General features: G+C 39.8%; 5 protein-coding genes across 5 annotated transcripts; 1 reads left to right on the top strand and 4 right to left on the bottom strand.

Annotated features, from left to right (window-relative positions):
* Positions 1-12,758: 12,758 nt before the first annotated feature.
* Positions 12,759-17,267, bottom strand: atp23 (ATP23 metallopeptidase and ATP synthase assembly factor homolog). The gene is made up of 6 exons (XM_084049949.1): positions 17,008-17,267; positions 16,058-16,103; positions 15,397-15,478; positions 14,985-15,122; positions 14,745-14,834; positions 12,759-13,116 (listed from the first exon to the last, which is right to left on the bottom strand). Exons 1-6 carry the CDS (start codon positions 17,162-17,164, stop codon positions 12,913-12,915), a joined length of 717 nt encoding a protein of 238 aa, XP_083906075.1. The 5' UTR covers positions 17,165-17,267; the 3' UTR covers positions 12,759-12,912.
* Positions 17,268-18,612: 1,345 nt separating this feature from the next.
* Positions 18,613-27,304, top strand: rpap3 (RNA polymerase II associated protein 3). Its single transcript, XM_084049993.1, has 17 exons — positions 18,613-18,757; positions 19,630-19,788; positions 20,210-20,362; positions 20,446-20,562; positions 20,773-20,900; positions 21,104-21,225; positions 21,499-21,569; positions 22,043-22,171; positions 22,284-22,411; positions 23,786-23,907; positions 24,185-24,255; positions 24,525-24,617; positions 24,711-24,937; positions 25,355-25,550; positions 25,649-25,746; positions 26,361-26,461; positions 26,873-27,304. Exons 2-17 carry the CDS (start codon positions 19,636-19,638, stop codon positions 26,956-26,958), a joined length of 1,995 nt encoding a protein of 664 aa, XP_083906119.1. The 5' UTR covers positions 18,613-18,757; positions 19,630-19,635; the 3' UTR covers positions 26,959-27,304.
* A 21,055-nt stretch (positions 27,305-48,359) lies between these two features.
* On the bottom strand, positions 48,360-53,619 carry LOC311039733 (uncharacterized protein). Its single transcript, XM_084049688.1, has 7 exons — positions 53,524-53,619; positions 52,993-53,067; positions 51,808-52,062; positions 50,511-50,768; positions 49,631-49,885; positions 49,164-49,275; positions 48,360-48,864 (listed from the first exon to the last, which is right to left on the bottom strand). Exons 1-6 carry the CDS (start codon positions 53,600-53,602, stop codon positions 49,193-49,195), a joined length of 1,005 nt encoding a protein of 334 aa, XP_083905814.1. The 5' UTR covers positions 53,603-53,619; the 3' UTR covers positions 48,360-48,864; positions 49,164-49,192.
* Positions 53,620-57,727: 4,108 nt separating this feature from the next.
* On the bottom strand, positions 57,728-58,408 carry LOC311039578 (CDP-diacylglycerol--inositol 3-phosphatidyltransferase-like; the record flags this gene model as incomplete). The annotated part of the gene is made up of 1 exon (XM_084049518.1): positions 57,728-58,408. One exon carries the CDS (start codon positions 58,406-58,408, stop codon positions 57,728-57,730), a length of 681 nt encoding a protein of 226 aa, XP_083905644.1.
* A 553-nt stretch (positions 58,409-58,961) lies between these two features.
* Positions 58,962-59,189, bottom strand: LOC311039708 (cytochrome c oxidase assembly factor 5-like; the record flags this gene model as incomplete). The annotated part of the gene is made up of 1 exon (XM_084049663.1): positions 58,962-59,189. One exon carries the CDS (start codon positions 59,187-59,189, stop codon positions 58,962-58,964), a length of 228 nt encoding a protein of 75 aa, XP_083905789.1.
* Between the last annotated feature and the right edge of the window lie 1,759 nt (positions 59,190-60,948).

Here is a 60,948-nt window from a genome sequence, read left to right as displayed (position 1 = left end):
GGTGCTCCCTTGGCCTACTGACAGCCTGCACAAGAAATATGGTGCTGATTGCTCCAACGTTTTGTGAGATTGGCCTCGGACAGACAAATTGTGCTCATTTAACACTTCCCCTTTATTTACCTTTGTTTTGACAGGTTGTCATGGGCACCTGTAGACTAAATGTAACACTTAACAAGATTGGTTGTCCCAAGTCATGAAGCTCTTAGTTGATTCATGAGTTTGTAAGATAAGTTTAGACTCAATAGGTTTAGACTCTCAATTGTTAAACATTAAATTCCCAGTCCACACACCCAACAGACACAACAAAAAAACATGCAAGTATACTGAGCAATGGGCTTAGGTTGAGGACAAAGACACAATTATCACAAACTCTATTTTCTGATAGTAATCATTACGATAGAGCAGTGGTTCTCAACCAGTGGTCCGGGGACCACCAGTGGTCCTTGAGGGGGTTCCAGGGGGTCCCCAGCCAAATGAATAGTTAGGAACCAAATTGACCCTTATGTGTCTGTAACTCTGAGAGTGTACCAATGGAACCAAATGGACCCTAACGGGTCCATTTGGTTCCATTTGTACACTCTCAGAGTTACATGAACACTAATGATGATGATACTACAGTGTAGATTGGGACCCCCAAGAAATCAGTCCCTGGCATATCTTTTCAAATGGGGGTCCGTGGGCTAATATGTGTCAATTTGGGGGTCCTTGACACGAAAAAGGTTGAAAACCACTGCTATAGAGCAGGGATATTCAACTAGATTAGGCAGGGGGCCACAGTTGTAAAATTACTTGAAGTTCGAGGGCCACAAGACCGTGACAACAAAACCGATTATTGTGTGCTATAGGTCCGATAGGACACAATAATGGACACATTTTGTCCATTATGGTAACTTATTAGGCAGTAGCCTGCTTCATACTGCATTCATGCATTTTGATGTTTGATAGGAAAAGTTCAGTGTCAGTCCTTGGTGCACGGGCTTAGATTTTGATATTAAGAAAAAAGGAAGTAGATATTTCAGTGTGTTCTGTGCATGGAAGCGTCTTTGTGTGAAGAGTATTAGAGGCAGGCTGGCAAGGTGATGTGTTTAGATGTTAGATGTTTTCATTTAGTTTTTAGCACCCAGGTGATATTAAGAGCAAAGCTCTTATGGTGTGTTTGAAGTGGATGAAGATGGAGAAGCTGGAAGATGGACAAAATCCACACAAAACTAACACAGACAAGCTAATGGATGCATAAGGAGAATAATTTCTTTGGAGTAATTGACAACCTCCACTCAAAACTCAGAAATAGTTACAAATGGATGGTCTGTGATGGATGAACTGCACTCAAAACCCCTGTTGTGCTCTTTTATGTTGATGTGCCAGCTACATGGTGAAAAAAGATTATAGCTGAACTACTTGAAAGCTACATTATTCTGAAAGCAGTGAGAAGTAGAGAAGTAGTATAGAAGTAGACAACATTTCTGGCTGTTTTGTTTCTTTATATTATGAAAAGGTCTTTACTTTTGATACTTAATACATATTTTAAGACCTGATACCTTTCTTAAGTACACATGAGGTGAGCACTTTTCTTTTGGTTGACTTATGCACCAAAGATTACATTCACCCGCATTTTGGGTTCCTGAACCAGTGTCTTGACTGACTTAAAAAAATATATTTCTGTGAACGGAAATGATGAACCAATGACAGCTTCCTGTCTCAGCTTTCAGGAGGTGTAGTTCCAGACTCTTTATAGCATTCAGAGATTGTGGAATAGTTGTATGGCTACGTGAGACTACACACTTACTGTGTGTGTGCGTGTGCGTGTGCGCGTGCGTGCTGTCTACCTTTTCACATAATCTAAGCCACTACATTCTTTGTTCTTGTTAATAATAAATATCAGCATCAGTGTGACATCTAGTGGTTCTACATTTATATAAGTATATGTACATCTCCTTCAGGAGGAACTTACTTCACTTGTGGGGGGATGCTGCTGAATGTAGAAATGTAACTGTGATATACTTTCTCAAATCTTTGCTTCTGGGGGGGTCCCTGGAACAAAATATTTTGAGATGGGGGTCCACGGCCAAATACATATTCATTTTGGGGTACTTGACATGAAAAAGATTGAGAACCACTGACATAGTAACATACGTTTTTTTCAAAAAACAGTTAGGATTTAGAAGACATTTTGTAGAATCGGCCTCAGGTCTTAATGGGATAAGTGCACACAAACGTATTACTGCATAGACAAATATTGTGTGTGTGTGTGTGTGTGTGTGTGTGTGTGTGTGTGTATATACATACACTTTTGTTTTTAAAAGATATCTTTAGGGTGTTTATCCCTTTATTTATAGTACACAGTGGAGATTTGACAGGAAACCGGGAGAGAGAGACAGGGAGTGACACGCAGCAAAGGTCGTTGGGATCGGGATTCGATCGCAGCGCGCTGTCAGGTATTGGAGCCTATATGTGGTATGCGCCTGGACCGCTAGGCCAGCGGGCACATATATATACACAATGTTTACTGTCTTTGGATTTAATTGCGGTATCACTGTGCCTATGATATATCTCAATCAATTATATAACATTGTTTACGCTTAAACACCTCGCTTCTACTTCTCACTGATGTCTCTAAACCTCTCTGCTATTAGTTTATCCACCTCAAGCTCACTTCACCGGCAAGACGTTTTCTCTCTCATGCTAGAGACAATAATTAGAGTACGTTCATGTGGTGCTAAGTGTGCATGTTCCCCCTGCCTTTACTTTTTAATTGCTCACTGCCTCGGGTGATGCAAACATTTGCCACAGTAGCTGATCAATAGCGGAGGGTACAGTATTAAGGCTGGCTTGTGCAGTATAGGGCTGGTCCTGCCTTGCCAGGCGGTTGACTAATGAGTGTGATGCGGTGAAGACATGGCCGTCTGGGAGAGGTGGTCTTCCTGCTGAGGAGCGTTCCCCTGGATAATGAACCCCCAGCTGAATTAGTGCCAGCACAGGTTAACTCATATATGCAAATGGTAATTGGACAGATTCATTTAGCACGGTACAGCTTTTAGTGCAGGGCTTGATGAGGCGCTGGTATGGATGAGAAGTCAGATGAATTGATTGACAAACCAGTGTGTGTGTGTGTGTGTGTGTGTGTGTGTGTGTACCTTGACCTGAAGTTCATATTCTCACCACTTTAACATTTATTTTGTCAAATATGACGAGAATTACTTATTGATTAACCCATTAAGACCTGTGACTCATCTGTGTCATTTTTGGATTTGAGCTAAAAAGCATTATTTTACACTTTGCGCTATGAGCTTGTAGATCTGCTATTTTTGAAAAATCGTGAAAATGAGTGCATATCTTTGAATATATATATTCTTTTAAAGCGATCATTTTTAACTCAAATCTTTGCTTCTGGGGGTCCTTGGAGCAAAACATTTTGAGATGGGGGTCGGCGGCCAAATAAATATATCATTTTCGGGGTCCTTGACATGAAAAAGTTGGAGAACCACTGATATAGAAACATACGTTTTTCAGAATACTGTTGGGATTTAGAAGACATTTGTAGAATCAGTTTCACGTCTTAATGGGTTTTTAAACATCACAAAATATGCCCGAGTGTGTGTAGTCTGTGTACAGTAGCACATATATCAAACATAATGCTACTGCATGACAGTCATGTAACTGTCAGAAAAGCAGAATGCATCCATCCTGCTCTTATCCAGGTCTCTCAGCAGTATAAAGTGGGTGTAATCCCTCTGGTCACACATGTTCAGGTTCAGTTGCTTTGGTGCCGCCGGACCTCATGCACGCATGCAGCCGTGACAAAGCCCCGAGATTGCGGGGACAGTTATCTGGACTCAGAACGCATGGGGACAAGTCGAGGTCACGCTAAATTGGCTCACCAGAGAGAGAGAGAGCTCCACCCTCCGGGCAATCTCCTGCTCCTCCCTTCATTGATGTGTAACTCCCACAGCTGCTGTATTACACTGAGAGAAGGCCAGCCGCCGTCTTGCAAATGGGGCGATAGGAGATGGAGGTGATTCTCCCGCGTCCTTGGAGTTTAGATCAACAAGAAAGAGGAAAGGTAGTAGCAGAGATGTACAATTGTCACTGAATGAGTGGCTGGTGATCAGTGGTGGAAAAAGTACATGCAAACTCCACACAGACAGGGGCCATTTTCGAATTGCAGCCTCCTGAAGGTGTATCTTCAGGGCAGTTTTGAAAGTGAGTAGGGTTTTACACTCCTTTACTCCTTTTGGTAGGGCATTCCACATTTTTGTTGAATAGCATGAGAACGAGTTCATTCCCTTTGTTGAGCCAAATCTGGGTTGAACATGATTCGTGGAGCTGCCATGTCAGACAGACCAAAGTTACCTCACTATCACTGTACGTTCCACTGCACAGAAGACACCGGCGGCATAAAAGATTTCTTTAGGCGTCAAAGTCATGTAAAGTAAAACTCGGCACAAACTTCAGGCTAATTGCCTCCTGCACTGGAGCACTGGAGAGAGTTGGTTCCCACAGTGAGTCAAAGCAGTGCTCTGGGGCCGGTGGTTTCTCTTGTGCTTCCTCTGTGAAGCCCCCGGGAGAGTGGAGTCTGTGCAGCTTCATTTGCAGAGTCAAATTAACAAGAGTTAAATTCACCATTCAATACTGATTGCTCGTCTAGAGTGATTAATGTTCAAACCACAAATGTACTTTTCTTTTCGGCTTAGACCGGAAAGACAGACACACATCAGTGCACTGCAGTGTTGATTTTGAGAGCAAATTTTGATTCAGTATAGTCAGTCTTTTGAATAAAATTCCATTTAGTTTTAATCATATTTCAGTCATCTGAAATTTTTAACTGTTAGTCTAGTTTTAGTCGACTAAATCTACAGTTGATTTAGTCGACTAAAATGTATTTTGGCGGTGCCTTGATGGCGTCTTAAAGGCTGACTTTACACTTGGTTGCATGCTGAAAATAGCCGATCTACAAGCTCACAACGCGCAACACTCAAGCGTCTTTTAGTTCTACTGGATCTCTTCTCCACTAGTCCCTCACTAAAATTTTAGTCTAGTTTTTATTTCTTGACGAAATTGTCAATATATTTAGTCTTAGTTTTAGTCATCGTAGCTTAGTTTTATTTAGTTTTTATTTAGTTTTCGTCAGTGAAAAAAGGTAGTCGACGAACATTTTTCGTCATAGTTTTGGTCGACGAAATCAACACTGGTGCATTGTGCTGAAGATTCAAGATATTTACACTTTTGACACTGCCTCCTATATCAAGGACTACACTTGATTTTGATTAATTTCAAACAAAATCATTAATCAATAAACACAAAAAGAACAAGTTCTAATGTCATATTGGGCCATTTCTGGCAACATATAAGCCGATACCGTTATATCTGTGATAGGCCGCAGAAGTCGGATAAAATCGTCCGACCGATAAATCGGTCAGGCTTCTAGAGAACACCTCCATGGGAGGGGGGGGGGGGGGGGGGGGGGGGGGGGCAGGGATCTTGTCAAGGTTACTTGAACTTGGCACTAAGGACTTCTTAATGAGCGCTATGACTTGAGGGAAGGTTAACACCCCAAAAAAAACTGCCTTTCTCTTACCCCAGGATGTTGTCCAAGGGTTGTTATGCTAATCGCTCAATTAATACCATACATATCATTAGCCGAATGAGGACTCAAATGCCAGGAAACATTAATTACTGCTCAAAGACTCATCTACATTTCTGCCATGAATGTTAACGGTCTGCCAGCAGTCGTTTGCTTGAGCTCTTCATCAGCTATGTCAGAAAATGAGATGTTGTGTCAGTAGCATTTTAGAAGAGAGAAGGTTCTGGTAATAGAATAAACATCCGAGCAATTAGCCTACTGCATAGCTTGTAGCTTATTCCATATAAATCACTGAGAAATGATGACTATTCCAACATGTAATATTCAGAGCATTGTATGTTCAAGTGCTCTATTGCAGTGGTTCTCAAACATTTTCATGTCAAGGACCCCCCAAAATTATATGTATTTGGCCGCGGACCCCCATCTCAAATATTTTGTTCCAAGGATCCCCAGGAACAAAGATTTGAGTTACAAATGTTCGCTTGAAAATATATATTCATATATATATATTATTATTATTATATATATACACAAGGTTTGCACACATTTTTATGATTTTTCAAAAATAGCAGATATACAAGCTCATAGCACGGCACCGAGTGCCATGCCGAATAGCCAAAGTATAAAAGGTTAAACTTATTGTGATACTATATTAACACATTTTGCTGGGGACCCCCTGGAAACCCCCAAGGACCCCTGGGGGTCCCCGGACCCCACTTTGAGAACCAATGCTCTATTGTGTGTGTTGTGATGTGTGTAATTGAAGATCTTTGCCCTTGCATGCTTCCTGTCCTGCCAGAACTTGCTCCTTTGCCATCTTACAGAAGCAGTGTATCTAAAATGATCTTTGTGGGGGATTTCCTCATTTAATCTCAAGCCTCTTATTTGCTCTTATTGAATCCCCATTCACTATGTGTCTAATACCATGTTTATTTGTGTTGGTGAAATGACATCTGGGAGTGAGGGGAAGGGAACCTGGGGTAGGAATAAGGACAAGAGCACCATACTAACTTCCTTCTTGGTCTCTGATTCATGAATGAGTGAATTCATCTCTGGCCAGTGGCCACACATGATGGAAAAAGTACTGAAATGTTTTACATAAGTAAAAGTATCAATACTGCAATGTAGAAGTATTCTGTTACAAGTAAAAGTCCGGAATTTAAAATGTACTTGAGTAAAAGTACAAAAGTATTGGTATAAAAATGTACTTAAAGTACCAAAAGTAAAAGTACAAAAACGTTTGAAAATAGCAGCTCTACAAGCTCACAGCGCGTCGCGATGCAATGCGTTGTGAGCTTGTAGATCGGCTATTTTCAAATAGCCTATGTATAAAATAGGACTAAAGTGATTAATATAATATATTATATTTATATATATTTTTTTATTTAGTGGAAGTGGAGTAGAAGTAAAAGTACTGAAAAAAATGAAATACTCCAAGTAAAAATACCTCAACATTGTACTTAAGTACAGTACTTGAGTAAACGTACTTAGTTACTTTACACCACTGACCTGGGGTAGGAATAAGGACAAGAGCACCCCCATACTAACTTCCTTCTTGGTCTCTGATTCATGAATGAGTGAATACATGTCTGGTCACACATGATGTGTTATAAGTAGACTTCTTGTGAGAAAACTGTGAGGAAGTTCTGAATAGCCGTTAACCTTATGCTTAACCACTTTCAACTTGGCAATTTGTGCTTGTCGTTATAGGCACACACCAGTGTTGATTTTGACAGCAAATTTGGTTCAGTTTTAGTCTTTTCAATAAAATTCCATTTAGTTTTAGTCATATTTTAGTCATCTGAAATGTTTTACTGTTAGTCTAGTTTTAGTCGACAAAATATCATACGATTTAGTCGACTAACATGCGGTGCCTTGATGGCGTCGTAATACCTGATTTTACACTTGGTTGCATGCTGAAAATAGCCGATCTACAAGCTCACAACTGAGCTTGTAGATCGGCTATTTTCAGAGCACAACACCCGACACCATAAAATGACTTGTCTTAGTTCTACTGGATCTCATTTTAGTCTAGTTTTTATTTGTTGACGAAATTGTCAATATATTTAGTCTTAGTTTTAGTCATCATAGCTTAGTTTTTATGTAGTTTTTTTTTATTTAGTCATAGTTTTAGTCGACAAAATCAACACTGGCACACACGCACGCACGCCCGCACGCAAACTGTGAAAATAGTCACACAGTCATTTGTCGTACAATGATAGTCACATCCGTCGTATGACTTAAGTATTATTCCATTGAAGGATGGTGTTGCTTGCCGAAAATAGCATGAGAAGGGTTTTGCGAGCTTGTAGATCTGCTATTTTTGAGCGAGCGGAACAAACATGCATGAAGTAACACCTACTACTCACATTATTTAATAATCAATTCAGTTATGTTCTCACGCATTTCACACAATTTAATTTAGGCCTTTGCCCCAAGCATTCCAAATAACCTTCCTAGAATTCTTAGATTATTTTATGTATTTTTAATGTCAAAATACATTTTTATCATCATATTTGCTTTCAAAAGGGCTTTTTTTGCTTGAGGCCCTCCCTCCACAATTATATTTGGTCATGCATTATGCATTAATTGTAATGATCACATTAGGAAATCATACATATCATAAAATGAAGTCTACAAGGGGGCTGAACTAATCTCAGAGGGTGTAGTGAGAACGTTGTGACCAGGATATAATTTTTGCTAGTGTTTCTAACTGGCTGAGCCACCAGGCACCCCCTGAAGAGGAGTTTTGCGTTTGCATTATAATGAGCCTAAATTAATTCACCACAATGGTACTCTGTGTGCTACACTGATCTATTAACAGTCCAATGAATCATAGAAGTTATGATATGCACAAGGTCACAGCGATAGCATTGCCCAAATAACCACAATAACTGTTCTAACCCATTAAGACCGGGAAGGCATCTGTGTCATTTTAGATTTCTTTGGCTATTTAAAAAATCTTTTTTAATCGTGAAAGTGTGTGCAAATATTTGAATGTATGTTATTTTTTGAAGGGTTATGGTTAGGGACATTTTTTAAACATTTTTAACTAAAATCTTTGCTTCTGGGGGGTCCCTGGAAGAAAATATTTTGAAATGGGGGTCCGCGTATCATTTTGGGGGTCCTTGACATGAAAAATGTTTGACAACCACTGATATTATAGCAACATAACATTTTTTAAACTGTTTTAGAACTGATTTAAACTGATTTAGAAGACATTTGTAGAATCCCCAGAAGCAAAGATTTGAGTAAAATGTTCGCTTAAAAAATACATATATTCAAAGATTTGCAAAAATGTCATGATTTTTCAAAAATAGCTGATCTACAAGCTCATAGCTTGAGCTATGAGCTTGTAGATCTGCTATTTTTTTTTAATTGCCAGAGAAAAAGACTCGTTCTGGTCTAAATATCTCAGGGTATTGTGGATTATCGCTAGAAGAGCGTACTCTCGGGGGCATATGGTGACATTATGGCTTCCTGCCATGGCTACACAAGACCTATGGATTTAAATGAATCTTTTGGTTGAAGGTTATAAAGATATGCATATATCTCACCCTGGCCTCTGAACAATGGCTAACAGTATGGATATGTGGTCTTTGATATCTGTGCTCGGTGGGTGTTATGTGGGGGGATAATAAAGTATTAAAGGTAGCCATCTTTAGATATGTGCTCTTGTCCTCAATCAACTGAATGTGATTGTTCACCTCGGGCTAAAGACCAGACACGTGAACTTGATATATTTTCTTTGAGTATTTCCCCAGAGTGCCGGTAGATAGGATACAAATGAGCAATGGCCTACAGTAGTGAAAGGATGCCATGTCTTCCAGGTTACTCTGGCTTTCAGCTGCCACATTTAATTTGCATTCATTCAGAATATCATCCAAGACCTTGAGAAAGCTACCATTAAGTTCTCATCCTCCCTTTCTCGTTCGTATCAATTTCGTATTATTTAACAAAGTCAATCACTACTATACCCCGTCACCACTCAACTTTACAACTGATTCTGGCATTATTCTAATTAAGGAGATGAAGTGCTCTTGGGGCTAATGTGTTAATGTGTTGTCCTACAGCAGATTAGTGGAGACCGGGGATTTCAATGAAGCTGGAGTATTCTAATTACATCACAGTGGGTGTCGTCCTGTTTAAATGGATGGAATAATGAAAGAAGCTGCTCCTCTCAGCAGTCACTTGATTACTGCGGCGTGTCTTAGCCTATAAAAGGCCCAACATTCACCTGAAACAGGACTCAAGGAAATTGATTAAATTACATGTGTCAATAAAACAGTGACAGCACTTTAAAGTCTTTGAAAGTCTTAATGACACTCACTTGTCCTGGTGTTGTTCAGTATACCAACATTGCCATCTAATGGACTAAAGTGGTACTGCAGTCAGATTGATATGCAGGCCCAGAGGGCCATTATATATGGATATTGTAATATGATAATTCAAGAATTCTGTAAGTCTTGTCTTTTGGTTGTTGTGATCACGTTTGTCTTGTTTTTTTCTCTGTTGTGTTAATCTTCTCTTTTGTCTGTTTTCTCGTTTGTTTTTCCTTGTTTTCGTAGTTTTTCTTTTTTCCGTTACGTCAATTTGTTTTGTGTGAAAAAGGATATGCAAAATAAGCCATTGGCTTCAGCCTACTCCTTTTTTAATCCTACATGATATGATGATATGTTGAATATATTGAATGTATCCTGCTAAGAGACCAAAATAAAATACTACTACTACTACTACTACAGAGGCTGATGCAAAGAATTACCACACAAACTATATATAACACATGTCCACAACTAAACTTGAGCCTATGTCTAACATTTCTCTCTCTATGGCTCTATGGAGAATAGTGCAGCGAGCTCACACTGTGTTATTTGTGCTTCTACAATAGCACATCTAAGCAAAAGAAAGCTCATTAGCTCAACAAAATCGTTTTGTATTTTCATCAATTAAGTTGGACATATTTTGTTTCTTGATTTTACTTAAATTAACATTTGCTTTGGTGTGTAGCGTTGCAGCAAACCAAACAGTTACTCGTGCTTTTATGTTGTTTACTATGCACTATGACTCACAATAAATCCCGGCCTGCCTATACGCAATTATCTGCAATTTTCTTTAAGCTTCCCAAATTAACGTAATCTTCTTTCGTCGCTCCAGTCCGCCCACGTGCTTTGTTGTTTGATCCCATATGAGTCTAGCTAATCTTTGTAGCCATTTTCCAGAGTTCATACAGAGAATGAGCATTTTACACTCGCCACCAGACACTGCAAGTAAAAGCATAAATTCTGATTACGATGCGAAGGGTGGTGTCTGCAGTCTTTGTGATAGCCACAACAAAGCTGTTCTGCAGAAAATGGTAGGGGAAGATTATGAGGCTAGTTCCCATATAACTTCTCCATATTAATCTCAGGGGAGGAATGAGATTCTTTAAATGCTAATGTCCAATAAAGATGTCACCACTGACATTTTACAGAGGAGAAGTTAGAGGTGCAAGATGCGATAGTTGTTGCGGAACAACTTTTCCTCTCAATTCTTCTTACTAGGTATTGCATACCAACTTAAAGTCACTTTGGTTGGGTGCAAGGTTGAGCATTCTACGTGCCCTTGTTTGTACTTGAAACCTTGAAACAAATGCAACTTGTTTCAATCAGACAAGGCCCACATGCACAGATACATTTGAAATAAGTATTCTTGATATTTTTCGCAATAACCATTCCACATAAATGTGTTGCGTGACCACTTCTCTAAATTTTTCATCCCAAGTGTCCCTACACTGGGAATCGCAGTTAGAACCCATCCTGTAATGGCAATGTACTGTAGGTACCAGACTAAAGAATACTCAAAAAAGCAAAGTATAAACAAGCTAAGTACACAGTATAACTTTAACTACCTCTGTACAGTGTCAATTTAAATTGTAATCAATTTACAAATACCTCAAAATCAGCTTTCATATGAATCAGTTTAATTTCAAACAAGTTGATTTTATTTAAGTTAAGCACATGGCGCTATTTACAGGCAACTCATTGTTTTAAGTTATTTTAGGTCAAAGTGGCAGTAGAGCGCTACAGTTTGTAGTCCTAAAATGCTAAAGTGAGTTAGCAATTTTGTATTCATACAGAGAATAAGGTCTGTGGCTATTGTCAGCCTAATAGTTTCATATCATCATCTCATACTTGAGTTGTTTACACATTATTTGCATGTGGTTCTCAGATCTTAATTGATTTGTGAAGCTCTTGTTTGCTACAGAGCTTATTTTCTTAACCGTTTAAGACCTGGAACGCATCTGTGTCACTTTAGATTTCTTTGGCTATTCAAAAATAGCAGATCTACAAGCTCATTGCGCGGTACCGAGTGCCGCATTATGAGCTTGTAGATCTGCTATTTTTGAAAAATCTTGAAAAAAATATTTTTAGATTTTTTTTCCAAAAACTGTTAGGATTTAGATTTTTTTTAAGAATCGCCTCAGGTCTTAAAATCTGCTGTGGAATGGCGGTTTGGCCCACAAAAAGACGTCATTCTTGTAGCACTCTATATATGAAGCAGTAGGCATTCCCTCACAGAAATGCCTCCACACCCCTGCCGTGAAATGACTTTTACAGCTGCATAATCCCATTACACAGAATGCGTGTCCAAACGACCCACAACAAAATAAACATCTCATTGGGTCTTTCCTTGAAATTAGTAAATTAACGTCTTTCACAGGAGAGTAGACTTGGAAGATTCCCTTATTAACCATTTAAGAACACATCTCTGTCATTGTAAGATTTCTTTGGCTATTCAAAAATAGCAGATCTGTTAGTTTTGAAAAATCATGGATTTTTTTTGCGAATCTTGGAATACATATTATTTTTAAAGCAAAATTTTTTAACTCAAATCTTTGCTTCCGCGCAAAGGTCTTCTAAATCCTGACATCCTAAGAAAAAACGTATGTTGCTATAATATCAGTAGTTTTCAAACTTTTTCATGTCAAGGACCCCCAAAATTATATATTTGGACCGACATCTCAAAAGATGTTGTTCCAGGGACCCCCCAGAAGCAAAGATTTGAGTAAAACAAATTTGCTTTAAAAAAATAATAATATTTATATTCAAAGATTTGCACGATTAAAAAAAAATAGCAGATCTACAAGCTCGTAGTGCCGCGCTATGAGCTTGTAGATCTGCTATTTTTGAAAAGCCAAAGAAATCTAAAAATGACACAGATGCGTTCCAGGTCTCAATGGGTTAAAAAAAAAAAAGGTACTTTACATTCAGTATCAGTTTGGACACACACTTTTGTTGACATCATTGTCAAAGCACCATTGGAAATTAAAGTAAGTGCGCTGGCGGAACATGTTAAAGGTTTGCATAATATCGATCTCTGTTCTCATAATCTCTGAAGGCAAACTTGGCATCCTTTTTGGTGTGCGGAATCCGGCCAAACGGCGCGTGGTCATTGAAACACGTGTCAAAGACCTCGTCTACTATTTTCTCCGCCTCTACTCTGGATATCTTCCTCACGGCCAGGATAGAACGCAAGGCACGTCCCCGGACACACTCCTGACAACGCAAAAAGAAACACAGAACATAAGACACATGTAGTTTATAGTGCCAATGACTGATACAAAGAATATATTTGTGTTTGGTCTGTTTTATACATATTGCTTTATTTAGACAGGAGAGAGGGGGTAGGACATGCATCTAGAGCCCGACTGATGCCAGATTTCTGGGTCCCAATTTTGGAATCATAAACCACAGATTAATTATCGATGTTTTGACTGATATTTTGTCCCAAAAAAACTAAACAAAAGTGCTAAATTTGTGATTTAAGTTTCTATTTGCAAATATTATAAACAAAGAAACCAATAAAAAATAAACACAATTTTGTTTTTGATAACTTTTTTTTAAAGAAGTATACTTCAATATGAAAAGAACATTAAACTTAAAGGAATTACTATTTTAAGTGTTTTCAAAAATTGCTGATCTACAGACTCACAACGCAATGCATTTTGAGCTTGTAGATCTGCTATTTATAAAGATGTTTTTTAAATCAGGATACATCGGCTGCACAATTTATGCGTTATAGATGTCATCAGAAAAAGTCATTTTTTAAGATTTATGTCCACCTGGGACACCATAATAACTTATCTTACTAGTCTGACAAGACTTCCTGATGCTACATAAGGCTTGCCGCGACAACACCGTCCATTGATTTGGAGACCCGCCATCAATCCCCCACCTGTCCCACATGCCACCAGCTTTGTCTTTTTTACCTTTGTCTATTTTGTTTTTGAGTGGTGCCAACCAACCGACTGGTTGACTTTGTCCGTGTGTCCGTATGTCCGTCCGTATGATTGGTCAAGCTTCACGTGACACGTGACAATATGTTGTCACGTGACAACATATTGTTGCTGATTGCAACACAAGGATGCAACCAGTTACACTTTCAAAGGCACCACTCTCTTCACACTGGGTGTGATTTTTAGCGGCGCTAGCCGCTCTATACCTGACTTTGTCCGTGTGCGTCAACGTTCTGATTGGTCAGATGCGTCAACAAAGTGATTGGTCAAGCTTCACGTGACACATGGCTATAAACACATTATAAACACACATCGATGACAAAATGTATCAAAGGCGCCGCTACATTCACACAGGGTGTGATTTTTTTTATTTAAAGAGGGGAGGAGGAGAGGAAAAAGGAAAAACAGTTTTTCTTAGAACTTTTGTGGATTTTGCTGATTTAACTTAACTTTACCTTTAGGATATTTTTACCTTTTTCTTTAGGATATTTTTTTATTTCTATGTGGTGAAGTGAACGGGGATTAAAGACCCATGAGGGAGGAAGGGTATGGGGATTGTTGAGTGTTGTTTTGGGTCAAGTCCTAAGTGTCAAGCTAATTGTACCATCCTTGTCTCTATGCTGGGTGTGAATTGTTTTACATTTACTGCATTGTTTGTATTTGTATGTAGGAAAAAAGAAAAAAAAGGCATGTGTATATGTTCTTTCTATAACTGCCCTATTACCTACAGTATGCTGAATAAAAATCATAAAGGATTAAGATAAAGTCAAATAATGGCTGATATATCAGCTGGCTCAACATGCAACATGTTGAGCCCGGGTATGCTTGACATACAGGTAGATACTATCCAGCACACTATCTGCTCAGCTTGAATTTATCCCTCAGTACCTGATGATGCTGCTTCATATTCAAGCCCAAGTTGAATCTGGCAACTTCATTGTTGAAGGAACAGTCTCCACTGAGGTTAGCTGCTCGAATCTGAAAACAAACAGGCACCAACAATAAGCGTTTACTGTGGAGAGTCGTAGTGAGCCAAATACCATGCTGAACCAATTGGAAAGACACATTTCGGGCATCCAGCAAAGCACATGAAAAGATAAACATACAAAAAAACACTTAATTGCTGACCTCTGAACAAGCCAGATGTCTGAAGTTGCTGAACCAGTCCACGTGCGCCCGACAGTGGTCAAAGGCATGGATGAGCTCATGCGTGACAACTCTGTTCATATGTGGCTGCTGGTGAATGTTATTCTGACACAGCACAATCTGCAACAAATGAAAATGTTATTAGTGAGTCCAGTGTTCATTTTGTTGACTAAGACTAAAAGACTATGGTTTTGATATTTAGTCGACTAAGACTAGACTAAGACTAAACCAATTTCAGAAGACTAAAATAGGACTAAAATTAAATGGTGTGTTATTCAAAAGACTAAGACTAAGACTAAGAATCAGAATTTGCTGTCAAAATTAACACTGTTAGTGACAGTATAAAGCATATTTGTGAAAATATCATATCTGCACCGACTGACATCTTCCTTACTTGTGATGAGGCCGCATCAAACCCCCCGCTGACAGTCCCGTCACAGTCTTCACAGGAGAAATGCCGGTCTTTTAACACTGTACTGTGTAAACACAAGTGTGAACAGTTTATCAACACAACGATTTGACTCTTGTCTTTAAAGACAGAAATATCTAAAACATCAGCTCACTGCCATCAACGCAGATGTTTGAATCCAATCAAGTATGTATGATCAGGGTGACTTTTTTTTTCTTCTTCACCCTGATGAAGGCATTGTTGCCGCAATGCGTAGGTGCATTTTTTATTCTTGCTATGCATTAGCCAGACTATTAAAGGCTTTTTAACTTTTCCACAAAAGTGCCTTGTGCACTGACGGCATACATTACAGTAACAACTAATTGCACAAAGTGATATAAATAAATTACATAAATGCACACAAAAAAACAATGACAGATACAGGGATTCTGAAATTAAACAAATGGGATAATTACTAGGCAGTTCTAACTTAATAGCACATGATGCAAAGTGACACTAGGGACATCAGTCAAAGTCAAGTCAAGTCAAAGTAAAAAGAAAAAGTCATATGTTATAAAAGTAAAAAATAAAGTAAAAAATTAATAAATCTCAAGTTTGATTCAAATGTTTTTCAAGTTGATGAGCTAAAGTATAAGCTGGTACCTACCATCCTGAACTTTTCATGGCTCTAAGGAGTAGTTTAGCATATGGACCTAAAGAGAGAGAGAGAGAGAGAGAGAGAGAGAGAGAGAGAGAGAGAGAGAGAGAGAGAGAGAGAGAGAGAGAGAGAGAGAGAGAGAGAGAGAGATTTATGAATAACAGGCTGACATCAGGAACCATGCAAACTGCAAATCCTCAGTGCTAAATGTGTCCATGTTTTACTATTGGTTACATTCAGTGGTGGAAAGTAACTAAGTACATTTACTTAAGTAATGTACTCAAGTACAATTTGTATACACTCATAATTACGTGAATGGAAACATCAAGCATCACACATGTCATTTTCAGCATCAAGCTCCACAGCTATAGCTACTGTTTTGAACAGATTTTTCTTTTTGATTACTACTCGTGTATATGATGTTTATGCATAGTATTGTTATTGTATATCATATGTGTTTGTCATTAAATGTTTCTATGAATTGAATACACATGGACCCCCATGGAAACAAGCCATATTGCTTTCTTGGGGTTTAATCCCTCTAGCAGACATAAGAGGCTCTATTCACAGCAGCCATATTATGAAGACATTCACAGGTGTTACCAATGATACTAATGAAGGCTCTGTTATGTTTGACCATTCTGGTCAAAACAGATCTGGTCAAACAGAGTCAGGGTGCTGATATTGTGCATGTTGGCTCACTGGAAACACTCTGTTTCCAGTGAGTTGTCCAGGGACCCTCATGGGCTTCCAAATGGCCCCTTATGGGTTACGGGTCCATTTGGGTCCATTTGTACACTCTCAGAGTTATGGGGGTCGTGGAAACCACTGTGCTAGACTAAATGGAACATTGGTAACACCTGTGAAGGAAGTGATAATATGGCTGCTGTGCATAGAGCCTGTGCTTTTTTTGGGGGGCAAACTGTTAATAAAGTATTCAATCAATCAATCAAACTCACTAGTTTCCATGGCGAACTGTAACATGACCTGACACTTGTGGTTGAAAGTGAACAGGCTCTGTGCAATGGATCCTTTCTTGTATTTCCCCTGATCACTCCTGTCTGGAAACAGGTCGTACCCGTAGTCCTCCTCTTCGTGTTTGGTCTTCTGAGCCATTGTTGTCGCATGAAGATCTAAAGCTCTGTGCGTTTTACCTTTTGGCACAACACGATTTGAGTTGTTTGGACGTTAGCTCTGTGTTGTTGTTAGCTAGCAAGAGGTCATATCTCTTTTGTGTAGATGATCACGTGATAGGTCGGAGGACAAAGGTAGCGTGGGGCTAGCCATGGATCACACGACCGTCATGGATGAACTTCAACCTTGTGTTTGCACGTTTTTCCTTTTTGGCCCGTACATCTACATTAACGTTCAGATTTCAAATATAAAGTGTTTACCTCATGGCCATGGATGTTGCAATTATGTACGGGTCATCAGAAGTACCCGTATTTTCCGTATTGTTCAATAAAATGCATTTTAATCCGATTGGTGGTCATTCTTTCATAGAGTTATAATGTATCAGAGTGCAATACACCTCCCAACCGATAGGGTCGCGTAATTCAAAGCATATGGCAAAAATACGGAGAAAATCGCCACCGATCTTTTTATTGAGCAATATGGAAGATACGGGTACTTCTGAGGGACCGTACATAATTGCAACATCCGTGGCCATGGGGTCAGCACTTTATATTTGAAATGTGGACGTTTATCTAGATGTACGGGCCATAAATAGAGAAAGTGCAAACATCAAGTTGGAGTTCATCCATGACTGTCATGATATGACAGTCATGTATCAGGGCTAGCGTGTGGCTAGACCGACATCAGTTTGCACATCCGGTCCGAAGCGGATCCGAAAAAGGTCTGTGTTTACATGTATGTGTATGTGCAAATTACCGGATGCAGTAGGCGGGCTCTTGACCGAATCTGACAATAAATTGAAATCAGGCTTTCTGCAGTGGTGACGCGAGGGAGCAAGAATATCCGAAAATTAATACATAGGTTAATTTCTTTTTTTCAACATTTTTGAATTAAGATATATAATTATGTTTTTATCATTTCTATGGTTTTTATGTATTCTTTTTTTCTCGCAAAGGCCGCTGGGAACAGTGTTGCCATGTCAGCTTATTATAAGCGACTTTGGGCTTGTTTTTCTGTAAAGTTGCTTGTAAATATTGCTAGTTGCGGGTTTTGGGGCGGGCGGGGGTGCGGGGGGGCTTGTTTCTGAAGTTTAGTTGCTTATTTGGGCTTGTTTCTAAAGTGTAGTTGGTTATGTGGGCTGCTTGTTTACTTTAAACCAGTGGTTCTCAAACATTTTCATGTGAAGGACCCCCAAATTAATATGTATTTGTGCACAGAGACAGACCCCCCATCTTAAAATATGTTGTGCCAAAATTACCTCTCTCTTTTTTTCAAGATAATAAAAAGATAATTTAAAAAAAGCCGATCTACAAGCTTGTAGTTCGGCTATTTTCAAATTGCCATAGTTGCTTCTTTTGAGCTTGTTTTCATAGACCTGGTTGCTTATTTCTCTCGCAAAACCTGGCAACATTGGCTGTCATGGCGCCGAACATAAACAGAAGCCATTCGCATCGATGCAGCAGGAGGATGATGACACATTGTCGTAGTGTTTAGTCTATTTATTCTACTTCACAGCAACACTTTGAACTCTTTATGGCAAACGAGAGTGAATTCAGTGACAGATAATCGCTCTATGTGAGTCATGGTCTCATATATACTCCATGTATTGTGTTTTTTAAGTTAAAGTTGCTACACAGCTATATCTGCTAGCAGCAAGCATGTCAGTCTAGATTTGAAAGCAAGTTGGTTTATTCTTTTCACACTTGACAGTGGTGTAAAGTAAAAGTACATTTACTCAAGTACTGTACTTAAGTACATTTTTTTTTATATTTTTACTTTACTGGAGTATTTCCCATTTCAGTACTGTTACTTCTACTCCTCTACACCCCACCCAGAGACAATCATTGTACTTTTACTCCACTACAGTTATTTGACAACTTTAGTTACAAGTTACTTTGTAGGTTTTGATTATTATTACAAAACAAACATTCCACTTCAGGCCTATATATATCTTTCGGCCATTTGAAAATAGCTGATCTACAAGCTCACAATGCGTTGCATCGCAACGCATTGTGAGCTTAGATCTGCTATTTTCAAAAAAAAAATTATACATTTGAAAACTTGCGATATGGGACATTCTGCATAATGAGTACTTCTACTTTTGTACTTGAAGTATATTTTGATACCAATGCTTTTGTACTTTTACTCAAGTACATTTTGAATTCCGGACTTTCACTTGTAACAGAGTATTTCTACATTATAGTATTGACATTTTTTACTTAAAGGAGAAATACTAGGTAGGGGGATGTCACGCCCCCTTTAAGTAGAACATTTTAGTGCTTATTCCACCACTGGTGTTTGTGAATACCAATAGCTGACAGGGAATGACCTTTGACCCAAGCTGTTCCCTAGCAACGCAGTAGCCGATATTCCACTGACGTTAGAGCTTGCTCTCTATAAAACCAGCGTTTATCAAATAATAAAAATAAAAAATAACCGTTTCACAGAGAGAGATGGCTGGGGCAAATAAAGCTGTTGAGTTACAACTTCAAATGCGACAGAATGCAGAGGATCTCCACACCTTCATGAGAGAACTGGACAGTTGGGAAACCGATGTAAAGAAGAAAGATGAGCAGCTGAGAGCAGCGAACCTTGGAGAAGTTCAGGTATGTTCCAGCCTCCATCCATATCAGGAGATCCATATTAATATACTAGTTTTCGTTAACTTAAAAACAGCATCCAGGGCGCTCGGGTGGCGCAGTGGTAAAGTCCCTGCCCACCGCCACGGAGGTTGTGGGTTCGAATCCACCGTGGCGCGTCCGGCTCTTTGTCGAGCGTCTACACGAACACAATTGGCCCGTGTTCTGGGGAGGGAAGCCGGATGAGGAGGGTGATATTGGTCATTGCACGTACGCGAGTCGGTAGGATACGACAGCAGTGACAACACAGAAATGTGTGTGGGGAGGAATCAATTGGCATAACGACTAAATTGGGGAGAAAAAGGGGTAAAAAATAATTGGCTACTCTAAATAAAATACAAATAAACAGTATTCAGTTAACAGAACAATGTCCATAATTTTATTGTAGAAAGACCTCCCTCCTGTGCGTAACAAGGACTACAAAAAGAAGAAAACGTCAAAGAAAAAGTCGGTGAGCAACGGCGATACAAAGACAGCAGACTCCAAGCAAACGTCAAGAATAAAGTCCTATGACTACAGCTCGTGGGATAAATTTGACGTGGTAAGTGATTAAAATCATTTATAAATGTACAAAACTTAAGAGGAGACGGACACATTGACCACAGCCTGTTTTACTGGTTGCAGAACAAGGCTTTGGCAGTGATGGATATGGATAAGGAAGATAGCCCTGTAGAGTCAAATGACTCTGACTCGGAGGAAACCACTGTCGATCGGGAGAAGGCTCTGTCTGAGAAGGAAAAGGTATGATAGTGTGAAGTCATGAAAATACATATACTCCATATACTAATTAGAACTGGGTCATAGATTGATATAATATTGTGTTATCATGATATGATGATTTGAAATTGTCTGGGATTTGGGCCTGGGATTTTGGTTATCATGATATCGTCACATTCATATTATTCATATGACCCTTCATCAAACTAAATGATATTACACATTTCTTCCAAGGGTAACGCGCTGTTCAAAGAAGGGAAATATGAGGATGCTATTCAGTGCTACACCAAGGGGATGATTGCGGACTCTTTCAATCCTATTCTTCCCACAAACCGCGCTGCCTGCTTCTACAGACAAAAAAAGTAAGCCGTTTGACCTCCCTAGACAGCTGTATGGCTGTGTTGTGCCACGGTCGCATAGCCTTCATTCTAATATTTTTATAAGGATGCGATGCTTACATCCTGAGCGTATACAGCATGGAAATGAAAGGCAAAGAATGTACAGAGAATGAGTGTCCTCAGGCTTTTATCCTATGAATCATTGGTGAGAATTTTGCTTGCTGTAGGTATGCTGTTGCTGAGTCTGACTGCAACTTGGCGATTGCGTTGGACAGCAAGTACTTGAAAGCGTTTGCACGAAGAGGTGCAACACGAGTCGCCCTGGACAAATACGAATCTGCCTTAGAAGGTAAATATGTGTAAAGAGTTACTTACAAGAGATACTTAAAGGGATATTTCACTTTGAAAACAACAGATTTACAAGCTCGTAGCGCGGCACTCGGTGCCGCGCTATGAGCTTGTATATCTGCTATTTTTTAATAGCCCAAAGTATAAAATATTGCTTTTTAGCTCAAATCAAAAAGTGACAGATGCGTTCCAGGTCTTAATGGGTTAAAATGGTCTATTAATAACTACTGAGCTTACCGCTCTGTGAATGATTTGAATGTCTTTATACACACAGATTATGAGATGGTCCTTAAGCTTGATCCTGGAAACCTGGAAGCTCAGAATGAAGTGAAGAAAATAAAAGAAGTGAGTTCTGTGACACTGTGTTGCATCCTTGCAGTTTGATCTCTGCTACCGTTCTCTTCTGACTCTCTCTACTAACTCTATTGTAGTATGCACCAGGCTTGACCCATCCCAGTATCTGTACATATCTTATCACTATACTCTCTTAAGCTGTGTCATCATATAGATGTGTTTGTGTATGTACTTTTCTCCTTACCACATAACTATGTCCAGCATACTGTTTGTACCACATCTGTCTGTTCCTGCCTAGTCTTGCTTATTTCACTTAGTGTGCCTTGTACAAATGTACATATTCTATGCACAGTATATACTTAATAAACCTAAGAACATGCTTTGTGAAACTGCCATGTTGGCATCTGGTTCTCCGAGCTTGCTGCTTGCTTGCAGAGGGGATAATTCAACTGAATGTTGAAGAGGATAGCTTTTAGGATCACAACAGAGGACCGCTAAATTACACCCCACCCCATTCTCCTCAGACCTTGATTGGTGTCAAATGTCCAAGTCAAGTCACACAATCCCTGGAGGCCCCAGCAGTCGACCCCGAATATCAGAGCCTAATGGCGGACCAGCAGAGACGTCAGGAAGCAGTCGTACAGAAAGACAGGGTATGTTTTTTCCATACACCACGTTTAGCTTCCAGAGCAGCAAACCCATGCTGTGTTTCTAAAACAATGTTTATTCCAGTGACAGTTTTCATGTATTACATTGTTCTTCCAGGGGAATGCCTATTTCAAAGAGGGAAAGTACGAGGCAGCTATAGAGTGCTACAGCAGAGGCATGGATGCAGACGGCACCAATACTCTCTTACCTGCCAATCGAGCCATGGCTAATCTCAAGCTGGAGAGGTTAGAACCATTACCTAAACATTTTGTCCTGTCAGTCCAGTGTTGATTTCGTCGACTAAAACTATGACGAAAAATGTTGGTCGACTACCTTTTTTCACTGACAAAAACTAAATAAAAACTAAGCTATGATGACTAAAACTAAGACTAAACATATTGACAATTTCGTCAACAAATGAAAACTAGACTAAAATGTTAGTGAGGGATCTAGTGGAGAAGAGATCCAGTAGAACTAAAAGACAAGTAATTTTATGCTTGGTTGTGCTCGGGTGTTGCGCTCTGAAAATAGTAGATCTACAAGCTCACAACTGCGACGCGTTGTGAGCTTGTAGATCTGCTATTTTCAGCATGCAACCAGTGTAAAATCCGCCATTATGACGCCATCAAGGCACCGCCAAAATACATTTTGTCGACTATAATCTGATGATATTTAGTCGACTAAAACTAGACAAAAACTAAACAATTTCAGATGACTAAAAATATGACTAAAACTAAATGGAATTTTATTCAAAAGACTATGACTAAAACTACACCTAAATTTGCTGTCAAAATCAACACTGTGTCAGTCCCTCTCACATTTATTTGCAGCCATAACACTTTAGCAGGTTTCTGTGTGTCTGAAACGCTGTCAAAATTAAATGTGAAAACGACGATGCTTTGTTGTTTTTAGCCGGTACTGTTGATGGTTGCGACATTGTAATTGGTTTGCTTTGTTTAGGACAAAATAGCAATCCTGACTTCAGAAAATATACATCAGTTTGACGTAATGGTGACCATAGACAGTGGAACATAGATGGTGCTTGCTCACAAAATGGGGATCATGGGGATTGTAGGAACACTGAGAACGGTTGTAATAAGACAGATAGGGGGAATTTGGCTGTCTATATTATGGTTTGTATGATAAATATTGTTATTTCTATAGACGATGATAATCATCAACTATGAACTGAGATCGACAGCGTTTCCCTGTAGAAAAGTCAACTAAGAAAGTAGATTCTTAGTTGACTGAAGATATAAGTTAACTCTATGCGAGAGCTTATCTCTCCCACGGCATCAGAAAAGCAGAACCGATGGAGCCAGTAGCTCACATAGTAGAGCACGTACCTTATGAATGCTTTCTCACAGCTGGACAGGTTTAAATTTGACCCAAGGCCCTTTGCTTCATGTCATCCCCTCTCCTGCCTTTCCTGTCAAATGACATATAACAGTATTTATATGTATTGTTCTTATTAACTTGTTCTATTTTTATGCACTTTTATTTGTTTATTTATTTATTATTATTAGTATTATTATTAAGTTCTAGTCCAAAGGTGACCATTAAACTTAATTGACTGATATGTAGTGAAAATCCCACATTTCTTCCTTTGTGTCTCCCAGGTATAAGGACGCGGAGGAGGACTGCAGTAAAGCCATATCCCTGGACAGAACCTATTCCAAGGCATTTGCCCGCAGAGCAACAGCAAGAGTTGCTCTAGGCAGGCTTCTAGAGGCCAAAGAAGGTACTATACATAACATCAGCCAATATTTCAGTTCAGTTGTTTTTAGTGGAAATAGCCACCAAGTCTGCACAATGTAACACAATTGAGAACACATTGTTGCATGGAAACATACACAGTAAAATCCTCAGTGATCATTTATCCATTTGTAACTCTTGAGAGGGTACAAATGTAACAGGGTCCATTTGGTTACGTTAGTACAGTCTTCTGAGTTAAATTAACACTAAGGATGTTACAGTGCAGTCACCATCTTTTTGTAAATGTCGATTTTGTTTGACAGATTTCCAGGAGGTGTTGAAACTGGAACCTGGGAACAAGCAGGCTCGGAATGAGCTCCAGAAAATCATGATTGTATGTATAAAGATTTGTATATTTAATAAGCTGTTAAAGAGCAGAGAAATGTAATCATGCAAATTGCCATTTTCTTATTTACAAATTGTACAGAGCCGTGTTACTTTAACTAGCATATCAAATAAATAATAAACTTAGATGTCAAATATAATACTCTGTTGCATATCATAATTTCTTATAAACAACATTCTTCATTTGAGAAGCTGACTTTAAAGCCTTAATCCTACATAAATCCTTACCATTAATCTTCCACTATTCTCTTCCTGTAGGACATGGGAGACAGTGGTCTTTTGGCAACACAGGACAACGTACCGAGGAGAACAATCCAGCCCATCAACAAACCACCTCACTTGCAGTCAACTGTGGGTAACTCATTGATTGACTTCTCAAGCATTTTTTCTTTCTTTTTTTGAAGACGGGCTGGATTTGACTGTGAACCTTACATTTGTCATCAGAAACCACTGAGAAGAATCGATATTGAGGAAGTGAGTGGAAAGATCTCCGTGCCCAAGGGTGAGGAGGCTTCAGGTGTGTCAGCAACCAGGCCCCGAAACCCCGCGTCTTCCTTCCAGGACGTAGTGAAGGAGGGTCAGGATCAATCCTCACCGCTGTCAACGTCCCCCATCGCTAAGATGCTAAAGATTGAGGAAATCACGGAACTCCCTGCACGGTCACCTGTCAAGTAAGTGGTGCCATTGATTAACCCATTAAGACCTGAAGCCGATTCTACAAATGTCTTCTAAATCAGAACAGTTTTCTGAAAAAAACGTATGTTCCCTTGAACAAAAATATTTTGTTCAAGGGACCCCCAGAAGCAAAGATTTGAGTAAAAAAATGTTCGCTTAAAAGAATATATATTCAAAGATTTGCACACATTCGGTTTGCACACATCACGCACTCGGTGCCGCGCTACGAGCTTGTAGATCTGCTATTTTTGAATAGCCAAAGTGTAAAATAATGCTTTTTAGCTCAAATCTAAAAATGACACAGATGCGTTCCAGGTCTTAATGGGTTCAAAAGGCTCCTTACCACTCAAACAGGCAGTTTTATTTGATTTTACAACATTGATCATCGATGCTTTCTTTTGTTCTTTGCCCAGGGTACCTGAGGGTGGTAATGTTGGAGGACAGCAAGAAAAACCAAGGAAAGAACATGTCAGTCGTCCTTCAGAGACTCCTAGTGCACCCTCAAAAGAATCAGAGGTCGTCCCACCTCCTCCCAGCAACGGCTTCCAGCTTGAATCTGACCTCAGGAAGATTGGGAATCAGCCTGAAATGATTTATAAATATCTGAGGGTGAGTGAGTGCTGACCAGGTCCAACAAAACTAAACTGGTGTGAATATAATTCCTTTGTTTTGACTGATTTTTTTTTTGTCTTACTGTTGCTTTCCAGCAAATAAATCCAGAGGCATATGCAAAGATCTTCCAGAATTCTCTTGAACCTGACATTCTCAGTCAGCTATTGCACACTATGCATATTTTCTTCATCAAGTGAGTACTGTTATAAACCTCTTCTCTTCTCTGTCTAAAATCTTACCCAAGCACATAAGTATTAGTTATTACCAGGGGTCATCGCCATGCTGTCTTGTGGTGGACATTTTGGTCAAAATAAAATTTTAGCCACCGACATACAAAATGAGTGGACAACAATATTACCAGAAACACATAAAGAGGTAGCCCTGAATGACCAACTTGATTAACTCAGTGTGTACAAATGGAACCAAATGGACCATTTGTACACTCTGAGAGTTAAGGGGGTCCTTGCAAATAAAACATTTGAGAACCACTAGCACTAGTTGGAGTGTCTTTAGTAAATCGGTGTCATACACATTCTGAAGAAAACCTGGAGACTTGACATTCAGTAATTGGGTCTTAACATTATAATGATGCTAAAATTTGCCACGGACAAGACCTAGTCTTTGCCACGGACACATTTGTCCGTGTACGGACATATTAATGACCCCTGGTTATTAGCTATGATAATGTTGAGGCTGGTACAAATTAAAGAAAATGTTTACCCGTGTATGAAAGTTTATCATCTGCTTTAGTGTCCAGCACATTTAGCATGACATGAAACTAAAATAATAACATCAGCTCTACTTCAGGAATGAAACACCAACACACATACTGGAGAGCCTCAGGAGTCTAGCGAGTGTGAGACGCTTCGACATGGCGGTCATGTTCATGTCCTCCCCAGAGAAGAAAGGTGCTATGTCTTGTTCAACTGCTGCTTGCATTGACCACTAGCAATTAATTTTATTAAAGGACCACTTTCAACCTATCTTCATATAATTGGTCCTCTCTAATGCTCATTATAAGATTGTACCATTACTCTGTCTCGGTGGACAGGTTTGCTTATTTCAAACATTATCTTTTATGAATGCAAGATCTATTACAGTATTCTAACTTTCCAAGAAGAGAACAGCCTATTAGCTTGGATTCCCCACTGGTCATTGATACACAGATTTCTGAACTGTCCATAGCCCACCAATGAATTGCAGAGTGAATAGACGGGAATTGTGCCATCTTATAATGACCAATTGTATGTAGATGAGGTTGAAATAGGCGAAATGCTCTTTTAAACATTATTCGATTTCTCCTTTTTTTCCTCTTTCAGTTCTGCAAGAACTGTTTGACTTCCTTCACCACGCTGACCTGGACAGATCATCCGTTGCATCCTTGCGAAATAAATACGGCGTGTGACCCTTGGGATTTCACAGGCGTCTCTAGTACAATTGTTCTGCATAACCTCTGGGAGCTGCCTACCACGGATGCCAAGCCATCACAACTAGTTTGTTTATTTCAGAAGTAACTCATTTTTTTTTCAGAAGTACCCACTAATTTGTACTGAGGCTGCAGATGTTTGTCTTATTTTTATGGCTCATGAAGAAACAGATTGGTCTGTGCAGGCATGTAGTCTTGTTTTGAATGTTGTTCTCATTAGACCCACCTGAGTATCTGCTGTGCATAATTTGTGGGTTGTGAGTGTTTGAGGTTCTGTTACATTACAGTTTATTGTTGCAAATACTCCCCACTGAATTCCAAATAAAAAAAACATTTTGTATCTGTGTGTGTATGTGGGAGAGAGAGTGAAACATAACCCACAATCTTTGAACCACAGTGAGCTTCATGTTTTGTTGACAGTGCAATATATATATTTATATTACGAAGAGGTCCAGATAACATACTTTTTTTCTGCTTTATTTTTGGTGTTGAGAGAGAGATGCAGGAAAGGGGAGAGAGAAAGGAGATGACAGGCAGCAGAGTCTCAGAAGTAAATGTACATATCTAAAAGTACCATGGAGGAAAAAAAACTATGTAAAAATGTTGAAGTGTCCTTTTCCATTTTCTTCTCAGCAGCCACACCAGTGAGGGTCTGTGATAAAGAGACCATAAATACCAGGTTAAGATTCAGTCTAGGTTTACTCAACACAAAATAAGGTGCATAATTATGAAATCGGTCAGAAAACAGTGGCATACCATAGACACTGATGGTCTCATTGACTACTGCCGTCTGTCCAGTCAAAGTGTTTTGGGCCTGACAGCTGATGAACTCTGTGGCCACATAGGTATTGAGGATTATACCGATCGCACTTCCTGTCGCGTTGCTGCCGAACACACTCCAGGTGTAGCTGCATGAAGGGCTGCACTTGGCTGTGCACATAAAGCTGGCCTCGACCCCCACTTCAATGACATCTGGTCCTGAGATGGACACGTTCAACGGTCCATCTGAAATGAAGGTGAAACTTTAAGGAACAAAATCATGACCTTTGAAAATACTTAAACTGCTAATGCCATTTGTGCGTCCATATCAGTGATTCTCAGCCTCATTAATTTCAAGGATCCTCAGTTTGATCCCCACATTATTTTGGGGGCATCCCCAGATGATTAGCTTAATGTGCATTGTTTTCTCACTCGACAGTAAACAAACCAACATACAGTATCTGTATAGTCCCTATACTACAGGGTATCTGCACATTTCTGAAGTTACAATTTAATTACTTTTAAGACCTTTTTAATACCAAATTGTCAAATATTACGTAAGAAAGAGGAAAATATTGTGAAAATAGCCGATCTAAATTTTACAGGCCCTATTTTGCGCGTCTTAAGTACCAGGTCTTATGACTCAACTTAAGACCTCGAGGTGTGGCCAATGCTGTTTAGCTATTTTGAGTGGCCAAACAGCATTGGCCATGCCTCCAGGTCTTAAGTTAAGTCATAACAACACACAAAATAGGGCCTTTGAGTGTACAAATGGAAAGTGTCAGTCATTTAGTTGAGGACCCCCTGAAACCCCCCCCCCCCCCAAGGACCCATGGTGCTCCTGGAACCCATATTGAGATCCTATAGGCAGTTTGTGTGTGACGCTCAAATTATTTTTCGAGGGCCTAACCCTTTAAACGAAACAGTTGTCTTTGCATCCACAGAATGAGCTTACCAGGAATAATCACTGTAGTTTCAACGTTGTTTTTCTGCTTTGTCACTGAGTTGTAGGCAACACATATGAGGGCTGCTTCGTTTGGAGGTGCCACTGGTGTGAAAGATAAAGAAGCGTTGGAGGCGATCTTCCTGTCATTGTAGTACCAGCTGTAGGAACAGGCAGGATAGCAGTCGGCTGAGCATTCCAGGGCTGTGGTTGATCCAGGGAGCACATCTAGCTCCTTACCCACTGGACCTTTGTTGGATTTAATCTCCATCTTCTGGGGCCCGACTGGGAAATGGAAGCCAAACGTCACTGTTAATTAAAGGACCACTTCACCCATTTTCAACGTATTTTCATATAATTGGTCCTCACCAATGCTCATTATAATATGGTACCATTTTTGTCTACTCACTCTGTGTCTCAGAGGAGGGCAATGGACAGTTCAGAAACTCGCCTACCAGTGACATCATCGATGGGGAATCCAAGCTAATAGAAAATGCAGGCTTTCTATTCCTGGAAAGTTAGCATGCCATGATAGAAGCCATCTCACCTTAATACAAATCGAAATGATTGTTTTTAAATCTTTTTTGAAGAAAGAAAAACTGCCTAACGATGATGTCATTGGTAGGCGGGTTTCTGAAGGTTCCGCAGCCCTCCTATGAGACACAGACGAGTAGAACTAAATTGTACCATTTTATCATGAGCATTAGTGAGGACCAATTATATGAAGACAGGTTGAAAATGGGTGAAGTCGTCCTTTAACGGTGCTTTTTTATGTTTTGTTAGATTAGTTCAGTTTTCCGTTATCCCAGTGTAGAGTTCAGACATGTACTCACAATTCACTTTGACTTCATATCCCACTGACTTCAAGGACACCCCCCTTTCTGTGACTTCACATTGGTACATTCCACTGTCTGGCTGCTGGAGGGGGCTAAAGGTCAGTGTGGTGTTGTGGGCAGAGAGATGGACTCTGTTGGACACATGAATGGGGACTCCATCTTTTAGCCATTTTATGGAGGCCGGGTTCTGTGAGCCCACACACTGCAGAGAGAAAGGCTGACCAGCTACTGGTAGGACATGGGACACAGGACGCACAGAAAGGTCTAGGGAAAGGAAAATGAATTCACTGTGAATTAGAAGTCATTTTAAGATTTCTTTGGGCTATTCAAAAATAGCAGATCTACAAGCTCATAGTGCGGCACCAAGTGCCGCGCTATGAGCTTGTAGATCTGCTTTTTTTTTTTATATTGTGAAAATGTGTGCAAATCTTTGAATATATTTTTTTCTGTAGAGCACATTTTTAACTCTGTTACAACTTCTGGGGGGTCTCTGGAACAAAATATTTTAAGATGGGGGTCCAAAATTCATATAATATTGGGGGTCCTTGACATGAAAAAGTTTGAGAACCACTGATTATACCAAAATGAAAATAACTAGGATTTAGAAGACATTTGTAGAATCCCCAGAAGCAAAGATTTGAGTTAAAATGTTTGCTTTAAAAATATATATATATTCAAAGATTTGCACACATTTTCACGATTTTTCAAAAATAGCAGATCTACAAGCTCGTAGCGCGGCAACACAGAATAAGGTGCATAATTATGAAATCGGTCAGAAAACAGTGGCATACCATAGACTCTGATGGTCTCATTGACTACTGCCGTCTGTCCAGTCAAAGTGTTTTGGGCCTGACAGCTGATGAACTCTGTGGCCACATAGGTATTGAGGATTATAGCGATCGAACTTCCTGTCACGTTGCTGCCGAACACACTCCAGGTGTAGCTGCATGAAGGGCTGCACTTGGCTGTGCATGTAAAGCCGGCCTCGACCCCCACTTCAATGACATCTGGTCCTGAGATGGACACGTTCAACGGTCCATCTGAAATGAAGGTGAAACTTTAAGGAACAAAATCACGACCTTTGAAAATACTTAAACTGCTTATGCCATTTCTGCGTCCATATCAGTGATTCTCAGCCTCTTTAATTTCAAGGATCCCCAGTTTGATATGCATTAGGCCAGTGGTTCCCAAACTGGCTGTCGGGATCCCCAGGGGGTCCCCAAATTATTTTGGGGGGTCCCCAGATGATTAGTTTAATGTGCATTGTTTTCTCACTCAACAGTGAACAAACCAGCATACAGTATAAGTCCCTATACTACAGGGTATCTGCACATTTCTGAAGTTCTCAATTTAATGACTTTTAAGACCTTTTTTTATACCAAATTGTCAAATATTTCGTAAGAAAGAGGCAAATATTGTGAAAATAGCCGATAAAAATTTTACAGGCCCTATTTTGCGCATCTTAAAGGTAGGGTAAGTGATATTTTTGGGTTAAAACAAAAAGTATGTTAAAAGGTTAAATCACTATATTCTGATAGTAATCATTGCTATAGAGTGTTTGTTCAGTAACAGGAGTCTCCCCGTCTCTCCAGCTCTTTAATAAACAGAAAATACATTTTCCAGTAGGTGTCAAAATCTCAGCCAATCAGGAGAAAGTACCAATTTTTAAGCTTCATTTTTATAGTGTTCCAGTTCCAATTTTGCCTGCTCATTCCTTAGTGTCACTGTCATCACTTCCAATTTCACTTGTTTAATCTATATCCTGATTGAGTTCTCTATCCTGATTGGATAAAATTGGAAATGAAACTGAAACTGAAACGAAAATGCATTTTCTGTTTTATAAAGAGCTGGAGAGACAAGGAGACTCCTTTTACTGAACAAACACTCTATAGCAATGAGTACTATCATAATATAGAGCTATTTAACACTTATTTTAACCAAAGCAAATCACTTACCCTACCATTAAGTACCAGGTCTTATGACTCAACTTAAGACCTCGAGGTGTGGCCAATGCTGTTTAGCTATTTTGAGTGCCCAAACAGCATTGGCCATGCCTCCAGGTCTTGAAGTTAAGTCATAACGCGAAAAATAGGGCCCTCGAGTGTACAAATGGAAAGTGTCAGTCATTTAGTTGAGGACCCCCTGAGACCCCCTCAAGGACCCATGGTGCTCCTGGAACCCATATTGAGATCCTATACTCTCTAGCGATAACCTACAGTAGGCAGTTTGTGTGTGACGCTCAAATGATCTTTCGAGGATCAGTTTTTAGTTTTTTGAAAAAACTTATGTTACTATGTCAGTGGTTCTCAAACTTTTTCATGTCAAGGACCCCCAACATGATAGGTATTTGGCCGCGAACCTCCATCTCAATTTTGTTCTAGGGATCCCCAGAAGCAAAGATATAAGTTAAAAATGTTTCGCTTTAAAAGAATACAAATATATTAATTTGCACACATTTTCTCCATAAAAAAAAATAGCAGATCTACAAGCTTGTAGATCTGCTATTTTTGAATAGCCAAAGTGTAAAATAATGCTTTTTAGCTCAAATCAAGAAGTGACACAGATGCGCGTTCCAGGTCTTAAAGGGTTAAACAAGACAGTTGTCTTTGCATCCACAGAATGAGCTTACCAGGAATAATCACTGTAGTTTCAACGTTGTTTTTCTGCTTTGTCACTGAGTTGTATGCAACACAGATGAGGGCTGCTTCGTTTGGAGGTGCCACTGGTGTGAAAGATAAAGAAGCGTTGGAGGCGATCTTCCTGTCATTGTAGTACCAGCTGTAGGAACAGGCAGGATAGCAGTCGGCTGAGCATTCCAGGGCTGTGGTTGATCCAGGGAGCACATCTAGCTCTTTACCCACTGGACCTTTGTTGGATTTAATCTCCATCTTCTGGGGCCCAACTGGGAAATGGAAGGCAAATGTCACTGTTAATTAAAGGACCACTTTACCCATTTTCAACGTATATATTCATATAATTGGTCCTCACCAATGCTCATTATAATATGGTACCATTTTTGTCTACTCGCTCTGTGTCTCAGAGGAGGGCAGTGGACAGTTCAGAAACTCGCCTACCAGTGACATCATCGATGGGGAATCCAAGCTAATAGAAACTGCAGGCCTTCTATTTCTGGAAAGTTAGCATGCTATAATGGAAGCAACTGTTCTCAGCCTCACCTTAATATGAGACACTCCTATGAGACACAGACGAGTAGAACTAAATTGTACCATTTTATCATGAGCATTAGTGAGGACCAATTATATGAAGACAGGTTGAAAATGGGTGAAGTCGTCCTTTAACGGTGCTTTTTTATGTTTTGTTAGATTAGCTCAGTTTTCCGTTATCCCAGTGTAGAGTTCAGACATGTACTCACAATTCACTTTGACTTTATATCCCACTGACTTCAAGGACACCCCCCTTTCTGTGACTTCACATTGGTACATTCCACTGTCTGGCTGCTGGAGGGGGCTAAAGGTCAGTGTGGCGTTGTGGGCAGAGAGATGGACTCTGTTGGACACAGGTATGGGGACTCCATCTTTTAGCCATTTTATGGAGGATGGGTTCTGTGAGCCCACACACTGCAGAGAGAAAGGCTGACCGGCTACTGGTAGGACATGGGACACAGGACGCACAGAAAGGTCTAGGGAAAGGAAAATGAATTCACTGTGAATTAGAAGTCATTTTAAGATTTATTTGGGCTATTCAAAAATAGCAGATCTACAAGCTCATAGCGCGGCACCGAGTGCCGCGCTATGAGCTTGTAGATCTGCTTTTTTTTTTTGTGAAAATGTGTGCAAATCTTTGAATATATTTTTTTCTGTAGAGCACATTTTTAACTCTGTTACAACTTCTGGGGGGTCTCTGGAACAAAATATTTTAAGATGGGGGTCCAAAATTCATATAATATTGGGGGTCCTTGACATGAAAAAGTTTGAGAACCACTGATTATACCAAAATTCCTGCCAAACACAATCCAGGTGTAGCTGCATGAAGGGCTGCACTTGGCTGTGCACGTAAAGCTGACATATTCCCCCACTTCAATGACATCTGGTCCTGAGATGGACACGTTTAACGGTCCATCTGAAATTAAGGTGAAACTTTAAGGAACATAATCAAGACCTTGAAAATACTTGAACTACTTATGCCATTTCTGCGTCCATATCGGTGATTCTCAGCCTTTTTAAAATGTTCAGGCATCCCCAGTTTGATATGCATTAGACCAGTGGTTCCCAAACTGGGGTCCCCAAATTATTTTGGGGAGTCCCGAGATGATTAGCTTAATGTGCAACATTGTTTTCTCACTCAACGGTAAACAAACCAACATACAGTATAAGTGTATACAGGGTATCTGCACATATCTGAAGTTACAATTTAATGACTTTTAAGACCTTTTTAATACCAAATTGGCCAAAGTGTCAAATAGTATGTAAGAAAGAGGCAAATATGAAAATTAAAGCTCACAATGCCTCACAGTGCAAGGCGTTGTGAGCTTGTAGTTTGGTTATTTTCACAATATTTATCTGTGGAACCGAGTCAAACTAAAAGTCTAATGCCTACAATTCCAAGTGCTTGTCAGGGTGGGGGGTCCCCAGTTCAAATATGATTATTTTGAGGTAGCGGCCTGAAAAGTTTGAGAACCCTTGCTGCGTTAGTCCACAGACCTCCATTTGATATGTTTTTTTTTTGTTTAGGTCCCAGGCTAAGTTTGTGTGTGACGCTCAAATGATCTTTCGAGGGCCTAACCTTTAAACGAAACAGTTGTCTTTGCATCCACAGAATTAGCTTACCAGGAATAATCACGTAAGTTGAAACAATGTTTTTCTGCTTTGTCACTGAGTTGTATGCAACACATAAGAGCAATGCTTCGTTTGGAGGTGCCACTGGTGTGAAAGATAAAGAAGCGTTGGAGGCGATCTTCCTGTCATTGTAGTACCAGCTGTAGGAACAGGCAGGATAGCAGTCGGCTGAGCATTCCAGGGCTGTGGTTGATCCAGGGAGCACATCTAGCTCCTCACCCACTGGACCTTTGTTGGATTTAATTTCCATCTTCTGGGGCCCAACTGGGAAATGGAAGGCAAACGTCACTGTTAATTAAAGGACCACTTCACCCATTTTCAACGTATATATTCATATAATTGGTCCTCACCAATGCTCATTATAATATGGTACCATTTTTGTCTACTCGCTCTGTGTCTCAGAGGAGGGCAGTGGACAGTTCAGAAACTCGCCTACCAGTGACATCATCGATGGGGAATCCAAGCTAATAGAAAGTTAGCGTGCTATAATAGAAGCCATTGTTCTCACCTTAATAAAAGTCTAAAATATTTTCTTTAAATCGTATTTGAAAAAAAAAAAAAACCTGCCTAGCGATGATGTCACTGCTAGACACAGACATGAGCATTAGTGAGGACCAATTATATGAAGACAGGTTGAAAAGGGCTGAAGTCGTCCTTTAACGGTGCTTTTTTATGTTTTGTTAGATTAGTTCAGTTTTCTGTTATCCCAGTGTAGAGTTCAGACATGTACTCACAATTCACTTTTACTTTATATCCCACTGACTTCAAGGACACCCCCCTTTCTGTGACTTCACATTGATACATTCCACTGTCTGGCTGCTGGAGGGGGCTAAAGGTCAGTGTGGTGTTGTGGGCAGAGAGATGGACTCTGTTGGACACATGAATGGGGACTCCATCTTTTAGCCATTTTATGGAGGATGGGTTCTGTGAGCCCACACACTGCAGAGAGAAAGACTGACCAGCTACTGGTAGGATATGGGACACAGGACGCACAGAAAGGTCTAGGGAAAGGAAAATGAACACAAGTGATTCACTGTGAATAAGAAGGGGCGAAAAAGTCTACAAGTTCTGAATTCTTTAAATGTGAAAGTGAATGTGCAGTGTTTTAGAATGAAACACTTTGATTTCCATCTAATCACTGTTAAATACTTTTTCACACTTACTTGCCACTGCTAGTTGTAGGCTGGTCGCAATGAACATGTCTGAGGCGGTGTTGTGAGCCTCACAGACCAGTGTTTCATTGTCAACCCCGTGACTTGGTTTGACTGAAATAGTGTTTCCTTGTGAGGTTCTCAAAACCTCTCCGTTCCATTTAACCATCCATGTATAGTTACAGGAGGGGTAGCAGTCAGCAGAGCAGGTAAAATTGTAAAAAACTCCAACGAACAGCTCAGTTGGACCGCTGATCTTTATGTTAGATAGTCCAACTGCAAAGTTCAGGAAAAAGGTTACTGTAGGATAGAGCAGGGGTTCCCAAAGGTGTCCATGCTAAACCTAAGGACCCCCAAATAGCCATAGCCTCTAGCTGGGGCCAACCTATTCCAAAATGGCCTTAAAGCTAAAATAACCAACCTACAAGCTCACAATGTGTCACATTGCGATATGTTGTAAGCCTGTAGATGAGCTTTTTTTTATTATTTTAGATTAAAAAAAAAAAAAATCACAATAAAAACATGGCCAAAATAGTGATGCCAGGTTGAAAGTGGTTAAACTGGCACCATAATCTTATGAATAAAAGTTCAATTGAAATTCCATTTTTCATATGTTTTTATGATTTTTATGTTTTCATTTTCTTCTCCTTTCCAATTGCCCCCCTCCTCCACCCAAATCTGTTGTTTAGAGTGGCATACGACCTGTCACATGCAGTGATCCTGTTCAAATCATTGTTAGTTATATTTAGATGTATTTTCTCACACTTACATAACACTGGTACTTGTAGGCTGGTGGCAATGAACATGTCTGAGGCAGTGTTGTGAGCCTCACAGACCAGTGTTTCATTGTCAACCCCGTGACTTGGTTTGACTGAAATTGTGTTTCCTTTCGAGGTTCTCAAAATATCTCCGTTCCATTTAACCATCCATGTATAGTTACAGGAGGGGTAGCAGTCAGCAGAGCAGGTAAAATTGGAAGCAACTCCAACAAACAGCTCAGTTGGACCGGTGATCTTTATGTTAGATAGTCCAACTGCGAAGTTCAGGGATTATTCATTTTTATTTATAAAAAAAAGAAAATATATAGCTATATAGACTGTATTTATTTTCTAACTTAAAGCAGCACTATGTAACTTTTTATCAACTATATAACATATTATGTCCCACAAAATTGTAAAGTTACATGTTTAAGCAATAACAATCATCCTTCCATAAATTCATGAGTTTCATCTTGGCATTTACCAAGGCACCAGGGCAGAACTGCCAGTCAAAGCGACGACAGGCCAATCACAGCCATAGACTGTATAAATGAGATGGACAAACCCCCTCCGCTGCTTTCTACAGACCGAAAATGAATCCTTTGCTGCAGACTGTAGGTCCGCCATGTTTCACTACGCGTCAGAATGAGTTTAGACCATTATTGGTTGGGTAACTTGTCAATCAAGAGCGGGGGGCGGGGAATGAATGCTATTGGTTGTGTAGCGTGTCAATCAAATCATCCCGCCCCTCCTAGAGAATAGCCTACTTTATCGTCAATTTTATAATAAATAGAACCATAATTTAGCAAAACGCATATCCTGATGATTGAAAGGAGACTTTAAACTAGCGACTGGAAGCATATAGAATTTATGAAAATTTTTATTACAGTAAGAAAATCGAGTCTGAAAGTTGGTAAAAACCCATCGGCTTGCGTTAAAATAAATTCTTTCTGAACTCACAGGTCGGCACGGGTGAAACAGCGCCTCTCGCTGGACATTTACTAAACATCCGGGTTGGCCTCATAGTAAATATCTCAGCCTTGCCCCTTGATCACAGCGCGTCCTCGCCAGACATGCTTGCAGAGAATCTTGGGTAATGAAGTCAAAGACGTTGGCTTCCATGTTATTTGTGTCCAAAGTGACCACTGATACCCCAAACTACATAGTGCTGCTTTAAAATGTAGAAGATTTCTGAATGACATTGTTACTGTAGGCTAGAATGCAATAAATACCTGCCACTTGCAGTGTCTTATGGACGGTCACTGATGTTCCTGTGGTAGGGTTCACCGCTATGCAGGTCAGGACTTGTGCTGCTACGCGACCTTTGAGACGCAGGCTCAGTTCTGGTCCGTGGGAGGTCACATTGTCCCTGATCCAGGTGAACGTGCAGTTTGGGAAGCATTGGGCTGAGCACTGAAACTCATACAGGACTCCCACAGTCACTGTGTCTGGCCCCTTGATCTCCACTGATGTAGGCCCATCTGCGTACAAAGGTAGAATATCTAATCAATTCATTCACAATCAAATTTGAATAGTTTAGTGAGTTAGCCTAGGGTTTCTAACAAAGTCAACTGCTGGATTTCTTTCATTTATTTTTGCCAATAAATGTTCTTTATACTTTTTAGATGATTAGCTTAACTTGTTTTCTCACTCAACAGTAAACAAACCAACAAACAGTATAAGTCCCTATACTACAGGGTATCTGCACATTTCTGAGGTTACAATTTAATGACTTTTAAGACCTTTTTAATACCAAATTGTCAAATATTACGTAAGAAAGGAGCAAATATTGTGAAAAAAGGCGATCTAAATTTCACAGGCCCTATTTTGCGCATCTTAAGTACCAGGTCTTATGACTCAACTTAAGACCTCGAGGTGTGGCCAATGCTGTTTAGCTATTTTGAGTGGCCAAACAGCATTGGCCATGCCTCCAGGTCTTAAGTTAAGTCATAATAACGCGCAAAATAGGGCCTTCGAGTGTACAAATGGAAAGTGTCAGTCATTTAGTTGAGGACCCCCTGAAACCCCCTCAAGGACCCATATGGTGCTCCTGGAACCCATATTGAGATCCTATAGGCAGTTTGTGTGTGACGCTCAAATGATCTTTCGAGGGCCTAACCCTTTAAACGAAACAGTTGTCTTCGCATCCACAAAATTAGCTTACCAGGAATAATCACTGTAGTTTCAACGTTGTTTTTCTGCTTTGTCACTGAGTTGTATGCAACACAGATGAGGGCTGCTTCGTTTGGAGGTGCCACTGGTGTGAAAGATAAAGAAGCGTTGGAGGCGATCTTCCTGTCATTGTAGTACCAGCTGTAGGAACAGGCAGGATAGCAGTCGGCTGAGCATTCCAGGGCTGTGGTTGAGCCAGGGAGCACATCTAGCTCTTTACCCACTGGACCTTTGTTGGATTTAATTTCCATCTTCTGGGGCCCAACTGGGAAATGGAAGGCAAACGTCACTGTTAATTAAAGGACCACTTCACCCATTTTCAACGTATATATTCATATAATTGGTCCTCACCAATGCTCATTATAATATGGTACCATTTTTGTCTACTCGCTCTGTGTCTCAGAGGAGGGCAGTGGACAGTTCAGAAAACCGCCTACCAGTGACATCATCGATGGGGAATCCAAGCTAATAGAAAATGCAGGCTTTCTATTCCTGGAAAGTTAGCATGCCATGATAGAAGCCATCTCACCTTAATAAAAATCGAAATGATTGTTTTTAAATATTTTTTTGAAGAAAAAAGAACTGCCTAACGATGATGTCATTGGTAGGCGGGTTTCTGAAGGTTCCGCAGCCCTCCTATGAGACACAGACGAGTAGAACTAAATTGTACCATTTTATCATGAGCATTAGTGAGGACCAATTATATGAAGACAGGTTGAAAATGCGTGAAGTCGTCCTTTAACGGTGCTTTTTTTATGTTTTGTTAGATTAGTTCAGTTTTCCGTTATCCCAGTGTAGAGTTCAGACATGTACTCACAATTCACTTTTACTTCATATCCCACTGACTTCAAGGACACCCCCCTTTCTGTGACTTCACATTGGTACATTCCACTGTCTGGCTGCTGGAGGGGGCTAAAGGTCAGTGTGGTGTTGTGGGCAGAGAGATGGACTCTGTTGGACACATGAATGGGGACTCCATCTTTTAGCCATTTTATGGAGGATGGGTTCTGTGAGCCCACACACTGCAGAGAGAAAGACTGACCAGCTACTGGTAGGATATGGGACACAGGACGCACAGAAAGGTCTAGGGAAAGGAAAATGAACACAAGTGATTCACTGTGAATAAGAAGGGGCGAAAAAGTCAGAAAAGTTCAGAATTCTTTAAATGTGAAAGTGAATGTGCAGTGTTTTAGAATGAAATGCTTTGATTTCCATTTAATCATTGTTAAATACTTTTTCACACTTACTTGCCACTGCTAGTTGTAGGCTGGTCGCAATGAACATGTCTGAGGCGGTGTTGCGAGCCTCACAGACCAGTGTTTCATTGTCAACCCCGTGACTTGGTTTGACTGAAATAGCGTTTCCTTGTGAGGTTCTCAAAACCTCTCCGTTCCATTTAACCATCCATGTATAGTTACAGGAGGGGTAGCAGTCAGCAGAGCAGGTAAAATTGTAAAAAACTCCAACGAACAGCTCAGTTGGACCGCTGATCTTTATGTTAGATAGACCGACTGCAAAGTTCAGGAAAAAGGTTTTTGAGTGTTACTGTAGGATAGAGCAGGGGTTCCCAAACTTGTCCATGCTAAGGACCCCCAAATAGCCATAGCCTCTAGCTGGGGCCAACCTATTCCAAAAGGCCTTAAAGCTAAAATAACCAACCTACAAGCTCACAATATGTCACATTGCGATGTTGTAAGCTTGAAGATTAGCTTTTTTGTTATTTTAGATTTTGTTTCTTCTTTTCTTTTCACAATAAAAACATGGCCAAAATAGTGATGCCAGGTTGAAAGTGGCTGAACTGGCACCATACTTTTATGAATAAAAGTTCAATTGAAATTCCATTTTTCATATGTCTTTATGATTTTTATATTTTCATTTTCTTCTCCTTTCCAATTGCCCCCCTCCTCCACCCAAATCTGTTGTTTAGAGTGGCATACGACCTGTCACATGCAGTGATCCTGTTCAAATCATTGTTAGTTATATTTTTTAGATGTATTTTCTCACACTTACATAACACTGGTACTTGTAGGCTGGTGGCAATGAACATGTCTGAGGCGGTGTTGTGAGCCTCACAGACCAGTGTTTCATTGTCAACCCCGTGACTTGGTTTGACTGAAATTGTGTTTCCTTTCGAGGTTCTCAAAACCTCTCCGTTCCATTTAACCATCCATGTATAGTTACAGGAGGGGTAGCAGTCAGCAGAGCAGGTAAAATTGGAAGCAACTCCAACAAACAGCTCAGTTGGACCGGTGATCTTTATGTTAGATAGTCCAACTGCAAAGTTCAGGGATTATTTCTTTTTATTTATAAAAAAAAGAAAATATATAGCTATATAGACTGTATTTATTTTCTAACTTAAAGCAGCACTATGTACCTTTTTATCAACTATATAACATATTATGTCCCACAAAATTGTAAAGTTACATGTTTAAGCAATAACAATCATCCTTCCATAAATGCATGAGTTTCATCTTGGCATTTACCAAGGCAGAACTGCCAGTCAAAGCGACGACAGGCCAATCACAGCGCGTCCTCGCCAGACATGCTTGCAGAAAATCTTGGGTAATGAAGTTGGCTGCCATGTTATTTGTGTCCAAAGTGGCCACTGATACCCCAAACTACATAGTGCTGCTTTAAAATGTAGAAGATTTCTGAATGACATTGTTACTGTAGGCTAGAATGCAATAAATACCTGCCACTTGCAGTGTCTTATGGACGGTCACTGATGTTCCTGTGGTAGGGTTCACCGCTATGCAGGTCAGGACTTGTGCTGCTACGCGACCTTTGAGACGCAGGCTCAGTTCTGGTCCATGGGAGGTCACATTGTTCCTGATCCAGGTGAACGTGCAGTTTGGGAAGCATTGGGCTGAGCACTGAAACTCATACAGGACTCCCACAGTCACTGTGTCTGGCCCATTGATCTCCACTGATGTGGGCCCACCTGCGTACAAAGGTAGAATATCTTATCAATTCATTCACAATTAAATTTGAATAGTTTAGTGAGTTAGCCTAGGTTTTCTAACAAAGTCAACTGCTGGATTTATTTTATTTTTGCCAATAAATGTTCTTTATACTTTTTAGATGCATTTTTTCACACTTACTTGCCAGTGCCACTGCTAGTTGTAGAATTGTGGCAATGAACATGTCTGAGGCGGTATTGCGAGCCTCACAGACCAGCGTTTCATATTCAACCCCGTGACTTAGTTTGACTGAAATAGTGTTTCCTTGCGAGGTTCTCAAAACCTCTCCGTTCCATTTAACCATCCATGTATAGTTACAGGAGGGGTAGCAGTCAGCAGAGCAGGTAAAATTGGAAGCGACTCCAACAAGCAGCTCAGTTGGACCGCTGATCTTTATGTTAGATAGTCCGACTGCAAAGTTCAGGAAAAAATACATTGTTATAATTCATTTATTTAAAATATGTATATTCTACTAACTTAAAAGGTTCCGAAATTTCTGAAAGACAGTGTTACTGTAGGTTAGAGTGCTATACTACCTGTCACCTACATTGAACTTGTTGAAAAGAAATGTAGTTATACTTTTTAGATGTATTTTTTCACACTTACATGACACTGGTACCTGTAGGCTAGTGGCAATGAACATGTCTGAGGCAGTGTTGCGAGCCTCACAGACCAGTGTTTCATTGTCAACCCCGTGACTTGGTTTGACTGAAATAGTGTTTCCTTGTGAGGTTCTCAAAACCTCTCCGTTCCATTTAACCATCCATGTATAGTTACAGGAGGGGTAGCAGTCAGCAGAGCAGGTAAAAATGGAAGCGACTCCAACAAACAGCTCAGTTGGACCGGTGATATTTATGTTAGATAGTCCAACTGCAAAGTTCAGGGATTAAAAAAATATGTATTTTTAAATATATAGTTATATGTACTGTATTTATTTAACTTAAAAGTTTTGAAGATTTCTGAATGACAGTGTTACTGCAGGCTAGAATGCAATAATACCTGACACTTGCAGTGTCTTATGGACAGTCACTGATGTTCCTGTGGTAGGGTTCACTGCTATGCAGGTCAGGACTTGTGCTGCTACGCGGCCTTTGAGACGCAGGCTCAGTTCTGGTCCATGGGAGGTCACATTGTCCCTGATCCAGGTGAACGTGCAGTTTGGAAAGCATTGGGCTGAGCACTGAAACTCATACAGGACTCCCACAGTCACTGTGTCTGGCCCGTTGATCTCCACTGATGTAGGCCCATCTGTGTACAAAGGTATAATAGTTTATCAGTTTCATTCACTATTACATTTGAATAGTTTAATAAGTTAGCCTCGATTTTCTAACAAATTCAACGGCTGGATTTATTTTATTTATTTTTGCCATTAAATATATAGATTACATTACATTACAGTCATTTAGCAGACGCTTTTTACCCAAAGCGACTTACAATAAATGCATTCAACATAGGTACTGTAGGCCCGGAAACTACTAATCACCAGAAGTCTTAAGTGCATTCTCTTCTAAAACAAGCAACTAAGAGTATACGTAGCGCTAAGGTAAAAGTGCAATATATCAGCTACCTACTTTCTTAAACAGATGAGACAAATAGGAAAATCAAATGAGCAAGAGCTAAAACAAATTAATAGATGTTTCATTATCCCACTATAGAGTTTTAGTTCAGAATTTGTTACATTTGAATTTCAGGCATAATTTCTTCCCCAAAAGTGAATATGCAGCATTTTAGAATGAAACGCTTCAATTAAAATGTAATCATTGTTAGTTACACTTTTTAGATGTATTTTTTCACACTTACTTGCCACTGATAGTTGTAGACTTGTGGCAAAGAACATGTCTGAGGCGGAGTTGTGAGCCTCACAGACCAGTGTTTCATTGTCATCTCCGCGACTTGGTTTGATCGAAATAGTGTTTCCTTGCGAGGTACTCAAAATCAGTCCATTATTCCCTTTAACCATCCATGTGTAGCTACAGGAGGGGTAGCAGTCAGCAGAGCAGGTAAAAGCGTAAGCAACTCCAACAAACAGCTCAGTTGGCCCGGTGATCTTTATGTTAGATAGTCCAACTGCAAAGTCCAGGATTTTTTGTCTTGTTATTCTATTTTTGAAAATACAACTTAAAACTTTAGAATATATCTGAACGACAGTATTACTGTAGGTTAGAGTACAATACTACCTGCCACCTGCAGTGTCTTATGGATGGTCACTGATGTTCCTGTGGTAGGGTTCACCGCTATGCAGGTCAGGACTTGTGCTGCCACGCGAACACTGAGACGCAGACTCAGTTCTGGTCCGTGGGAGGTCACATTGTTCCTGATCCAGGTGAACGTGCAGTTTGGGTAGCATTGGGCTGAGCACTGAAACTCATACAGGACTCCCACAGTCACTGTGTCTGACCCATTGATCTCCACTGACGTAGGCCCACCTGCATACAAAAGGTAGAATAGTTTATCAGTTGATTTACCTTAGGGGCGGCAGTGGCTCAGGGGTATAAAGTAGCGATCCTGGGCTCCCCCAGAGTTAGTGTCGAAGTGTCCTTGAGGAAGACGCTGAAAATTGCTCCCGATCAGCAAAGCAAAGCAAAGCAAAGCAAAGCAAAGTTTGTTGTTTACCCAGGGTGTCGGACTAAGCACGAAGCTTGTTTCCAGCCGGACCCTGCATGGAAGCCTTGCTCAAGGGCTATTCAGCGGTGATTCATGATTGATGTGATGAATTGGGGAATCGAACTAGGGACCTTCCGGTATCAAGGCCGCCCCTCTAACCACTAGGCCACCGCTGCCAGCAGGTTGGTGCCTTGCATGGTTTCCTCCACCATCGGTGTATTAATGTGTGTGTGATGTCTGGGCCACTCACACAGCTACCCTGTGTGTCTACAAACAGTTGAACGCGCGATCTTAAGGTATTTAGCGAGGTCTGTGGCGAGGTGAAAAAAACTAAAAAACGACAATAAATCGCTGGCACTGGTGAGTACATTATGATATTAAACTCTGGTGTGGAATGTGTTAAATTGCTGGATTTATATTATTTACTTTTGACAATACATGTTCTCGTATACTCACAGTTCACTTCTACTTGGTGTACCACTGACTTGATGGGCATCCCACTTTCTGTGACCTCACATTGGTACTTTCCACTGTCCGACTGCTGGAGGGGGCTAAAGGTCAGTGTGGTGTTGTGAGCCGAGAGATGGACTCTGTTGGAGACGGGTATGGGGACTCCATCTTTTAGCCATCTTATGGAGGCTGGGTTCTGTGAGCCCACACACTGCAGAGAGAAAGTCTGGCCAGCCACTGGCAGTTCTTGGGGTGCCGGTCGCACAGAAATAGGGTCTATAGGGAAAGGAAAATTATAATGAAACTTAGACATAAACGTGGAGGAAAACAAACGATGTTCAGAATTTGTTACAGGTGAATTTCAAGCATCACCCTCCCATATGCAGTGGTGGAAAAAGTACTCAAATGTTTTACTTAAGTAAAAGTATCAATACTGCAATGTATAAGTACTCTGTTACAAGTAAAAGTCCAGAATTTAAATAATAAATAATAATAAAAAATGACTGGAGTAAAAGTACAAAAGTATTGGTATCAAAGTGTACTTAAAGTACCAAAAAAAGTACTACATTTTTCCAATAGCCTAGGTATAAAATAGCGTAAAAGTGGTTAGTTTTATAATGTAATAATTTATATATATATATATGTAACTAGTAACTAAAGTTTTCAAATAATTGTAGTGGAGCCTCTGAGATGTGGTGGAGTAGAAGTAAAAGTACTGAAAACTGGAAATACTCAAGTAAAGTAAAAATATGTCAAAATTGTACTTAAGTGCAGTACTTGAGTAAATGTACGTAGTTACTTTACACCACTGCCAACTTACCAGTGACTGTCAGGATCTTGGTGGAGTTGATGGTTGCTCCTGAGACAGTGTTCTGGGCCTCACAGACCAGAGGTTCAGTGTGGCTGTAGTCACTGATCGTGACCTGTCGTTTGCTCTCAACGATCTTTATAGCTCCCTTGTGGAATATGGGTGTCTGGATCAGGTTGCCATGGAAAATGTGTTTGCCCAATGTCCATGTGTAGTTGCAGGACGGGAGACATGTCACCATACATGTGAACTGGTAGGTCTCGCCCAACTTCACTGAACTCGGGCCGTAGATGTACATATCGTTTAATTCTGCAACAAGGTCTCAACATAATCAGTCTGACTGTATTCTAAGCAGTGGTGTCAAAGGTACTCCATTTTTTTCACTTAAGTAAAAGTATCAATACTGCCAATGTAGAAATACAACTAAAAGTCTGGAATTCAAACTTTACTTGAGTAAAAGTACAAAAGTATTGGTATCAAAATATACTTAAAGTACAAAAGTAAAAGTAGTAATTATTCAGAATGTCCCATTTCACAAGTTTTCAAATGTATAAAATGTATAAAAATCTTTTGAAAATAGCAGATCTACAAGCTCACAATGCGTCGCATCGTGACGAATTGTTAGCCTGTAGATCGGCTATTTTCAAATGGCCGAAATGTATATACATAATGTATGTTTTTTCAAAATCTACAAAGTAACTAGTAACTAAAGTTTTCAAATAATTGTAGTGGTACAAAGTACAATATTTGCCTCTGAGATGTGGTGGAGTAGAAGTCAAAGTACTGAAAATTGGAAATACTCCAGTAAAGTCAAAATACCTCATAATTGTACGCAAGTGCAGTACTTGAGTAAATGTACTTAGTTACGTTACACCACTGATTCTAAGTTGACATGATTACATTGTATTTATGTGTGAGGAACAAAAAAAAACATTCTACACTAAACATATCTTTGACCTTGTTGAAATCATTGTTTTTTAAATACGTTTTTCTCTCACTTACTTGCTACTGGTAGCTTTAGGCTGGTGGAAATGAACATGTCTGAGGCGGTGTTGTGAGCCTCACAGACCAGTGTTTCATAGTCGACCCCTTGATTTGGTTTGAATGAAATTGTGTTTCCTTGCAAGGTTCTCAAAGTCTGTTGTTTCCATTTAACAATCAATGTATAGTTACAGGAGGGGTAGCAGTCAGCAGAGCAGGTAAAATTGGAAGCGACTCCAGTGGTCAGCCAAGTTGGACCGGTGAGCTTTATGTTGGATGGCCCAACTGCAAAGTTCAGGAAACGTTTTAGGCTTCTTTTTTTTGCAACTTAAGAGATTCTGATATTTCTGAATGACAGTGTCAATACTACCTGTCAGCTCCAGTGTCTTATGGACAGTCACTGATGTTTTCGTGGCAGGATTCAGTGCTATGCAGGTCAGGACTTGTGAGCCTACGTGAGCCTCGAAACGCAGGTTCAGTTCTGGTCCATGGGAGGTCACATTGTCCCTGATCCAGGTGAACGTGCAGGCAGGGAAGCACTTGGCTCTGCACCAAAACCCATATGGGACTCCCACAGTCAGGATGTCCCCCCCATGGATCTCCACTGACATAGGTCCATCTGCAAACAATTCATTCACAATTACATTAGGGTAGGAGACAATTATTCTCAGGCATGGACAACAACACTAACCCATAGACCATAGTAGCCTTGATATCTGGATGACACAATGTGAACATGCTATGTTTGCTTATACAGTGTTGAAAATAATTACAAATACTGTTGAGTAAGTAGAAGAAATAAGTATATAATATAATAATTATTATACTAATAAAATATGGATTTCATATAATTACATATCATTTTTTATTTAATTAAAATTACAAAAAAGATGATACTGTATAAAAACAGAATTTTATCTTACATGGTATTTCCACCATGGTTCCACTTCTCACTCTCTCACTGGCGAAAATTCCTTTAGTAAGAAAGAAAAGAAACAAATAATGGATCAATATCCATTTTCTGAGTGATCATCAAACCTGGCAAGTTAGTAGGAAAATGAAATACAGCAACAACAACAATACTGTATTCCAATCAAAACCATGTATTACCTGCCAGGCAGGTGAGAAGCAGAGTGAATGATGAAGGATGGTAACCCATGGTGCTGCAGACAACCAACCAAGACAGCAACCCTGGTGTCAAACATCTGCACGGTGAGCAGCTCTGCTTGGCTCTTATAGCCCTGAGGAAAATGACCTTATCCATTCTTATCAAATGATCACTCAAACCACAGATGACGGCATTGCCCAACATTACTGGCAAAGTGGATACTGCTGTTTGGCCTTGATGTTGGTTATCAGTATGTTTTCCTTTTACTGTATTAAGGGCGTGCTAATGTGCTTGGCGTCAGCTTAGGTATTATTGTGCCCTATGGGGTTGTTTCTTTTGTTCCCACAAAGTCTATTCAAAGACGGCTCTGACAATACTGTGCCTCTTTTCATTTTCATATCTGTTTGTGTTTCAAGCGCTTTTGTGCACTGTTTTATCATTACAGCCCGATACAATACAACTGCTGGTGGCAAATATCGGATACGGTTTTGATGTTGTTTTGCTATTTTGTTTGGTTTTTAATTGACCTTATGGGATTTGTTTGGCAAACACTGTTGTGCTGTCCTTCTTGCTAATGAAGTTTGTATCATTCCCTCTAAAATATGCAGTATAATCAGTCAATCAATATTTATCATAATTTATTCAATCACTTTGGAAACTTTTACAACAGTAAGATCACAGATGAGTTTCACCTGCAGTTGGTGCATAAATTATAGAGGTGTTCCTTGTATTGTAATGAAGTGAAGGCATTTAAAATCACAGCATACATTTTCAGAGACAGAAATGATTTAAGCATATCTGACAGCTAGACCAGGCTTATAATTGGTTATAGATTAAAAACACAAACCACACACACACTGTGATTGATTGCTCCCCAAGAAGTATTACCACATTAATTGTGTCACGCTGATATGAAGGCTGGGTGGGCCCTTAACTGTCAGTTCTAAGGGCCGAAGCTGGAGTACAGCAAATATGTACCAATTCATCTAATCACTGAAACACACAGCAGATACGCAGAATCTTTTTTTTATATACATTATTTTTATTGGTTTTTATAAGACATAACAAACCTGTACATCAACAACACATAACAAGGAAACAAACACCAGACTATGATGCATAATAAACATGAGTAATATGATATGAAGAGATACGCAGAATCTTGAACTTCAGAGCTGCGTTGCGAGCTTGTAGATCTGCTATTTTCACTACTTCTTAAACTTTTTTTAAATTTACTTTATTTCGGATTTTCGAAGATTTTATTTAAGAAATACTTTAGAAAAATGTTGGAATTGTTTTTTCTTTGATGAGAAGTTGTGATTTTTATGTTTAAACTTTTTAAAATCTTTTGAAATAATATAATCTTGAACCTCATTCCTTAAATTGGAAAGTCAAAGTGGCAAAGGTTCAACAAAGATCAATCATTTAACACATTACCGATAATATTACAAAAGCACAAGTTCATGGTGAGTGGTGACCAGGAGAGACAAAAAATACTGTGTCTTCTGTTGTCCAAAAACTAATTCTAGTTAGTTTCAAATTCCACCCTTGTGCTTTACCTGAAAAAGTAAAACAAGACAGATAGTTAATTGAATTTGATTAAGAAACCTTATGTACATTTCTCAATCAATTAGAACAATATACACACACGCTTTCATGTATGATATGCTAACAGTCTCACTTAGCCTATGAACTAGAGAACATATATGATTATGTCATATAGATGACATAATCAATGTATGGGCCATTTATAAAGAAGGATTCATAACAAATTAATGTACCTAATATGTATATACCAGAAGGACAGCTTCAGAAGGGAGAATCATCTTATCTGTGCAATAGAAAAACTATAGCTTACCTCACTGTACACTCATGCCTTCATGTGGATTAAGGGGGAATTACAGTGTAGACAATGAGGGCACACAGGAGCACAGCTGTGGTTTGTTGAGCACGAATGGCCGTGCCCTTCTCTGAAACAATAATAAACATCACCATTACATAATAAATCAGACCAGTGGTTCACAAACTTTTTGGCTCAAGACCCAAACTACTGAAAATAGCAGATCTACAAGCTCACAGCGTGTTGCTTTGAGCTGCGTTGCGAGCTTGTAGATCTGCTATTTTCACTACTTCTTAAACTATTATTTTTTATTTATTTATGGGAATTTTAAGATTTTATTTATGAAATACTTTAGAAAAAGATTTGAATCGTTTTTTAATTGATGAAAAGTTGTGATTTTTTTTGTTTAAACTTTGTTTAAACTAAATTAAACCAGTGAATTATAGACTAATACAAAGGAAATGAGACTTTTTTCATTTAAATACCTCCCACAAAAACATTTTTTGTGATGGTTGTTGTTTTCTTTGAGACCGTGTTCTGTGCTTCACAGCTGAGAGTGAATGACTTCATGTGATGCTCATGCTCCACCGTGATGTCTATCCTGCTGCCCTTCAACGTCTGACCATCCACCAACCAGGCATAACGACAAGAGGGCCGACACTCAGCAACGCAGATAAATGTAAATTGCTTTGCAATGTTTACTGAGTCTGGGCCTTTGATATGGACACTGGATGGACCCGCTGAAAATAAATATAGAACATAGAATTCATGAAAGAACTGTTATTCATATGTGGGCAATAAATCGTAACAAAAATATTGTTGATTATTATTATTATGTTTTTAATGTCTATATGTGTGTTTGTATGTATAGGTGTATTATTATTATATATATATATTTTAATTATTATTATTATTTTCTGTCTTATTTTTCCCTGTATATGGCCTCTTATGTGCATTTGATCTGACTTGTTTATGTTTTCCTAAGACCTAAACCCATTAAGACCGGGAACGCATCTGTGTGTCATTTTTAGATTTTTTTAAAAAGACTTATGTTTCTATAATATCAGTGGTTCTCAAACTTTTTCACGTCAAGGACCCCCAAAATTATATGTATGTAGCTGCGGAGTTGAACATTTTCGCTTTAAAAAATATATATATATTCAAAGATTTGCAAACATTTTCACGATTTAAAAAAAATAGCAGATCTACAAGCTCATAGCGCGGCACTCGGTGCTATTTTTGAATAACCAAAGAAAATCTTAAAACGACACAGATGACTTCCTTGTCTTAAAGGGTTAAAAATACAAAATTGATTTTAAAAAAAACCCAACAGTGTATAATCTTTAAAAACCCTCCATGACTTACACGTCACGTTGACATTTCTGACCGAGGTGGCATACAGGCCGGACATGCTGTTGGTGGCTTTGCACATGATGGTTTTGGAGGTTTCTGCCTCCTGAGGAACAACAGCGATGACGTTCCCCAGGCCCCCCAGCCACGGGCCCTTATCCACATGCCAGGAGTAGTTACAGGAGGGCCGGCAGTACGCACGGCAGCTGTAGCTGTGGCTCACCGTTGGGTTCATCATATCAACGCCTGAAATGGTCAGGTTAGCTGGTCCAGCTAAAAGGAGAAAGACAGGAAAATACATGGTTGTGTTCAGTGGTGTAAAGTAACTAAGTAACTAATTCTGAGGTATTTTTTACTTTACTGGAGTATTTCCAATTTTTTTTAATTTTCACTTTTACTCCACTACAGAGGCAATCTCAGAGGAAAATATTGTACTTTTTACTCCACTACAATTATTAGAAAACTTTAGTTACTAGTTACTTTGTAGATTTGGATTATCGTTACAAAACATATACATTAACCACAACCACTTCAGGCCTATTTAAACTTTGGCTATTTGAAAATAGCCGATCTACGAGCTCACAGCGCGACGCATCGTGACGTGTTGTGAGCTTATCTGCAATTTAAAAATATATATATATATATACTTTTGAAACCTGTGAAATGGGACATTCTGCATAATGAGCACTTTTACATTTGGTACTTTAAGTATATTTTGAATTCCGGACTTTTACTTGTAACAGAGTATTTCTACGCAACAAACATGTGTTTGGAACACACTAGATATGGGTATGTCCCACGTAAACAGAAGCTGTTGCTAATGACATTCATTGTGAGTGTTTTTTAAGGTTCAGTAACAGCATAAACATTAGCTTAGTGTTAACCATACAAGTTAAGGTGGTGTAAACGTAAGTGATATTTCTTTGTTAAAATAAGTGTTAAATGTCACTATATTCCAAGTCTCCATGTCTCCCCAGCTCTATAGTAAACAGAAAATTCATTTTCAGGTCGGGATACCAATTTTCATTATCAGTTGAGAGAACTCATACAGAAAACTAATTAAATTTGAAGTGATGAAACAAAAAGAATTAGCAGACAGAAATAGAACTGGAACACACAAGCTGATTAATGATCGTTGTTGGGTTTTCTCTCCTGGTTGTAAAATTGAGCTTGTAGATCTTCCAAGTAACTAACACAGGCTTTTGGTGTTGCTGTGCCTGTGCACAGATTACAAAGTGCTCCGGAATCATCCTAAAAAGTCTATAAATAACCTATAATCTAAGATCAGGAAACTCAATAATCAGCCACCTACCCAGCACCTGCCATTTCTTTGTGACCATGTCACTCAACCCTGTGTGGTCGTCCGTGGCCGTGCACGTCAGGGTGAGAGTCTCTGTCCACTTGAGCAGTGTAAAGGCCAGCACGTTGCCTTGACCCTGTGCGCCCTCGCCATCCACAGCCATGGAATAGGTACAGGAAGAGGAAGGACATTTTGCTACACACTCAAAGCTGCATGGCACGCCCACAGTCACGTAGTCAGGACCCACGATGTTGATTTCTGGTCCACCTAAAAAAATACTTTATATTAAGGATATGTATTAACTTTTTGGGGTTTTACAGATAAAATAGGATTGCACTGCAATGGCCATTGTATTTGAAATCTGATAATAGGAGATTCTCCAAAACAGAAATTAGAGAAACAGTTAAAAAATAATACCACACGTACTGAAAAAAATGAACTTTCAAGGTAGCTTCTATTTGACCACTTGGACCCTATATAGCCTACTTTGTACCAGTGTTGATTTTGACAGCAAATTATGATGTAGTTTTAGTCATAGTCTTTTGAATAAAATTCTATTTAGTTTTAGTCATATTTTCGTCTAGTTTTAATCGACTAAATATAAGATTATAGTCGACTAAATCTACAGTTGATTTAGTCGACTAAAATGTATTGTGGCGGTGCCTTGATGGCGTCGTAATGACTGATTTTACACTTTTGCATGCTGAAATTAGCCGATCTACAAGCTCACAACGCTTCGCAGCGGGACGCGTTGTGAGCTTGTAGATCTGCTATTTTCAGAGCACAACACCCGAGCGCAACCAAACATAAAATGACTTGTCTTTTAGTTCTACTGGATCTCTTCTCCACTAGTCCCTCACTAACATTTCAGTCTAGTTTGTATTTGTTGACAAAAATGGCAATACAGTATATTTAGTCTTAGTCATCATAGTTTAGTTTTTATTTAGTTTTCGTCTGTGAAAAAAGGTAGTCGACGAACATTTTTCGTCATAGTTTAGTCGACGAAATCAACACTGCTTTGTAATACAGCAAATAGTGTAAAGTAATCTATATTCACAAGCTCACAATACATCGCGACACGCGAGCTTGCACGGGGTATCTGCTATCTGTGAAGGTTTTGGGATTCATATTTTCCCCAAATATAGGCACAGCAGTTTTAATGTGGTTAAATATATTAGGATGTAGTGTACAAATCACCGTTATCACTTTCATCGTCATCATTGTCGGGTTCTCTGTCTTGTTCCTCTGTGAGAACTGTTCCCACCTGTAGGCCTACAGTACATGGTCAGATACACACAATGAACACAATGCCTCCATAAAGTGAAAGGCCTATTTCATTCTCACATTTAACTTAGTATTTAAAAGTATTTGACGTGCGTATCATCTCAGTAGTTCATTCAATGTTGCAGTTGACTGAATCCTAATTCTATGCCCTCGCCCCAACACACACACACAAACACCCAGGTACCTGTAGTCTGTCATTCACTCAGTCATTCAGTTTCGCTTCTACTATAAAGACTGGTGGTCTGAAATTTTTCATTTAAAAACTAACTCAGCTCGGCCTGACTGATGCCAGGGCGTTTCTTAACATAAATGCATCAGATCAGATCATCCTCAGCGACCATTACAAGTCAACACAATAATGAGTACCGCTTTTCCTGCCTACTTTTTTCTTTCTTTTTACAAAAATAAACAGTATATGACTTTTCTTGGTATGGTTTGTATTACCTGTCAGGTACACAAGCAATAGAAGCCACTTGAGGCGTGAATGTCCTCCGCTGTCGTGTGAGGTACGTGTACCGTCCATTGTTGCGTAGGGATCGCTTAAGGTGTGTACGGACACAAGGAAATGGAGAGCAACGTGGCTCAGTATGCTTATTCAGTCAACATACAGTACACGGGCAAACAGCTCTTATCAAAGGGAACAGGACTAACACATTTATACCCTCACATGCATTTCTATTGAAGACAGTGTTCTTAATGACTGTCAATAGGTTGTGGTTATACAGTCTGTCTAACCTCAGCACTACTTAAAGGCTCAAATAAAGACTAAAATCTGACCACTGGCTCAATAATATGATACATATGGATCTGCCCTATTGTGTCCAACCTACTTCTCATTCACCTCTGTCTTGTGTGATAGAGTATAGGTTACCACACCCTTGGGGAATTATAACGGTATCAGAATGAATTACTGAAAGTCAAACAGAAGTGGTACTACTCCCACACTGAGGCCAAATATCAGAAGGGAGCATTTAATTGTTGTTAATATAGTTTGTGTGTCTATGCATTAAAGTTGACACTCTTTGATTACTTTGAATTATTTCCCATACATGTTGACCATTTGCTTCCACTTAAATCCAACTACTGCACACGGACAGAGACACATATACAATATACATAAACAATGAAAAATAATAACAGCTGAGCCTCATGACAATTACTTTACATTTATTGAGCAGGAAATGTGTCAAACTAAGGGAAGGAGGGGAATATCAGCATTTTGGTATAGGCATGTCTCTGTGCAGATGTATGCGGTGTGTGTGTGTGTGTGTGTGTGTGTGTGTGTGTGTGTGTGTGTGTGTGTGTGTGTGTGTGTGTGTGTGTGTGTGTGTGTGTGTGTGTGTGTGTGTGTGTGTGTGTTTATGTCTATGTTCAATAAAGAATCCCCATTAGATACACATGAATGCGCCTCTAGTCGCATCGTGTGCGTGTGTGTTTATGTTCAATAAAGGATCCCCATTAGAGACACATGAATGCGCCTCTAGTCGCATCGTGCGTGTGTGTGCGTGTGTGTGTGTGTGTGTGTTTACGTGCCCTGGGCGGCCTAAAGGTCAGGATCTTTGTGAAAGTGTGACCTGCCGGAAAACACAAGCACATCCATCATCATTGTAGTCCTCCTTATCCTGTCTGTTTTCAACTCATACAGGACACACAATGATGTACACAGCATAATCGTCAGCGTTAATTTAACTCTGAGTATAAAAACGGACCCGTAAAGCTCCATTTGGGTCAATTTTTAGACTCTCCGAATTACAGTATTGTGACAAAGGCACATTATATTTATTATATTTAGCTGCTTGATCTATGGTTGTTATTATGTCTGATTGATATGTAACATCTGATTTACTTATGCTTGTTATTGTATCTGATTGATATGTAACACAGGGGTCTTCAACAGGGGGTCCGGGACCCCTAGGGGGTCCTCAGAGTTACTACAGGGGGTCTGCCAAATCTTTGTGTGGAGAACTTTAGCCAAAAATAGCAGATCTACAAGCTCTACAACGCCTCGCGCTGCTAGGCGTTGTGAGCTTGTAGATCGGCTATTTTTGGCAAAGAGCTATCTGTGTAGAGGGAAAAAGGAGCAGACCACATCTTCAACAAAGATCAATCATTTAACATAATTGACTGGTAATATTACAAAAGCACAAGTTCATGGTGAGTGGTGACCAGGAGAGACTAATTCGAGTTAGTTTCAAATTCCACCCTTGTGCTTTACCTGAAAAAGTAAAACAAGATTAAGATAGTTAATTGAATTTGATTAAGAAACCTTATGTACATTTCTCAATCAATTAGAACAATATACACACATGCTTTCATGTATGGTGTGCAAACAGTCTCACTTAGCCTATGAACTAGAGAACATATATGAGTATGTCATATAGATGACGTAATCAATGTATGGGCCATTTATAAAGAAGGATTCATAACAAATGAATGTACCTAATATTTATATACCAGAATGACAGCTTCAGAAGGGAGAATCATCTTCTCTGAGCAATAGAAAAACTATAGTTCACCTCACTGAACACTCATGCCTTCATGTGGATTAAGGGGGAATTACAGTGTAGAGTCTATCCAAAAATGAATACATTTCCTTAATATAAAGTATTTTTAGGTGGACCAGAAATCAACATTGTGGGTCCTGACTACGTGACTGTGGGCGTGCCATGCAGCTTTGAGTGTGTAGCAAAATGCCCTTCCTCTTCCTGTACCTATTCCATGGCTGTGGATTGCGAGGGCGCACAGGGTCAAGGCAACGTGCTGGCCTTTACACTGCTCAAGTGGACAGAGACTCTCACCCTGACGTGCACGGCCACGGACGACCACACAGGGTTGAGTGACATGGATGATTCCGGAGCACTTTTAATCTGTGCACAGGCACAGCAACACCAAAAGCCTGTGTTAGTTACTTGTCACTGAAAACAGCAGATCTACAAGCTCAATTTTACAACCAGGAGAGAAAACCCAACAACGATCATTAATCAGCTTGTGTGTTACAGTTCTATTTCTGTCTGCTATTGTTTTTTGTTTCATCACTAAAATTGAATTTGTTTTCTGTATCCTGTATGAGTTCTCTCAACTGATTGGATAAACATTGGTATCCCGACCTGAAAATGCATTTTCTGTTTACTATAGAGCTGGGGAGACATGGAGACTTGGAATATAGAGACACTTAACACTTATTTTAACAAAGAAATATCACTTACGTTTACACCACCTTAACTTGTATGGTTAACACTAAGCTAATGTTTATGCTGTTACTGAACCTTAAAAAACACTCACAATGAATGTCATTACCGGCATCAGCTTCTGTTTACATGGGACATACTCATATCTAGTGTGTTCCAAACACATGTTTGTTGGTTTGTTGACTCATCTCCTATAGTGAGAACTTCCTCTTGTGATGAGTAGTGATTGATTAAGAACACAACCATGTTTTTTCCTCAGTGGTGGTAAAAGTACTCACATTGTTTACTTGAATAAAAGTATCAATACTGCAATGTAGAAATATACTCTGTTACAAGTAAAAGTCCGCATGCATGCACATACACAAATGTAAGATCTAGAATGATAGATATACAGCTGCCAGGAATAAACATGACATTTCTGGGGGTTCTCTGAAGCAAGTGCACTTTTTGGAACAACGTACCACCATCCTCATTATCAAATACAAAGAAAAAAAAACACACCCAGTGTGAAGTGGGCGGTGTGGTCATCACAGACCCATGACTCACTTAAAAAAAAATCACACCCAGTGTGAAGTGGGCGGTGCGGTCACAGTGGTCATCACAGTGATGGAAGTGATTCACTTAAAAAAAAACATAAAAGTGTTTTTTAAGTCCATACTGCTATTCATAGGGCTGCACATGTGTCATGTGTTTCGCTAGCCAATCACAGTCCTGAATTTGCAAAGTCAGCCAATCACATTACAGCTAGTGGTGATGACACTAGCTGTAATGTGATTGGCTGACTTTGCAAAAGTATAGATTTGCATTGACTGTGGAAGGGTTAGGGTTGTAGACTGCGTTGTAGACTATTGGCCAATCACGGTGCAGGATTGGTCAGTGTCCAAACCTCACTTATAGGGGGCGGTTACACCGCCCCAAAAATAAAAAAAAGTGTTTTTTTTTTTTTTTTTAAGTGCATAGTCCTATTTATAGGACTATGCACATGTGTCATGTGTCTCGCTAGCCAATCACAGTGCTGAATAGAGTCAGCCAATCACAGTGCAGCTAGTGGTCATCACAGTGATGGAAGCTCACTTAAAGAAAGGTATAGATTTGCATTGAATGTGTAGGGGTTAGGGGTGTACAATGGGTGGCCAATCACAGTGCAGGGTAGGGGGGTACAATGGGTGGCCAATCACAGTGCAGCAAATGTCAATGTCCCAACCTCACATATAGGGGCGGTTACACCGCCCAAAAAGTAACAACTCAAACAACTAGAACAACAATGCAAATTATGATCATCCGGAACGCTAAAATGACCTATTACAGGAGCCCAATTGTTTTTATAAAGATGTCATACTTCATCTGGATCTTAGGCTTAGCAGTGATTCTTCTCGTGTACACTCTCAACAATCTCTCTTGCCATTGATTGATTGTAGGCGGTAATGATTCAAGTGGTTAAACAAAAATGTTCTGGGGGGTCAACTTGCTACGAATGGTCCCCGCATTTTGGGTCCTCGCTTGGCCTCGGTGGTCCTGGCCTTTTCGCGCTCTGCTGCGTCAAAAGCTGCCATATCCTGAGAGGCAGTGACCAGGTGCAGGAGGCTGATGCCGGACTTGAGGAGACAGATGATGGCACAGACTCCCTGGAGCCAGTACAGCCAGGCAGGCGGCTCTTCAATGTAATGGAGAACATAGAGCAGACAAAAGAACAACTCGTTCCCTGAGCACATGACGAACAGCACTGGCTTGGATGTGTAGTAAAGACGGAGGATGGGGTTGCCAGAGAGGTCAATGGCCTTGTGGCTGGCAGATCCCTTCATCGTTGAGCTGTGTAGGTGCAGCCAGTGGCTGGCAATGTCCAGACACATACTGAGCTGGAATAAGAACGTATAAGAAGGGTACAGCAGGGCCAGGTTTACCAGGAGGCACATGGTGGCACAGCGGTCTGTCAACATGTCCAACAATTCACCAAACTTTGTAGATTGGTAGAGTGCTCGGGCAGCGTAGCCATCAAAGGCGTCCAGCAGAGCACTGAGCAGGTAACAGAGGACGGCACGCACCGGGCAGCTTGTCATAAAGTAGAATGACATTAACGCCAGCACGATGCGGGCGTACCCGATCAAATTCGGAACGAAAAGGAATATGTTTTCCTCAGCCATATTTTACATAGGATTACAAAAATGAGTCAAAGACAAATGACGTTTGGGCTCCTGATCGGTGTAAACTAAGTTCTGTCCAGTCACATGCAAGGGTTGAAAAACATGTGTGGATGTTTGTTTTGGGCTAAAGGAGGAAAAACACAATGTGGCACTTAAATTGGTACAGCCGCACCAATGTCACACACAGCTTGGCCAATCCGCCAAGTCGATGGGTTGGGTTGGCTAATCAGGGAAGCCGGTCAGTCATATGACGTCAGTCATCTCCATATTTGGACAGACAGATTTGTGTTATTTATAGCAGTGGTTCTCAAAGTGGGGTCCGGGGACCCCCAGGGGTCCTTGAGGGGGTTTCCAGGGAGTCCGCAGCTAAATGATTGATGGTTAGGAACAAAATGAACCCTTAAAAAGGTTATAGGAACTAAAGGGGCAATTTGGTTCCATTTGTACTCTCTCAAGAGTTATGGGGGTCCGTGGCCTAATGCATTGCATACCAAACGGGGGGTCCTTGAAATAGAATTTTAAAACAAATTGGAACTCCATATTTGGGCGCCTATCAATATCCTTTCCTTCCACGGAACCTTGACCTTGGGTCCAGCATGGACCTCTTGCACTCAAAGAAGGAGGTGTGCAGGGCCTTGCAATGGCCCTCCTTCAAGCACTCACTGGGCAGTTTTCCCTCCTTTAAGACGCAGTCGTGATGAAGCAAACATTCCTTAAAATCCTCTCGAATACCAGCACAAGCTCTGTTATCCTGCTCTTTATCCTCGTAGTGTTTCGGCATTACTGAAAATCAACTATCATTGTTAGAGAAATGTTAATCTCCCACGACAGATTAATGCTTTTTGTTTAAAATTTACCGAATGGGTTCCCTGATTGGAGAAATGTTAATGCAGGCCATTGGTTGGTTCTTAATGACACACGCCACCGTTCCATTTGTTCTTTACAAGGCTTCATCATCATACCATTTGATGATGTCACCCCTCCATCTCGCTCTGATTGGACAGTAGTCAGTCACACTTGACTCAGCCAGAGTTCTGGTCCAAATGAGTTCCACACTGATGTCATGAATATGATCCATAGGGAAGCCATGCTGTTATGTTTACCTTTTGTAATTTTTTGTCAAAATAAAAAAGTTCCTTTTTTATTTTGAAGCTCTATATTGTGATGTAATAATTGCAATAGAGTGTTTCAAGTTCAGAAGTTGTCACTTCTTTTGTAATCACTTCCAATTTCATTTGTTTATCCTTTTTCCTGTATGAGTTCTCTCTCATTGGATACAATTTGTATTCTGACCTGAAAATGCATTTCCTTTTTACTAAAGAGCTGTAGAGACAGGGACACCCATAGCGGTAACTATAAGAGTTACCATAACAGTCTATTGCAATGATTACTGTCAGTATATAGAGTATGAAATAATTAAGGATAAATGCTAAGCATGTAAATCTTGCAGTGATACCAAATAAGTGTTGCTTGGTAAGCTACGTATGTCAAGGGTTCTCAAACCTTTTTATACCAGGACCCCATTTTATGGCGACCCCACACTTTTCAATTTCAAAATTGAAAAGTGTTAGCCACATGCAAGGGTTGAAAATGTTTATTTTTTCAATTTCAAAATTGAAAAGTGATAATTGGAAATAAAGCTTATTTAAAAACAAAGCATACATTGGTAGCCTTGAATATGAATATGTATTAGAAAATATTTTCTCTTATCAACATAGTTAAAAAAGCAGTGTTTCTGTACACATTTGTAAATGGAATACACAGTATATAGCCTACTGTATATCTGCCAGAACCAAAGAGAGTGCAGTCACAGGCTATGCTTTTCAAAAACAAAACATTAATGGGAAGGATACATTTTTCTTTTTTCAGTTAAGTGTGACTCCACCTTCCTGCGACCCCTTCAGTTGGCGCTGACCCATATTTTGAGAACCTCTGAGCTGTTATGCCCTGCTAAATAGAAAAAGTGCGCTGGGTTTAACTTGGCATTGGCCAGAATTTTGTAGCCTACACTAGAAAAAAGCGGACCCTAACTACCTGAAAGCCCCGTGGGAGGCCGGGACCTTGACCCACTGCCGGCCTTCCTCCCAGCTGTCCCCATCACCTTTGAGTGTAGTGTATATTGATCAGGTACTTATCGATTAATTTCTTAGCAATTATTCTATTGATTACTTTCCCAGTTAATCAAGAAGTGCGATTTTTAAAATATTTTGATTAACCACTTAACGGTGGTTAATCAACACCGCACAACGTGTCATGATTTTTTTTTAATAGCCTATCTACAAGCTCACAATGCCCCACATTGCAAAAAGAGACATTAGAAAATGTGTTGATTGCAAAATTTGATTTGATCAAAACAAACTTATTACAAACATGTTTGAATGCTGAGTGCTGCGGGTGATTGGAACATTAGAGGCACCCCGACTTACAATAGAGGGTGTGGCACGGTAGCCTGGTAAACCCCCCTCCCTCCGGAAATCTCATTTGCATTTCAAAATGTGTGTCGGAAGCTTCTTCCATTTGACAGAGTCAGGTTAGTGGCA

The sequence above is a fragment of the Gymnoscopelus microlampas genome (assembly GCF_963454915.1).
Source record: "Gymnoscopelus microlampas genome assembly, chromosome: 23".
NCBI lineage: Eukaryota > Metazoa > Chordata > Actinopteri > Myctophiformes > Myctophidae > Gymnoscopelus > Gymnoscopelus microlampas.
This window is presented reverse-complemented; position numbering and strand designations above follow the sequence as displayed.

What these genes read in the sequence shown, in the direction of transcription:
- rpap3 (XM_084049993.1), top strand. Translation starts at nt 19,636, where the DNA reads ATGGCTGGGGCAAATAAAGCTGTTGAGTTACAACTTCAAATGCGACAG. An exon ending in TGCTTCTACAGACAAAAAAA is followed by an intron (nt 20,901 to 21,103) that starts GTAAGCCGTTTG and finishes TGCTTGCTGTAG; the next exon opens with GTATGCTGTTGCTGAGTCTG. An exon ending in ATGCATATTTTCTTCATCAA is followed by an intron (nt 25,747 to 26,360) that starts GTGAGTACTGTT and finishes GCTCTACTTCAG; the next exon opens with GAATGAAACACCAACACACA.
- LOC311039733 (XM_084049688.1), bottom strand. Translation starts at nt 53,602, where the DNA reads ATGGACGGTACACGTACCTCACACGACAGCGGAGGACATTCACGCCTC. An exon ending in ATTGCTTGTGTACCTGACAG is followed by an intron (nt 53,068 to 53,523) that starts GTAATACAAACC and finishes CATGTACTGTAG; the next exon opens with GCCTACAGGTGGGAACAGTT. An exon ending in AAAAAATGTTTTTGTGGGAG is followed by an intron (nt 49,276 to 49,630) that starts GTATTTAAATGA and finishes TTATTGTTTCAG; the next exon opens with AGAAGGGCACGGCCATTCGT.
- atp23 (XM_084049949.1), bottom strand. Translation starts at nt 17,164, where the DNA reads ATGGCTCAGAAGACCAAACACGAAGAGGAGGACTACGGGTACGACCTG. An exon ending in ACAGTTCGCCATGGAAACTA is followed by an intron (nt 16,104 to 17,007) that starts GTGAGTTTGATT and finishes CTCTCTCTTTAG; the next exon opens with GTCCATATGCTAAACTACTC. An exon ending in GCCATGAAAAGTTCAGGATG is followed by an intron (nt 15,479 to 16,057) that starts GTAGGTACCAGC and finishes GTGTTTACACAG; the next exon opens with TACAGTGTTAAAAGACCGGC.